The sequence below is a fragment of the Thamnophis elegans genome, chromosome 10 (assembly GCF_009769535.1).
Source record: "Thamnophis elegans isolate rThaEle1 chromosome 10, rThaEle1.pri, whole genome shotgun sequence".
NCBI lineage: Eukaryota > Metazoa > Chordata > Lepidosauria > Squamata > Colubridae > Thamnophis > Thamnophis elegans.
In genome coordinates, this window is record NC_045550.1 from 60,036,559 (window position 1) to 60,108,647 (window position 72,089).

The following is a 72,089-nucleotide window of genomic DNA, read 5'->3' on the forward strand; positions in this document are numbered from 1 at the left end:
CTGGGAGAGAGGAGGCCTGCAAAGATGACTAGAGATGGACAGGAAACTTAGTCAAGCATGTGTGAACTTGCTTTGAAAAAAAAAAACCACACATTTTAGGAGGCAGCACCAGGGAGATTTTCTCAGCTCTGAGAGAAAGGGAGAGGGAAACAGGAGGAAAAAGAAATTAAGAAAGACGAGCAGGAAATAATTTAATGTCAACTGAACCTCCTGGAAAGGAAGAGAAAGGTCATCGTCTTGTTTTGCATATCACCTGGAATCATCTCTATGGAGCAGAGCCTGCAAGGCAATCAAATTTGGCACTTGGGTCTGTTAAGAGGTGATGAGGCCCAGCAGGTTTTCAGCAGGCAGTAATGAAGATTCTCCATTATCTCCTAGGCCCTGCCATCTTTCCTCCAGGACCTCAACGGTAAGGAGAGGCAGTGGAGACCAATCCTCTAAGATGTTCATTTGGACCAGTGGCCGGAGCACCACATCGTACAGGCACGATGAGAGAAGGTACGTGGCGTCCACACTGCGTTAGGCAAGCGCTGGGCTCCTTGTGCGACACTTTTGACATGCTAGCTACTTTTTAACCCAAGATTGTGAAAGTGCCATCACAAAATAACTGGTAATTTATAATAATGGCATTACTGGTAACCAGGGCTGAAAGAAGAGAGAGTTCTGTCCTGTTGCTTTTCCTTTCCCCAATCACTTTGTGTGCTGTCCTGAACGGATGAGAATTTCTATAGTAATTAGAGATAGTCCTCCGTTTATGATTGCAATCGAGCCCATCATTTCTGTTGCTAAGTGAGACATCAGTTAAGTTTTGTCCCATTTTATGGCTTTTCTTGCCAGAGTTCTTAAGTGAATCTCTGCAGTTGTTAAGTTAGTCAGAGGGGTTGCTAAATGAATCTGGTTTCCCCGTTGACTTTGCTTATCAGAAGATGATCACATGGACACCACAATCATTGTAAATGCGAACCAGACGCCAAGTGTCCGAATTTTGATCATGTGACCCAGGGGTGGTATTGACTTTCCTTCCCTACTGGTTCACAAATGTGAGCTCTCGCGCGCCATCTCTTCGCATGCGCACAGCCATCCACTTTTGGAAAAAAGCACCAAAATGGGATGTCGGAGAGCCGGGGCAAGTGGGTGGGGCCACCCACGATTTCCGCTACCAGTTCGAGCGAACCAGTCCGAACTGGTAGCATACCACCTCTGATGTGACCAATGCTGCAATGGTTGCAAGTGTCAAAGAAATGGCCATAAGTCCCCTTTTCCAATGCCATTGTAACCGCAATTGGTCGTTAAATGAACTGTTGTAAGCCGAGGTCTACCTGTATCGGAGGGGAAAGAATGGAGAATAATTCTGAGAGACGTGGAAAGCCAATTACTCTCCCAAACCGTGCTTCCATATCCAAAAGTTCCACATTGGGAAGTATGCACTTCTCTTATCATTATGTTATTTAATGTTATATGAAATAGGAGACCCAAACTCCATTCGTCTCCTGTGATAGCTGGAATTTCTGGGAGTCATAATTCACAGTGTCTTCAGATCATCAGGTGGGGAAAAATTATTCTAATTTTTCTCTGCTCACTCCCAGCTCCTCCATCAATCACAGACAGCCCCCAGGTTAAGAACAAGATCTGTCCCTAAATATGCCTTTAAGCCAAATTTTATGTAAGTCGGAACTCGTGAATGGACTGCCTATTACTAAAAAGAGCAGATGGCATTCTCCGCCTTTCAGTAGCTCAATGTTTTCACGAACCACTGAAAACAAGCTATATCATGCAGGCAGTCCCCAACTTACAACAGTTCATTTAATGACTATTCAAAGTTACAACAGCACTGAAAAAAATGACTTAGGATCCTTTTTCACACTTATAACCATTGCAGCATCCCCATGGTCATGTAGTTGTCAGGTTTCCAAGTAACACCCCCAATGAAAGAAGACTCCAAGGCATGGGATTCCTCAAAGTTCCAATTTATTAGAGATGTCATATTGGCACATCTGGGAAAACCCGAATCTGAAAGTTTCCAGGTTTTCCCCACCCAAACGAAAGTCCCTGCCCAGCACCCACAGGTCCGTCACATGGTCCAATCAGGCACTGTCCCAACTGGAAATGCCTCCCAGTCACACCTGTCCAGGTGCAGGGCAAGATGTCTTTGACTCTCTGAGAAAGGAATGTTATTTAGACTATATATCTCCCATATAATCCCCTCTCCCATTTTCCCACAGCATTGAATGTGGCGGGCCGGAAGGCCTAATGCAAAAGACGGCTTCCAGGCCTGACAGTAGTCACAATTCAGGTGCTTTGCAAGTGACTTGTAGTTTTGACGGTTGCAGTGTCCCGCGGTCATGTGAATGTGATCCTCTTTTGTGATCTTCTGACAAGCAAAGTCAAGGGGGGAAGTCAGATTCACTTAACAATCATGTTCCTAACTTAAGCATTACACTGATTCACTTAACATCTGTGGCAAAAAACAGTTGTAAGAAGGGGCAAAACCTACTTAACAAATGTCTCACTTAGTATAGAACCTTTGGGCTCATCTGTACCCTGTTTTCTCCAAAAATAAGACCTTCCTGAATAATAAGGCCAATTGGGCTTTGAGCGTATGTGTTAAAATAATCCCTCCCCCAAAATAAGCCCTCTCTAAAAATATCGCAACACAGCAGCAGCCATGAGGTAACCACGCTCGCTGCCTCCTGCACCTCAAAAATAATAAGACCTGCCCGAAAATAAGGCCAAGCACTTATTTCAGGGGTCAAAAGAAAATAAGACCGTGTCTTATTTTGGGGGAAACACAGTAGTCATAAGTCAAGGGCTACCTGTATTTAAAATGTGTAGCTTCAGAGGTTCATAAAAACAAGTCACGCTTCAGTGGTCCATCAGTTTGAGGAAGGAGAACACCATCCGCCATCTTTAGTAGTAGGCAGCCCATTTGTCAGTTCGAGTTGTCTGTAAGTTCGACATTCTTAATTTCAAGGGCTGACTGTAATTCAAACTTCCCTATGGAATGTGGAGGCAAAGTCAAAATATGCTTTTGTTGGGCTGCATTTTAACTAGGAAATACATTCCAGGAGGGATGGGGAAATCAGGGAATGTACAAAAGCCAATCACTGGATCTAAGGTACAAAGCTCCTTGTTCCAGGTATTCTGAGGCATTAAAAATAAATATTGTTTTTTTGCAATGTTGATTCCTCCTGCATAGAAACACAATGGGCTTTTGTTGTTGTTGATATTGTTAGCTGTGCTTTTGCCCCCAGAGTACACAGCTGAAATTCGACAGCGTATTTGCAGGGTGGGCCAACAAAGATGCATTTTTCACCCAGCACAAATAAGGAGTGCTCCTTGTTGCGATCTCCCATTTGCTGCAAATTGTTTGTGTTCCCCGCCAACAACCCAGCATTGTCTACGTGCAAATGTACGGCCATGTTAATATTCCCCAATCAGCATATCTCTAATGTCACCACATTCATCTATCTGTAAATATATGAAACAAACTAGGATGTATCACGTATTTGTGTGATTCTCCTCTTTGGTGTTGAAATCTATAGTGAGTTCCCCGCCCCTCCCTCTCTCCCTCCCTCCCTCCCTCTCTCTGTGTCTCTCTGTCTCTCTCTCTCTCTCTCTCTGTCTCCCTCTCCCTCCCTCTCTCCCTCCCTCCCTCTCTGTGTCTCTCTCTCTCTATCTCTCTCTCTCTCTCTCTCATGCACCCTCAGTGCATATTTAGAGTGGAACGACATAGAAATGTCAGGGATAGATAAATAATAAATGAAGCAAATGCTTTATTTCCACTATAAATTACCGTTCTGGCTGGAGCAACCATCGTTCAACTCCATAGTCATGCAAAACATTCCAAAATTGATCCCTATTCTCTTTATCATAAGTTTTAACAAGCATACAATAAATTTTCTTTCTCATATTTCTATGAGAAATCAGTGACACGAAGAATCTGGCCTGTACAATCCCATGGCCCCCATTTGCACCCTTTCAATCAAAATTCTATCAAGTATTTCCCCAATTAAAAAAAACTAAACCTCCACCCTACTCTAATTACCTTTCCTTTTGTTCAGGGAACAATTGTTTTCCCAATCCAAAGGGAAATTGGATTTATTCGAAATGAATGTCTCTTTTCTAAGCAACGTTAAGCAAGGCACACAGCCAGGAACAAATCACAGCTCCATTTTAACCTTTCTCCAGTTACACCGTCTACACCTGCAGCCTTTTAATTTTTCGACATTTTCATGTGGTAAACATTATTTTCTTGTCATCCTTCCCCCCTCCCCAACATTAGCATTTGTTTGGACCTGGGATGCAATCAGGTAGTTTTATACTTACTTTGCAAGTGTGAGCATCATGTTAGTGGTACCATATGCTTGGGGTATTTGGTCAGAAGAAGCAGGCCATTTAGTTTTCCCAATCCATGTCTCTGAAAAGGCAAACATCAACTCTATGACCTGGTACACCAAAGGCTGTTTGAAGCCATCAGATCATGTAATTTACCTTCTAAATCAGGGGAGTCAAACTCAAAGCCCGTGGGCTTGATCTGGCCCACAGGGTGCTTAGAACTGGCATTCAGTGAGGTCCTGGAAACAGTGAAGGACCTGCCCACAATGCTTCTGCCAGCAAAAATGGAGGTGGGGCGGGGGCACACGCGACCTCCTGAACTCTGTTTTCTCTTGCAAAGGGTTGCAAGAGGCCATTGCATCTGAAAATGGAGCTTGGGAGCCTATTTCAGCTTGCAGAGCGCTCAAGCCACTACAGGCAACCCTGACACAAGTGACCGAGCTGGCCACACCCACTCTGGCCATGCCCACCCCAGCTCCCTGAGGTCAAACACAAACCCTCAATGTGGCCCTCAATGAAATCGAGTTTGACACCCCTGTCCTAAATGCTACAAAGGGCATAGAAGAGCAAATCACACTTAAAGGAATCCACCCTCGGATATGCCCTGTTCTTTTGTTATTGTTCAGTAGCCACATAACACCATCAGATAATTTTTATACACAAGAGGATATTTCCACACAAGGCCACAAGCGCTTTGGAATTTCTACTTTTTTTTTCCACTCCACAAATCCAAAATCTGATCTGGATAAACAGTTGGAAGCAGTGGTGAAATTCATTATTATTTTTTTACCACTGGTTCTGTGGGCGTGGCTTGGTGGGTGTGTCAGGGGAAGGATACTGCAAAATCTCCATTCCCTACCCACTCCTAGGGGAAGGATATTGCAAAAATTCCCATTCCCACTCCACTTTGGGGGCCAGCCAGAGGTGGTATTTGCCGGTTCTCTGAACTACTCAATTTTTCAGCTACCGGTTCTCCAGAACCTGCTGAATTTCACCCCTGATTGGAAGTTATTGTATCATATGGGACTCAACTTGGCATTCTTCTTGCCACATTTATCTATGCTCTTTTCCAAACATAAAATGGAAGCAGTTCCTTCAGCCATGTGTCAGGGTTCCAAGTAACACCCCCAAGAAAAGAAGACTCCAAGGCATGGGATTCCTCAAAGTTCCATTTTATTAGAGATGTCATATTGGCATATCTGGGAAAACCCGAATCTGAAAGTTTCCAGATTTTCCCCACCCAAAAGAAAGTTCAAGTCCCTGCCCAGCATCTACATGTCCATCAAATGAGCCAATCAGGCATCATCCAAAACTAGAGATGCCTGCTAGTCACACCACCGCAGCTGCAGGGCAAGATGTCCTTGACTCTCTGAGAAAGGAATGTTGTTATGCCTATATATCACCCACACTCTGTATAATCCCCCCTCCCATTTTCTCACCATAGAAAATGTGGCAGGCCTGAAGCCCAAAAGGTAAAAGATGGCTTCCAGGTCTGACATCTTGTCCTACCATCAACTGATTTCCCGCACATAGCAGAAAAGTCAACATACAAGACAATCAAAATGCTGCAATAACTAGAAAAATTCCGAGCTTTTAAACCCCCCCAAAAATCAACCAATTCCTTCATTTGGAAAGACAGATACCTCAGGCTGGGTGAGCCTTAACTGCCACAGACTGAGGTAATAATCTTGCTTAATTTTATCCAACCGTTTATCTTTACTGCATCATTTTGCTATTGCATAGCAGAAGAAAAACGGGAGGGTTGTATTGTTTACATAACAACTGAGTAAAATACCAAACTATACTTGGTGTAGTTGGGTTCTCAGAAAAGTACATTTTTCACTCTGTGGGTTTACCAGAGTTTAAGTAGCTTTCTATTCCTGCTGGAATTGTTTCAATAAGCTACTGAGAACTAACATGATCATTCACAGCGGACTCTGGGGGTTCAGCCTGTGGAGGAGTCTTAGGAAGATAAATATATAGTAATCCCCTTTTGTAATATTGTTCTCACCTAGGCTTCCCCAGCAGCACAAAGCCGAGACCGAGTCTTGATAAACCCCTTTTATTTAATTTACAATGAATTCCTCTCCAGCAAAGTCCTGGGCCACAGTCTTTCAAGGTAGTTCACAATTACCAACCTTTATCAGGCTTGGAGAGTGGCCAGGCCGATATCTTTCAGATGCTGCAATACTTGGCAGGAATGCAGGAATGAACTAATTGTCTCGTGCAAACTCCACTCCCCTTTCACTTCTCTTTTATTCCTTATGGGAGGGGCCATTCACCGTCCACCCGAGGCCTTACTCCCAAGTCGACCCTTGTTCCTTAGCTGTTCCCTTCGTCTGGAAACTCGGCGCATGCACACACTGGGAAGAGGCTCCAGCTGTTTGTCTGCTTCACTGATGTCTGACTCTGAAGGCAGCTGATAACTGTCAGACAGCTCTGGCCCCATCTCTGCCTCCGACACAAAGCCCTCATCAGAGCCTTCCCCAGACTCCAGGAGTGGGCCATGTTCCTCCCCAACCTCCTCACTGTCTGAATCTGCTGCCAGCTCCGCTGGCTGCTGGTGGGCCACAACAAGTTTGTACATAACTACCTGAGAAGGAGGAATTCACTGCTCTTTGATGTACCAATGGCTACATAGCTGGATGCCTTAGAAAAGGACAAGAGAACAAATATTCATGGGTCATGAAAGCTAATGGTCTTTCTGAGATAACCTATCAACAGGTTTCCTAGTAGAGGCTTTCTATTAAGTATAAACTTTCTACTAAGTTTGGCTTTCTAGAACCAAATTCAACATCCACAGAAACCAGGTAGCCTCTTAACATGCAGGGCAGGTCTTCTACTGCCCGGGGCTCCTACAACTTATTTGTTTGGCTTAATCTTTTATTTGTTACCTCTCTTCTGTCCATTTCATGCCTCATAGCCTCCTGTGGAAATGACATGGCCGTCCTTTTCAATTAGCCATCTTATTTCTCAATCGTCCATGTGAATCACATTTGTGTTCTGGTGCGATATTATTGACTGATTGTGCCATGCCCGTTTTATGTCTGCAGAGCAACACAAGTTATGTTGCGTGATGGGCTAATGTTCCAGAACAGCATAACAATTTGTGGCCGTTCCTGCCTGCTTTTCATTTGGTAACAACAACACATCTACCGATAGCGAGCCATTAGTTAAATACATTTTGATAAATAGCCGGAGCTATGGGACACTTACTTATTTTCTTCACGTCTCTTTTTCTAAGAGAATGAATGTGATCTCAAACGTTCCCCTGTAAACTGGGGGAGGAAATGATGCTGTCATTGTGGTGCTAGAGTTTTTGGGAAGGGGAAATAAAAGGATGAGATAGATTTATTATGAATTTCATTTCAAGCCAGGGAAAGGTTAGCGAGTTTTTCAGGAGTCGGTTCATTTATTGCACGCATTCCAGTAAATCCTTAGCGGTGAATTGGAATAACGCGTGCGGATTTTCTGCAAGTAATGGAAAAAGCAGTGTAGTGAAAAATTATGAAAACCGGAATAAAATAACAATAATATATATCAAGCTCGGATCAGATAAAAGCTGCCAGTAGCAGTGTACTAACTTGAAAATGAACCAAACTAATCTATTTATTTTCAAGTTGAGGATGTTCAAACTGGGAGCTGGTATGACTGCAGTCCGATGCATGTCCAAATATATGCAAGCTTGTTTATCTGAGTAAATTGGATCAGGCTGTATAGCTGCCCAAAGACATGAGCAAAACATTTGCTTTTCTGTTTTCAAACAGGATACACAGGTACACCTGTGTGACCCTCTCATTGGAAGCAGTGTTTCTCAACTTGAAGATACAGTAGAACCTCTGGCCACAAACACTTCTGATCATGACCAAATCAGGTTCCGACCAGCAATGAAATTCATTTTTTACTACCGGTTCTGTGGGCGTGGCATGGTGGACATAGCGTGGTGGGCATGGCAGGGGAAGGATACTACAAAATCTCCATTCCCAACCCATTCCAGGGGAAGGATACTGTAAAATCTCCATTCCCACCCCACTCTGGGGCCAACCAGAGGTGGCATTTGCCGGTTCTCCAAACTACTCAAAATTTCCACTACCGGTTCTCCAGCACCCCTGGTTCTGACCAAAGAAGTCACTTTTTGTGGCCGATTTCCCCTTCCGCACCATTTTTTGGGTCTGTGCCAAATTTCCAAAATTAGTTTTGGGTCACAACCAAATCAGTTTGCGACCAAAGTTATGGAACAAATTATGGTTGTGACCAGAGGTTCTACTGTATATAGACCTCAAATCCCAGAATTCTGGGATGGCTAGGGAATTCTGGGAGTTGAGGTCCACACGTCTTTAAATCGCTATGGTTAAGAAAGTAGCAGTGAAGAGACTGCTTTGAAGTATGGCCAGAGGAGAGGTGGTATTTTGCCCGTTCGCCCCGGTTCGAGCGAACCGATAGCAGCAGTGGCGGGAGGCTCCGCCCACCCACCCAGACATCATTACAGATGCTCTGTGCATGCACAGAAGTGCCGCGCACTAGAAAAGCAAGCGTGCATGCGTGTTCCCAGTTCCAAACCAATAGCGAAGGTAAGAAAAAAACATTACCGGGTCAAACTATTTTGAGCATGAAACAAATCTTCAGAAGAAGCAGCATCTTTGAATTATGACATGGTTACACCCTCAGAACCAAATGGAGATCCTGTCCAAAACTCCATCTGTGTCTCAGCCTCCCTTTCTTTCCCTGATATATTAGTCAGCATTCCATGTCAATCAGTGATGGGATTCAAATAATTTAACAACCGATTCTCTGTCCTAATGACCAGATGGGTAGGCGGGGCTTAGTTGTCATGTTACCGTGTGGGTGTGGCCAACTCAACATTACTCAGGTCGATGGGCACTTTGCCTTAGCTGTTACAATGTAACAAGGGTTAACCAGAGAGGCAGTTTCTGTAAGCAGGGCAATGAAGATTAAGCTAGAAACAACACCAGAATGTTTCCTTCCTGCCTTCCTTACAGGATTAGCCCTGTAAAGTGGGAAAAAATCAAAAGAAGATTTCTTCCAACAACCAGTTCTCTGAACCTCTTAGAAAGTTAAGAACCGGTTCTCCCGAATAGGTGCGAACTGGCTGAATCCCACCACTGATGTCTATCCATAATATCATGCATTATTCCCTTCCTCCTGTTATCTACTCCACTGCATTTTGCTGTCTCTCATTAGTGAGGGAAACACAAATCAGAGCTCATTCCACACGCCCATTAAGTTCCAAATTATGGAGAAGAAGAAGAAGAAGAGAAGCAGAGATGACATTGTCCTCAATCCTGCAAGCTCCCACAAGGTTCTCCAAACAAGAAGCATAGCCAGGGATATTAGCTCCATCTTTATTGTATGGTTGTACAGGTAGTCCTCGACTTACGACCACTAATGAGCCCACAATTTATGTTGCTCAGTGAGATGTTTGTTCAGTGAGTTTTGCCCCATTTTCCGACCTTTCTTGCCTACAGTTGCTAATTAGTAACACGGTTGTTAAGTAAATCTGGCTTCCCCGTTCGACTTTGCTTGTCAGAAGGTTGGAAAAGGTTGGTGAGTCAGTTTCCGAGCGTCTGAATTTAGATCACACAAAGGTTAAAAACCATCATAAATCACTTTTTCCAGGGATGCAAAGATTGCAAGTATTTCAGCCTCCTTTCTTTTTACTCTCCAGAAGATTAAGGAGAGTCCACTCTGAAATGTTTCCCACGCCGTCTTCTCCTTCCGCGGCCTAAGACATCAGGACAATTGCAGTTGTCCAGTCTGTGGCTCTCCCTCCTGCCTGTCAGGGCCATTCTCATGTACATTACAAGCACCCCTTATTTGTTCCACCTAATTCCAATCATGGGTGTTAGCGCAAAAGTGAAATTGAGTGGTGGAACTCAGATTCAACCTAGCCCAGGAGTGTCAAACTCAAGGCCCACAGTGAAGGATCAGCCCACAGTGCCTCTGCCAGTGAAAATGGAGATTAGGAGTGCTGCGTGCGGTTCTATCTTACCATGAAGTAAGCTAGAAATAAGTTGGAGCCAATGATGTTGATTAACTGATCACATTATGGATGGCCAAAATGTGGAAATATGAGAAAATGAGAACAAAAAAAGATGTTTGTGCTAAATTAATGCAGATGGAAAGTACTAGGCACTGTTGTTCTGTCCTGTGATTCTAATGAATATGCAGACACAGACTTGGCTGTTTGCCACAACTAAATAAGGAGATAAAGCCACCCCTTGTCTAGGAGCCTAGAACACTTTCTTCAAGAAACCAAGATTAGACTTACGGAATGCTTTCTCAACGGCTAGTAAAGCGGACTGTTGTTTCCTGCAAAGATTCCCCTCCCATCACTCCACCTTATAAACTCTTTGGGAGGGGCCACAACAGTAGCCAACAGTCCCTATTTCCTTCTATGATGTCTTCTCCACAGCTGCTCCCTTCTCTTCTCAGCTCTATGCACACACCTATCAGGGACAACCTCCTTCTGTTCCTCCTCACTGTTCCCTGACTCAGATGCCACCTGGTGGCCACCAGGCCTCTCTAGTCCCTGCTCTGACTCCAAACACCCTCCAGAGTCTTCTTCATCCTCCAGAGCAGTCCCATAATGGTATCACTGTCAGAGTCCACCAACAGCTCAGCCGGCTGCTGCTGGGCCACAACTACTATGAAAAATACTATCATAAATATCAGAATACTATAAAATATAAAGATCGTGGCACGACAAAACCGTGCTCCACTAAGCCGCGCCCGATTAAACCGCGTCGCTGACGTCATCAACAGGGCGACAACAGCAAGCGTGGAGAAAGAAGGGCACTTTAAATAGCGCTTTGAAAGCAAGCCGATTCAACTTAAGGTAAGGGTTAGCTTTAGGGTTAGCTTTAGGGTTAGCTTTAGGGTTAGGTTAAGGGTTAGGGTTAGGTTTAGGGTTAGGTTAAGGGTTAGGGTTAGGTTTAGGGTTAGGTTAAGGGTTAGGATTAGGTTTAGGGTTAGGTTAAGGGTTAGGTTTAGGGTTAGGTTAAGGGTTAGGGTTAGCTTTAGGGTTAGGTTAAGGGTTAGGATTAGGTTTAGGGTTAGGTTAAGGGTTAGGTTTAGGGTTAGGTTAAGGGTTAGGTTTAGGGTTAGGTTTAGGGTTAGGTTTAGGATTAGGTTTAGGGGGGTTAGGTTTAGGTTTAGGGGTTAATTTTAGGTTTAGCGTTTACAGCGTGCTGTCTCCGCGCTGTTGTCACCCTGTTGATGACGTCAGCTACACGGTTTCATCGAGCGCGCTTTAGTCGAACGCGGTTTTGTGGTGGAACCTATAAAGATAGACCTTGATTCAGGGTCATAATGGACCCTGCCTATTACAGTCACAAGTCATGACTGTCATTAAGCGAGGAGACCATATGATTACCTTCCTTAACAATCTCCACCCCTGCTGCCTCTAATGCAGTTGTTAAAAACCACATGAGTCATTAAACAGAGGCTGGGGTACCTCAGGATTACGGGAGGCCCTGTGAGGCCTAGCACAAATCCAAGGGCCTCCCAAGGTCTTCTCTACTCCCTAAGAAGCCCATGCTCCATTTTCACTGGCAGAGGGTTGCAGTAGATCATCATGGATGAAAATGGAGCTCATGAGGGCCACTGGTGGTGATCCCAAGCTCTGTTTTCGCTGGCAGAGTGTTGCAAGAGGCCGTTGCAGCTGAAACGGAACTTGGGAGCCTATTTTTACTGGCAGAGCACTCGGGCCACCACAGGCACCCCTGACACGAGTGATGTCAAGCTGGCCATTCCCACCCTGGCCACGCCCACTCCCACCACCCAAGGTCAAACACAACCCTGGTGCGGCCCTCAATGAAATTGAGTTTGACACCTCTGGCCTAGCATCTTCAGCTTAATAAACAATTGAATGGAGCAGGCGCATGCCTTGACATTCCTTCCACTCTGTTCCTTTTCCATACATGCCAATGTATGATTTTAAAAGGAAAGCCGGGAATCTGCCCTGCTGCAAAGCAAGACCATTTGGCATTCTCTTTATTTGCAGCCCATCCAGGAACAGCCATTTCTCCTTCTGGTACATTGATGTTTGATGACAGGCCAGGCTCACCATGGGAACCATTTTGTAAATAAACAACTGTCCTAACTTATCAACATTCCAAATGTGTCCCCAACGCCTCCCAAATTGCTAATCTCTGCAATATGTGGTGATGTGGAAAATATAAAACTCACTAGAGTATATGGAGCAGAAAATATATATATCTGCTCGTGACCTACCCTTAAATACCATAAAAAATATTTGATTTGAATGTGGGATTTCGCAGACATAGAAACTGTAGAAAGTCAAACTGTAACTTATATGAGAGAGAGAGAGGCAATAGATATCAGTAGAAAAGAATATCTGTGGCTCAGGGTTGAACTGTGGGGTCCTTGATGCTTGATTGTTTGCTTACAGGTGTTTTATTACCCAATTAGATAACATCATCCATGCAAATGACTGTGTAGGTTGCTTCCTATTTATATATAGTAGTGGGACTTACCAGTTTTGCTGGGATTCTGGTTTTCTCTTTGGAGGTTCCTTGGATAAAGTATTATTTTCGTGCCTCGTTTTTTATCCAGTGCTGATCTTTATTTATCTGAATGTTGGCTGCTGGTGAAGAAAATGTCTTCTAGCTTTTTATTTCCTTCCTAGGTTTTATACATATTGTCTCTTTTTTTTTCCCCACAAGTCTTTTTTTATTTCCATTTCATTCTATACAATCACATGTTTACTGTGCATAACCGAGGCATATAACATTGGGTAATAAACACAGCTCTCACTTTTATAGAAAATGCCCCCTACAATACAAACCCAATATACTGCCTTAGCCCACCATACACCCTCTTTCATCCCCCTCCAACTTTCATTCTTCCTTCTCTCATACCCCTCTACACCTACTTCCCCTCCCCCTCTATCTAACCCTAACCCTATCACTCCCTCTCTTAATCCATTCCCTCCCTTCCTTCTCCTCCTCCTCTCTCTCACCCTCTCTACTCTCCTTCTTCTTTCACTCAGCTCCTCCCTTCGGTATACTTCTATTACCTTCCAATATATTCAGTTTGTTCTGTTTTGACACTAACATTAAAAAGCCACAGTATACAAGTGCAATCATGCTTTAAAATTTAACACATATTATATTCCATTTATACATATTGTCTCTTTTGAATGGTGTGTAAATGTGTCTATTGATGACTTATGTGTCTGAACACATTAGAACACTCCAATTAAGCTAATACTCAATTCAAAAAAACCATGCCCCTACCGAAATTGGTAGGGCAGCTACTACATATAAACAGGCAGCAAATCACACGCTCACTCACATTGATGATGTTACCTAGTTGGGCAGTGGTGGGATTCCAAAAAATTTATAACCAGTTCTGTGGGCGTGGCTTGGTGGGCATGGCATGGCTTGGTGGGCATCCTTGGCTGGCGTGGCAGGGGAAGATGATTGTAAAATCTCCATTCTCGCCTTACTGCAGGGGAAGGTTACTGCAAAATCCCCATTCCCTCCCGATCAGCTGGGAGTCGGGAGGCAGAGAATAGATAGGGGTGGGGCCAGTCAGAGGTGGTATTACTGGTTCTGCGAACTACTCAGAATTTCCACTACCGGTTCTCCAGAACTGGCCAGAACCTGCTGAATAACCACCTCTGTAAGTTGGGTAATGAAATGTCCGCCAATAAACAACCAAAATCAGAAAGCATCAAGAACTCCATAGACAGAATAGATAATAGACCAGTGTTTCTCAACCTTGACAACTTGAAGTCCTGTGGACTTCCACTCCCAGAATCCCCCAGCCAGCATAGCTGGCTGGGGAATTCTGGGAGTGGAAGTCCACAGGACTTCAAGTTGCCAAGGTTGAGAAACACTGTAATAGACCATCATTTTTAGGTTAACAAAAACTCAGAATACCATGAAGTAAGCTAGAAATAAGTTGGCGCCTATGATGTTGATCAATGGATCACGTTATGGATGGCCATCAATGCGAGGAAATGTCTCTGTAAATGAGAACAAAAATAAAGGTGTTTGTGCTAAATTAATGCAGATGGAAAGACTACAAATTACTATGCACTATGAAAAATACTCAGGTATAAAAATATCAGAATGCTATAAAATATAAAGTTAGACCTTGATTCATGGTCATAATGGACCCCGTCTATTACAGTCACAAGTTATGACAGTCATTAAGCAAGGAGGCCATACGATTACTTCCTTAACAATCTCCATCCCTGCTGCCTCTGATGCAGTTGTTAAAAACCACATGAGTCATTAAACAGAGGCTGGGGTACCTCAGAATTACGGGGTGCCCTGTGAGGCCTAGCACAGGTCCAAGGACCTCCCAAGGTCTTCCCTACTCCCTAAGAAGCCCATGCTCCACTTCTCATCCTCGGAGTCCTCACAGGCCCTTGGACTTGCTTTCTACCCCTTAGGACCCTATACCTTCCTCCTTCTCTGCCATAAGTATCTCCTCCGGTTGTAAGTCAAGGACTACCTGTAAAACGGTAATCATTTTAGAACTCATATGTAGAGGTTTTATAAATTTGTAGAACTATAATAGATCTTACTTTTCAAAGGAAAGATTAGAGTTAACCTATATGCCTAAGAGGGACATGGTGGCTCAGTGGCTAAGACACTGAGCTTGTCGATCAGAAGGGTCGGCAGTTCGGTGGTTCAAACCCCTAGCACTGCGTAACGGAGTGAGCTCCCCTTACTTGTCCCAGCTTCTGCCAACCTAGCAGTTCGAAAGCATGCAAAAATGCAAGTAGAAAAATAGGAACCACCTTTGGTGGGAAGGTAACAGTGTTCCATGTGCCTTCGACATTTAGTCATGCCGGCCACATGACCACAGAGACTTCTTTGGACAGCGCTGGCTCTTCAGCTTTGAAAAGGAGATGAGCACCGCCCCCTAGAGTCGGGAATGACTAGCACATATGTGCAAGGGGAACCTTTACTTTATATGCCTAAATCAGCCAATTGTCCTGTATGGGTCAGTTAAGGGTCCAGAGTATCTTGAAGGGCAAGCCCTAAGAACTCTAAATTGCTGAAATGCCACCAGGAAATAAATCAGGGAAGACTACACATCTTTGACTATTCTTCCTTCATTCACATCACACATTTTTCTGGGGATTCCAAAGAATTCTTCTGGTGTGAATGATCTAAGATTTGTTCTCAAAGATTCATTTCATCTTTTGCAAAGCACCTTCCTAGAAATTGAAAAACAGAGGCGAGAGGGGGAAAGGGGGAGCTTTGAAATCATTCCACCAATGAAAGCCTTTTGTGAGTTTCGGATGCCGGTGATTTTTTCTTTCCCCTACCAGGTCCAAGCAAAATGTTTAGAAAACATCGAATGCGGTAATCTTAAAGCTGTGATCTCCCCTGAGGCAGGCCCTGGAAACGGAGCAAACAGTCCTTTTAGAGGGTTTATTGATTAAAGTGTGAACTCCACATAAGAATGTATTGTTTTCAACCTCAGAAATATTTACCAAAAAATCAGGGATCATGATCTACTGGACAAAAGGAAAACAGTCACCGCTCTCAAAGCTGGAGAGGACCGGGCCATACTCCTGGGACTGACCATGATGGTGTGCTCCATTATGATGTACTTCCTTCTGGGCATCACCCTGCTGAGATCATACATGCAAAGGTAAATGCTTCACGTTTCTTCTAATTAACATTCTAAGATCCAAAAACATAGGACATAAAACACAGAATAATAGAATTGGAAGGGATCTTGGAGGTCTTCTAGTCCAACCCCCTGCTCAAGCAGGAGACTGTTCAGACAAATGGTTGTCCAGTCTCTTTTTGAAAGCCTCCAGTGATGGAGTACCCACAACCTCTGAAGGCAACATGTTCCATGGGTTGATGGCTCTCACCATTAGGATATTTCTCCTTAATTCGAGGTTGCTTCTCTCCTTGGTTGGTTTCCAACCATTGTTTCTTATCTTGCCTTTTGGTACTTTGTCCCCCTCATCTTTGTAGGGGCCTCTCAAATACTGGAACAGGGCTATCATGTCACTCCATGAGAAAAAAAGGATAGATACCCAATTCCAATAACTGTTCTTTTTATATTTTAGCCTAATCATTTTTGTTGCACTTCTCTGCACTCTTCCCAGAGTCTCAACATATTTTTATATTGGGGTGACCAAAACTGGATGCAATATGTAGCCATACTGACATACCTTTCTAGGAACTGTGTTGCCAATATTTCTGGAGAGCTCCAGAAATAGGGGAAGGATGGACTAACAAGTATGAAAGAAAGCTGCGAAAAACATTTCAGTTTGCCTTCATTATTCGAATCCTAATACCTTCCAGTATTAATTTCCGTGATTCATGTTGGTCATGCTTCTTTCTTTATTTGCTTATTAGTTTGTTCATTTCTTCCCTAAGGCTGCCCGCTCATTCACAAGTTGCTTTCATATATATATATATATATATATATATATATATATATATATATATATATATATATATATATATATATATATATATATATATATATATATATACACACATACACATACACATACATACATACATACATACATACATACATACATATATATATATATATATATATATATATATATATATATATATGCTGATAAATAAATAAAGGGAGACTAGTATAGATCTATTTCAAGCTATTTAGCTCTCATCAGCTAGCCATACCCTTGCTGGGAATCGAACCTGTGCTCATTCTTCAGGAATGAGACAGAGGCTCGTGTCCGGTAACTCTGTAACCAATTTATTTTAACACAACTTGTAACATTAACAGAAAACAACCAGGCAGGGTGCTGGTTTAACAATGTAGCAACAGAAGGATGATCTGTGTAGAGAGAGGCAGAGAAGCAGCTCCAGCTGGACTGGAGTGTTCGTTTGCTCTGGTGCTGAACAACTGACAGTTTGAACGAGTCTGCCTTTTATAGTTCCGCAGACTCGCGCGCCTGACAGCCCGGCAACTGACAGGCGCGTCTGATTGGCTAATTAACCATTGAGCTACAGAGCTCGACTCCTTATCACCCAGGCCAGGGTGAAAGGTATATATTTAAAGTCACAACCCCTGGTATGCCCAAATATGAGAGGAAGGTCACACTTCCACTCTCTGTCCTTCGGCTCGTCACAAGAGACCATCCAGACAGAAACCCAATATTTTTTACTGTTGCCTTTTTGTTACATTTGTTATATTTATGCTGATAAATAAATAAAGGGAGACTAGTATAGATCTATTTCAAGCTATTTAGCTCTCATCAGCTAGCCATACCCTTTCTGGGAATCGAACCTGTGCTCTATTGCCTCTTAGGCAGATGTGTTAACAGCTTTTTAGAACTCTTTAGAGGTACTGGATGTAAGCAATATATGTGTCCCCTTCTACTACTTTTTTTTCTCATTGCCTCTTTGAATAGTGTATTCTTTTTTCTATTTGGAAAAGAAAATGCTAAGGATATACAGTATGTATGCTCATCTGAAAAACCGTCCGTATTTTCATCAGAATGAACTGAGCCCAATGTTGAAATTGCTAACCATAAAACTGAAAAAGTATAGGAGTTCTAAAAATAATCACCATTTTTTATGTTTCATAAATTGATTTAAAGGAAGCCTAGACATAATGACGGTGCATCCTCTACCGGCTAATCAACATATTAGATAAAAATAGAAGTTCTCCGTGGGCCTAAATTCCGGCATCTTCTATCTCTTTTTTTTCTGCATTGCTTAAGAATTACAAGAGGTGCTCGACTTGCAACAGTTCATTTAGCGACCATTCAAAGTTACAACCGCAGTGAAAAAAAGTGACTTATGGCCGTTTTTCATACTACAACCACTGCAGCATCCTCATGGTCAGGTGGTCAAAATTCAGATGCTTGGCAAGTGCTTCATGTTCATGACGGTTGAAATGTCCCGGGGTCATGTGATCTCCTTCTGACAAGCAAAGTCAATGGGGAAGCCAGATTCACTTAACAACCATGTTACTATCTTAACAACTACAGTGATTCACTTAACAACTGTGGCAAGAAAGATCGTAAAAATGGGACATACCTCATTTCATAAAGGTTTCACTTAGCAACATAAAGTTTGGGCTCAATTATAGTCGTAACCCGAGGACACCCTTTAGAGAACTGGGAAGTTTGTATATTGTCCTGTGGTTTTATTTTTATTTTTTTTAAATGTAGGTTCCAGTATTGTCTGAATTCTTGCTTCATTCTGGTTATTTCACAGGCTTTGTCTCCTTTTTATCTACTTGTCTTAGCAACAAAGTCAATACGAGACTGTCAAAGGATAGTTTTCTTGGAAGAAATTCCTTACTGATCTATGATCAGTAGGTGGCGCAGTGGTTAGGGTGCAGTACTGCAGGGCACTTCAGCTGACTGCTATCTGCAGTTCAGCGGTTCAAATCTCACTGGCTCACGGTTGACTCAGCCTTCCATCCTTCCGAGGTGGGTGAAATGAGGACCCAGACTGTGGGGGCGATATGCTGACTCTGTAAACCTCTTAGAGAGGGCTGAAAGCCCTATGAAGCGGTATATAAGTCTAACTGCTATTGCTATTGCTATGAAGCTATTACTGATGGTCTGTGCGGGATGGTGGATTTATTTGTAATCAAAAATAGTTGGATATCACTCTTTCTCCTTCAACAGTTCGAAATGGGCACAGTTCCTTTTCTCACCTAGGCTTCCCCAAAAAGCACGAGGCAGAGTCCTGGTCCCGACAAATCCCCTTTTATTAAACGAAGGTGAATTCCTCTCATTCACATTCAGCAAAGGCCTGGCAAACAGTCTTTCAAAGGAATATTTAGGACTACAGACCTTATCTATCTTGAAAAGCTGCCATGTAAATATTTTCCAAACAAGGTGCTGTGCAAGGAAAAACTGGGCACGGAGTCTCTGAGATTCACGGACAGATCTTCACACTCCTGGAATGAATCTAATGACTGAACGAACAAATTGTTTCCTGCAAAAGGCCACTCCCCTTTCGCTCCTCTTTTATGTCCTAGGGGAGGGACCAAACATCTTCCGGTTCCACCACAAAACCGCGTTCGACTAAAGCGCGCTCGACGAAACCGCGTACCTGACGTCATCACAGCGCGACGAAAAAAGCACGCTGTGAGCGCTAACGCTAAAATTAACCCCTAAACCTAAACCTAACCCCCCTAAACCTAACCCTAAACCTAACCCTTAACCTAACCCTAAACCTAACCCTAACCCTTAACCTAACCCTAAACCTAACCCTAACCCTTAACCTAACCCTAAACCTAACCCTAACCCTTAACCTAACCCTAACCCTAACCCTAAACCTAACCCTTACCTTAACTTGAATCGGCTTGCTTTCAAAGCGCTTTTTAAAGCGCCCTTTTTTCTCCGCGGTCGCTGTTGTCACGCTGCTGATGACGTCAGCGATGCGGTTTAATCGGGCGCGCTTTAGTGGACCGCGGTTTTGTCGTGCCACGACATCTTCCACCTGTGACTCTACTCTCAAGTCTACCCTGATTTCTGAGTTGTTCTTTTCTTCTGGCAGCTCTGCGCATGTGCAGACTGGGAACAGGCTCCAGCTGTTCCTCTGCCTCACTGCTGTCTAGCTCCGTAGGCACCTGATCACTGCCAGACGGCCTCGATCCCGTCTCTGCCTCCAACACAGAGCCCTCATCCGAGCCTTCCTCAGACTCCAGGATTGGCCCATGCTCCTCCCCAACCTCCTCACTGTCCGACTCTGCTGCCAGTTCTGCCGGCCTTTGGCAGGCCACAACAGTTACACAGATGGAAAAATAGAGCAACTTTGGGGGTGGGGGGAAATCCAGTCAATTCTTTATTGTCTTCAAAAGGTTGTAAATTGCCCTCAAAATGCTGTGTATTACCTTAGAGCCATCTCATTCGCCTGGGTTATCTATAAAGAGCCTGAAATATTTACATTCTAAGGAAAAAGCCATTTCACACAAAAGCATCCTTACTAAAGTTCCTCTGACTCAAAGCCCCAGTCAAGTCTTGACAGGAAATCAAATAAATTTACAATTTCATATAAGCAGAGGAACACTTCTCCAATTCAATTTGGAATCATCTTGATATAACATCCTAGGCATCCACCCTGAACTTGTCTCGTTCATTTTAGCCTGCGCTCATTTTTATTTCCATCTGAGAAAATTGATATATGCCTTGGTGGGGTTGAATCTCTCGGGCGACTATGTGATTTTTCATGTGCGGGCTCAATTTCTTTGCTTCTTCCTCAATCATTTTTTTAAAGCAGTTATGCATCTCGCAAGCAAAAGTGATAATGGAAGAAGGTGATTCCTTGCCTCACAAAACAAGACTTGGTTGTTATAGAATTTTATTTACAGTACCTAATTTGTGAATATATGGACCCAAATATTGCCACAAGAGCCAACACCTAGAATGGAATGGAATGGAATGGAACAGGGTGAGGTGGGGTGGAATGGAATGGAATGGAATAGAATGAAATGGAATGGAGTGGAGTGGAGTGGAGTGGAGTGGCATGGAATGGAATGGAATGGAATGGAATGGAACAGGGTGAGGTAGGGTAGAATGGAATGGAATAGAATAGAATAGAATAGAATAGAATAGAATAGAATAGAATAGAATAACAGAGTTGGAAGGGACCTTAGAGGTCTTGTAGTCCAACCCTTTGCTCAGGCAATAAACCCTAAACCATTTCAGACAAATGGTTGTCCAATCTCTTCTTTAAAACTTCCAGTGTTGGAACTGGAACTTCTGGAGGCAAGTTGTTCCAATGATTAATTGTTCCAACTGTCAGGAAATTTCTTCTTAGTTCTAGGTTGCTTCTCTCCTTGATTAGTTTCCACCCATTGCTTCCAGTTCTGCCCTCAGGTGCTTTGGAGAATAGCTTGACTCCCTTTTCTTTGTGGCAACTCTTAAGATATTAGAAGACTGCTAACAAGTCACCCCCCCCCCTAGTCCTTCTTTTCATCAAACTAGACATACCCAATTCCAGCAACCGTTCTTTATATCTTTTTTATCTTTTGGAAGGGACCTTGTAGGTCATCTAGTCCAACCCTATGCCCAAGCAGGAGGCCCTACACCATTTCTGACAGATGGCAGAGCCATTTCAAATGTCTTCAGCTTTTTTGCTAGGGTTTGCCTGTGTCTTCAACCACCTTTTCTTTGAAATGACTCATAATCCACATCGAAATATAAACATAATAGGATCATATTGGTTTTGACAAGGGTCTTTTTTTAGGGAAAAATTGATATCGGTAGTCCTTGAATTATAACCGCAATTGAGTCTAAACATTCCATTGCTGAGTGAGACATTTGTTAAGTGAGCTTTACCCTTTTGTTTAACGTTTCTTGCCCCCGTTGTTAAGTGAACCACAGCCGTTGTTAGGTTAGTGACTCGGTTGTTAAGGGAAGCTGGCTTCCACATTCAATTTCTTTGTCAGAAGGTCTCAGAGAGTGATCACACGACCTTGGGACACTGCAGCCATTATAAATATGAGCCAGTTTCACACGGGGATGCTGCCATGGTCGTAAGTGTGAGAAACGATCCTAGGTCACTTTGGTCAGTGCTGCTGTAACTTTGAACGGTCACTAAATGAATGCTTGTAAGTCGGGGACTACCTGTAGTGGGTTTTTTAATGGCTGTTTTGGACCACTCGTCAAAATCCTTTTTAAGTTCCGTTCATGGATACAGTAGATGTAGGACAAGAGTGTCTAACTCAAGGCCCGTGGACCAGATCTGGTGCATGGGATGTTTAGATCTGGCCTGTGGGGTCACCCTGGAACAGGGGTGGGTTCCTGCCAGTTCTAACCTCTTCTGTAGAAGAGGTTCCACAAATCTACAGTGCCGTTTACAACCACTTCCAGGTCCCTCCTCCCGCCCGTCCGCACATCATCAAGATGAAGAACGAGAGGAGGAATTCTGGGAGTTGAAGTCCACAAGTCTTAAAGCTGTCAATTTTGAACACCCCTGGGGTTTTTTTTCTAAAGGGTTAGGGTGGAAGGGTCTTGTAACTTGACAGCTTTAAGACTTGCGTGCTTCAAATGCCAGTTTATGAGCCAACATTTTGGTTGCTAAGCAAGAGTGTTGTTAAGTTGTTAAGTGAGTTTCACCACATTTTACAAGTTGGCCACGCCGACCCAGTCACATGACTGCCAAACCACTCCCATTTGGTCACATGGCTGGCAAGCCACTCCCGGTCACGTGGTTGGCAAGCCACTCCCACCTGGTTACATGGCTGGGAAGCCACTCCCACAAAACAGGCCACACCTACAGAAGAGGTTCTAAAAAATTTAGAAACCCACCACTGCCCTGGAAATAGTGAAGAACCGGCCCACAGTGCCTCTGCCAACAAAATAGGGCTGTACGTGGCTCTCCCCAGTTCTCTTTTCACTGGCAGAGGGTTGCAGGAAGCTGTCACGGCCAAAAACAGAGCTTGGGAGCCAGTGGTGAGTTTCAGGAGGTACACACCAGTGCAGTCGTGCCCGGAGCACCGGATACCGTTCCGATATGGTGATCCGGAGGGCCCACCCGCCCACCAGAGCTCCTTACCAGTCTTTTAAGTCTTCAGCACTTCCGCGCATACAGCACCTGCGCGATGCTTCACTGAGCAGCTGGAACGTCGCAGAGGCTCACGGAGGCGCTAAGACACATGCGCACATTCCACGCATGTGCGTTCACGCTGTGCACCTCCATGTGGACACCACTGGGCCCTTTCCAACTGTACCCACCACTGTTGGGAGCCTATTTTTGCTGGCAGAGTGCTCCAGCCACCACAGGCGCCAATAAGAATGATGTCAAGCTGTCAACACCCACCCTGCACCCCCCCATATCAAACATAACCCTGATGCCGCCCTCAATGTAATCGAGCTTGACACCCCCGATGAAGGAGAAGAGCAGGAAAAACTGAAGGGCTGAGTTAAGTGTGTCATTAGCTTAGAGTCATTGCCTTCCCACAAGCAATCCAAATCCAACCCCTCCAGAATTCTATTGAACCTTATCTGGACCCAATTTATTGTTGAATTTTACTTGACTAGATTGTTGTGCTTAGGCTTGAATAAATCTTCCATGCTGCAATCTACCAGATGGTCCCAAGCCTTGGAGCCTAACATTAATCTAGTCAACTAAAATTCAACTCTAAATTGGCCCCAGATAAGGGTCTAGATAAGGGATGCGGTGGCTCAGTGGCTAAGACACTGAGCTCAGAAAGGTCAGTAGTTCAGCAGTTCAAATCCCTAGCGCTACATAATGGAGTGAGTTCCTGTTACTTATCTCCGCTTCTGCCAACCTAGCAGTTTGTAAGCAGGTAAAAATGCAAGTAGAAAAATAGGGACCACTTTGGTGGGAAGGTAACAGTGTTCCATGCACCTTCAGAGTTTAGTCATACAGGCCACATGACTACGGAGGAATCTTCAGACAGCGCTGGCTCTTCAGCTTTGAAACAGAGATGAGCACTGCCCCCTAGAGTCGGGAACAACTAGCACATATGTGCGAGGGGGGAACCTTTACCTTTAAGGGTCCGCAGAATTCAGGGGGGGGTTGGACTTGGACCAACCCTTCCCACTTGTGGGAACATAACGACTCTCAGCTAAAGACATACTTAACTCCTCCCTCCAGCTCTCTCTGCTCTTCTCCTACAATAAGTGCTGAATAGGCTCACCTCAAACAACTTTATTTCAAAAAGGCAATCATTCTGTTAAAAAAACAGAGAAATAACAAACTATCCCTAATGCTAGCCAGAGATATTCCTTGCCATTTTTCTTTGGAAGAATGCTGATTACAATTTCACACCAGTTTTCCTCACTAAGAAAGCCCCAGAAATTAATTAAATTTAATTAATCACGCTCAAATGGTCCCATTATTCAAATTCGCGCTATTCAAAGCGATATTTCTATGGAAAATATGTATTTGGTCCCAGCTCAATGGAAATAGGCCATGAAAAATTTGAAACATAATTTTTATAGGTACATTAATGAAGTATTAACAATAAATAATTTAAAAAATATACTTATAATTTAAATGTATGGTTTACGAAGACGCAGAGCTGTTAGAGAAAGCAAAATAAAAGCAAAAATATTGTAGAGTCAAGCCTTCCACCTCCCATCCTGCTTTAGTGTGGCCCTGACCACATTCATGTTGTTCAGTTACATCAAAGTTGTGTTGTAACACAACAGTAGCAAAGCTCTTATTTTTAAAACTTGTATTGCGTGAAGATTGGCAGCATCAAAAACCCCAATCGCCATGGTGTATGCTATAGCCTCAATTTGTTTATGCATTTATTAAACTTACCGGATGCCCATCTCATCTTGCAGTGACTGTAGGCGGCTTACAATCAATAAAAGCAACAATATGAAACATTAAAACATGACAGCTAGTCCCCAACTTTCAACCGTTCATTTAGTGACCTGTTCTGACTCTCCTCATCCCACACCAAGGCATGCCGAGCCAAAGATACTTTAAGGAATTTATTAAAAGACAGACAGATCCTTGGCAGCAAACCAGCACAGATAAGCCTTGGCAGCAATCCAGCCTGCCAGGCTCACAGTACTGTTCTCCAACATTAGTTCATGTGTTGACTTCTGCAAAAGGGGCGTGTGCACAAGCATTCCTTTTATAGTCTGGAGAGGAGCCTAATTACCAGCAGCTGAGTGCAATTACCTCCTGTAACTGTGCAACTGTTCCTTATGCCTATCAGCTCTTCGGTGCCGGGCATCCAGGAACAACTCACTGCTGACGTCCAGATCACACTCCCTTGTCTCCTCCGCACTGGTCAAAGGCTCAGGTGCCTCCTGGCGGCCAACCAGCCTCTCTGCGCTCTGCTCGGAGTCGGAACCCTGTCCAGGGTCCTCCACATCCTCCAGAGCCGACTCATAGGGCCCCTCACTGTCGGAGTCTGGTGGCAGCTCTAACGGCTCCTGCTGGGCCACAACAGTACCATTCAAAGTTACAACAGCACTTTAAAGATTGGCATGTGACCACCTTTCACACTTACGACGGTTGCCAGATCCCCATGGTCACATGATTAAAAGTCAGATGCTTGACAACATGTTCACATTTATGACCTTTGCTGTGTCCCAGTCATGTGACTACATTGTAAGCCCCCAAGGGTCACTGTATCGGTGACATGGGTGGCATAGAGATGTCATAAGAAAGAAAATAAGTTGAAAATGAAATTAAAACTTTGTCACTGCCCCGACTAAAACAAAATTTAAAATGTAATCTAAAAAATAAAATAATAAAATCAAAACCTGGAGCATACCCACTCAACCAATCATAATAGCGCTAGAAGGAACCTTGGAGTTCTTCTAGTCCAGCCCCCTGCTCAAGCGGGAAATCCTATACCATTTCAGACAAGTGCCTGTCCAATCTCTTCTTAAAAACTTCCAGTGATGGAGCACCCACAACTTCTAGTGGCAAGCTGTTCCACTGATTAGGCCTCACTGTTAGGAAGTGTCTCCTTAATTCCAGGTTGCTTCTCTCCTTGATTTGTTTCCATCCATTGTTTCTTTTCCTGACTTCTGGTGCTTTGGAAAATAAGTTGATTCCCTCCTTCTTTGTGGTAGCCCTTCAAATATGGGAATATTGCTGACATATCCCCCCCCCCCAGTCCTTATTTTCTCTAGACTGGTGATGGCGAACCTATGGCACGCATGCCACAGGTGGCACGTGGAGCCATTTGTCAGGGCACGCAAGGCACGCTGGCCAGCTGACTTTGGCCTTTTGAGGCCGTTTTTCACCCACCGGAGGCTTCCCTGAAGCCTCCAGAGTGCAAAAAACCAGCCCTAGGGCCAAATCAGGAATGGACTTTCAGTTTGCTCGTAGGACCGTTTTTTGCCCTCCAGAGTCTTCAGGAGACTTCCATGAAGGCTGCGGAGGGCGAAAAATGGCCCTATGGCCAAACCGGAAGTGACTTCCGGCATGTGCCGGAGGGGAAGGGGATGTCACACATATAGCATTATGGGCGTGGCATGCTGGCACACTACCCCCCTGTGCGCCCCTCACTTTTGGCATGGAAGCCAAAAAAGGGTTGCCATCACTGCTCTAGACTAACCAAACACAAATCCTGCAACTGTTCTTCATATGTTTTAGTCTCCAGGCCTTTAATCGTCTTAGTTGCCTTTCTTTGCCATTTTTTTTCCAAAGTCTCAGCATCTTTTTTTGTAACCTGAAAACCAAAACTGGACGCAGTATTCTAGGTGTGGCCTTACTAAGGCTTTATAAAGCAGTTATGGTTTTCCCAGTTGCAATGTATGGCTGTGAAAATTGGACCATAAGGAAGGCTGAGCGCCAAAGAATTGAGGCCTTTGAACGATGGTGCTGGAGAAGACTCCTGCGAGTCCCTTGAACTGCAAGGCCATCAAACCAGTCAGTCCTAGAGGAGATCAACCCTGACTTCTCTTTAGAAGGCCAGATGTTGAAGAGGAAACTCAAATACTTTGGCCAGGAAGGACTCACTGGAGAAGAACCTAATGCTGGGGATGATTGAGGGCAAAAGAAGAAGGGGACGACAGAGAATAAGGTGGCTGGATGGAGTCACCGAAGCAGTCAGAGTGAACTTAAATGGACTCCAGAAGACGGTAGAGGACCGGAAGGCCTAGAGGAACATTGTCCATGGGGGTCATGATAGTTCAGACACGACTTCACAATTAACAACAACAAATAAAGCGGTATTAATACTTCACATCATTTTGATTCTATGCCAGTTCACTCACCTGCTCTTTCATTTTGTTACTGAGGCACTATTAAAAGGGATGTATCATAAATCTTGCACGAGAAACATCAGATATAAAAATCAACAGTAATGGAAAAATACTTCCTTAATCTCCGCAATGATTTTCATACAAGCTTCGTTCTCTACTAACTCAATCATCTTATTGCAAATCTCTGAGGAAACGTCGGCTTGTTTCTTTTGCTTCGTTTATTTTCCCGATGGCTTGAGAAATGCTCACACAATGAATTACATTCGGTAGTAAAATCTATTGATCCAAGGGACATGCCAGTGAAAGCGATCCCAAAGTCAGATTCTCTTTAGCAATATTCCCTAGGGTTTCTTGTTTTTAAAAATATTTTTTGATCCCGGATACTATTTTCTTGCCCTTTGATTTCGTTTTCTTTCTACCACTCCCCATCTGAAAACCCTCCTTTCACCAACAAACATGGTGTGGATGAAGGGCACAGTTTACAGCCAAACCAGGAAATATTTCATCTGTATATAAAGTGTACCAGACACTTTCTACATGTGGACTTCAACTTATGACAATAGAGCCCCCCAAAAAATTTTCCCCCGTGTTTTATTTGTTTTATTTATATTACTTTTCATTTCCATCAAACAGTGTGTGATCTGGGTACAGTTATTTGAACAGCCATAATCCACATATCTGTTGTTATATTCATCACAATAATATTAATAATATAACTATATAATAGTATAATAACAATAACACATGACATCATCATCTTTAAATTCTCTCCACATTAACATTTCCTCTTTTTATATCTCCTCCTTTCTAACTTCTATTTCTATTGTCTGACCATTGATAAAATACATCCCACATCAAAAAAAAACCAACAGTTTTTTCTTCATCCTTAATAGTAAGCATTAATCTGCCCATTTCTGTGCATTCTAGTATTTATTACATTCTCATTGGATGGGATCTCATCTTTTATCCATTGTTGTGAAAATGCAACACAAATGCAAATTTGTGCAAATGCTCTCTGAATTGTATTTGCACAATAGAGCCCAAAATTTATGTTGCTGAGTTTTGCCCCATTTTACAACAGTTTGAAGTTTGAAGTTTTATTTTATTTATATGCCGCCCTATTCCCTATAGGGACTCAGGGCGGCGAACAACTCAAACGGGAAAGGGAACATACAAATACAAAACAGGCATTTAAATAACCAACAACCACACCTGTCGAGAGGGGAAGGGAAGGGCTTGCCACTGTTGTTAAGTGAATCACTGCAGATGCCATGTTAGTAACACGATGGCTAAGTGAATCTGGCTTCCCCATTGACTTTGCTTGTCAAAAGATTGCAAAAGAGACACTGCAACTGTCATAAATATGAGCCAGTTGCCAAGCATCCAAATTCTGATCACATGGGGATGCTGCAACTTGTACGAGTGAAAAACAGTCATAAATCACTTTTTTCAGTGCTGTTGTAACATTGAACGGCCGTTAAACACACTGTTGTAAGTTGAGGACTGCCTGTGTTGTGTGTCTCTTCATTTTATAATATTCGTATGCACACTAAATTTGGATAGCCTCAAATTTTCCATCAGTATTCTTGAAATATTCAAAACTCTTCCAAAGTCTATACTTTGAATTCCTTTAATAATTTCTAAAAGCATTTGGCAGAAACTCTTATATAGATTTCAGATTTAGTGATTCCTGGACCAGAAGGACATATTTTGTTTTGTTAGATGCTTAATTGTTGTTGAACCGGGGTGGTGCAGTGGTTAGAATGCAGCCTTGCAGGCTGATTCTATTCACTGCCAGTAGTTCGATTTTGACTGATTCAAGGTTGACTCAGCCTTCCATCCTTCCAAGGTGGGTAAAATGAGAATTCAAATTGTTGGGGGCAATATGCTGACTCTGTAAACTGCTTAGAGAGGGTGGTAAAGCACTGGGAAATGGTTTATAAGTCTAAGTGCTATTGCTATTGTGGAGCTTCGTTATCTTCTTCTGGGTCTGGTGATATGTCTTCTGAAACTGACAAGCAAAGGGGTAATATAAGTTTTAGGTTCTTTTTGATGGCTTCTTCGTTGTATCTCTTCATTTCAGTTGACTGCTTCACCTATCATAAAGACGTTATGGATTATATGTGGCATCTATTTACCTTTTGGAATCTATTGGGATTCTTGATGAGTTATACCCAAATAAGTGGCAACCTTGACCAAATTAGGAAGATCAACAGGATTGGCCCTGGTTAGGACTTAGAAGCCATCTAGGAAGTCCAAGGTTATTAATTAGATTTGGAAGTAAAAAGAGAAGAGAAGACATAGAATCAACTGTTGAGATGGACAGTTATAGGAATGAATGAATGAATGAATGAATGAATGAATGAATGAATGAATGAATGAATGAATGAAATGAAATGAATGAATATCACTTTCAAGAAAATTGTGTGGATGAATCCCTATAAGATCAGGAATCAAGCTCAATCTGAAAATCTTCAGGTTTTTGTTGTTGGGTGCCAAAAATGCAAGGGTGCGCATCAATAGCAATACCAATAGCAATAGCAGTTAGACTTATATACCGCTTCATAGGGCTTTCAGCCCTCTCTAAGTGGTTTACAGAGTCAGCATATCGCCCCCACAGTCTGGGTCCCCATTTCACCCACCTCAGAAGGATGGAAGGCTGAGTCAACCTTGAGCCGGTGAGATTAGAACCGCTGAACTGCAGATAACAGTCAGCTGAAGTGGCCTGCAGTATTTTTTTTTTTGTATTTGTATTTATTGCACATTTATAGGCCGCCCTTTTCCCTGAGGGGACTCAGGGCGGCTTACAATAAAAGGGGAAAGGGAGTATAGGACAAATACAAAAAGAGATGTGAACAAAAGTAAATTAAACAGTAAAACACAACATTCACTCGACATTTGGGAGGGGCGAAAGTAGACTTATCCCCAGGCCTGACGGGATAGCCAGATCTTGAGGGCTGTGCGGAAGGCCTGGACGGTGGTGAGGGTACGAATCTCCATGGGGAGATTGTTCCATAGCGTCGGAGCCGCAACAGAGAAGGCTCTCCTCCGAGTAGTCACCAGTCGGCACTGACTGGCGGATGGAATACGGAGGAGGCCAACTCTATGCGATCTGATGGGACGCAGGGAGGTAATTGGCAGAAGGCGGTCTCTCAAATACTCTCAAGTACTCTCAGGTCTCTCAAATACTCTCAAGTACTGCACCCTAACCACTGCCCCACCTCGGCTCTTCTCATGCGTGCCGGCACCCATAATGCAAAGCGCACACCCCCCACGTGCGCACGCGTGCACAACCCCCCACACGCTCCGCCCCCACACGCCTCCAAGCTGAGCTTGGTATTTCCTCCAGGGTGCCAGGGGAGGCCATTTTCGCCTTCCCCAGGCTCCGGAGGGTTTCTTGAAGCCTGGGGAGGGCGAAAACCGACTCCCCCGGCCCTCCGGAAGGTTGAAAATCAACTAGCCGGTGCGCGCATGCACACTGGAGCTGATGGCTTGCATGGCGGCAGATATGGCTCCATCACGGTTCACATCACGGTTATAGTGGCTGATGATAAAGTTTGCTACTCCATAAGAATTTTTTAAAATAAAACTCAATTCATCGGCTACTACAGCAAGACAAGTAGTAAAGCTACGAGGTCCAAAAAGACTCACTGGGAGAAGAAAGGAGGGAAGGAAGGAGGGAATGTAGGAGAGAAGGAAGGGGGGAAGGAAGGAGGAAAGGAAGGGGGAAAGGAAGGAGAGAAGGAGAAAAGAAAGGAGGGAAGGAAGGAAGGAGGGAAGGAAGGAGGGAAGGAGAGAAGGAGGGAAGGGGAAGGAGGGAGGGAAGGAAGGAGGGAAGGAAGGGGAGTAGGAGAGAAGAAACGAGGGAAGGAAAGAGGGAGGGAGGGAAGAAGAAGTAGGACCGTTGTAAGATAACATGGATCTATGGGATGTTAAGAAAGCAATCTTCAAGTAGGGATTGTCAACTGTAGGGAAAAATTGTTATAAATAATAAAAAAAAAGACTCACTGGAACCAGTATTAAGGTTTATTCTTCTGCTTGAAAAGCTTGCCTGCCATTCTCCTATTGCCCAATGCAAAAAAAAGCAGAGTATGTTGACCAATCGGGTGCCAAACATGGTCTTCCAAAGGGGCAAGAAAAACAGTAAGAAATGTTGGGCACCTTAACAATCGAAATATTTGCTCCAGCATGCGGTTATCTGAATTGAAAGTCATTTCATCGAAAAGGGAGCGTGTCAGAAGAAATTGGAAGCAGAGATAATTACAGGGTTGTCATCACTCCAATTCCGTAGCCTAGTTTTTATACGGATAACAACAAATGTGCGAGATGGTGTGAGATGAAACAGCCAGTTGTTATTTTGGTTGCCAATTAACCGGAATCATTAATTTCATTTCATTTGACATGGGTGGAGGGGAATTACCAACTGTGGGATATCCCCTCCAAAGCATGATGTCTACTTGATATGGGCCTGCCAGGACCCACGAATTGGGTTTCCATGGTGTTGCTTCGTGGAAGGTCCTCAACTTACGAGCACAGTTGATCCCAAAATTTCTGTTGCGAAGCAAGACAATTGTTAAACGGGTTTTGCCCCATCTTATGACTTGTCTTGCCACAGTTGTTCAGTGAATCACTGCAGTTATTAGTGATCCATGGTGGCGCAGTGGTTGGAATGCAGTACTGCAGGCTACTTCTGCTGACTGCCGGCTACTAGCAGTTCAGCTGTTCGAATCTCACCAGACTCAAGGTTGACTCAGCTTTCCATCTTTCAGAGATCAATAAAATGAGGACTCAGATTGTTGGGGGGCAATATGCTGACTCTGTAAACCACTTACAGGTTTACACAGGTTAAAGCACATTGAAGCAGCGTGTAACTCTTAGGGCTATTGCTATTGCATTAAGTTAGTAACACAGTTGATAGGTGAATCTGGATTTCCCACTGTCTTTGCTCCTCAGAAATTCACAAAAGGTGATCCCATGATAGCAATAGCAATAGCACTTAGACTTACTGTATTTTTCGGAGTATAAGATGCACTGGAGTATAAGATGCACTTTTGTTTTTGGGGAGGAAAATAGGAAAAAAAAATCTGCCTACCAGGTATTCATCTGGCTAGCATCCTTAATCTGGTCAGCTTCAGCACATAAGTATGCTGATTTTGAGCATGCGTATGCACTTTTTATCCCCTGGTTGGGGATTAAAAAATAGTTTCTAAAGCACAGCTGATCGTTGCAGAGAGATAAGCAATGAGAAAAGCAGGGGAAGCCTGGAAGACCGCTTCACTCACTAGCACCTCATTAGGGTTGAAAAACAGCTTCTAAAGCACAGCTGATCATTGGAGAGAAAAGCAAGGGAAGCCCGGAAGATGCTTCACTCACTATTGCCTCACTAGGACTGAAAAACAGCTTCTAAAGCACAGCTGATTGTTGGAGGGAGCAGCATTGAGAAAAGTAGGCAAAGCAGGGAACATCGCTTCGCTCGTTAGCACCTCTTCAGGGCTGGAAAAAAGGTTCAAGAAAGCTACATTCGAAATATAAGATGTACCCACATTTTCAGCTTTTTTAGTGGGGGGGGGGGGAGTGTGTCTTATACTCCAAAAACTACGGTATATTCTGCTTCACAGTGCTTTACAGTTCTCTTTTTTTTTTTTTTTTTTTTTTATTAAATATTTTTTTTAGTTTTAGTTTAAAACTGGTACAACATCTTTCTTAATATATCAATCAATTACAGATAATACAGAAAAAGACAAAAACAACAATCAGAAAGACAAAACAAAACACAGGTGTCTATTATGAAAAAAATAAGAAGTATATCAACTGGTTACAACATGTTTTGGTGCTTCTCTTCCATTGACTCCTATTGATTCAAGTATCTTAACTCGAATATTTGCCAAATCAACATCATTATACCTCCGGTTTTAATTATTATAATTATTTAAACATCCTTCATCCTTAGTTATGCTAAGGGATTAGTCCATAACACATGCTGGCAGTTCATTTACTTATTTGTAAAATCCTCTATTATCATCAAATCCTCATATTCTATTTTAACTAAACATCCATAATATTCAATTATATCATATATCCTAACATTTTCCCAATATTGATTAACATTTAATTATATGGGTTTTATTTAGTTTTTTAATAGTGCTAATTATTATAGTTAATACTCTTTATGTATAACCTAAAGGTGTTTTCTCATATCCAATTGTTAGTTATCATATCGACTCCACATTATATACATTACTATTAATATCAATTATTATTCAGCAATATCTGTTACACAAAAAAGCAATTATTTTAGCTAAACATCCATAATATTCAATTATATCATATATCATAACATTTTCCCAGTATTAATTAACATTTGATTGTACGGATTCTATTTAGTTTTTTAATAGTGCTAATTATTATAGTTAATACTCTTTATGTGTAATCTAAAAGTATTTTCTCATATCCAATTGTTAATTATCATATCAACTCCACATTATATACATTGCTATCAATATCAATTATTATTCAACAATATTTGTTACACAAAAAAGCAATTAGGTTTAACTAGTTTTCAATTGTATTCAACAATCTATCAGCCAGTTCCAAATTATATATATTGCTATCCATATCAGTCATTATTCAGCTATATCTATTACAAATTAAAGTAATCCAATCTAGCTAATTTTAAATTATATTGTCCCATCTGTCAGCCTGTGTCCCTCCAGCCACAAGGTTTCCTCCGTCCAGTAACCATTCGTTGAATAAATTTACCAAATGTTTCCATAAGCAAGTCCAAACAAAAATATTTCGGCACCTTTGGATTCTGAATGTCAGTGATGAAATAATAAAGTTGTTCTTGGCTTATAAAACTTCCCAATTTAACTTTAATTCTCAAGGGTGGATTCTCCATTCCTTCTGCACACTGTCTCTTTAAAAGAATTGTCTTTATGGCTTCCCCCCTCTTCTCTTCCTCTGAGATAGACCAGACACCATTTCTCATATTTTCCGTTTGTGTTTCAGGAACATTTAAGCATTCAACGTTCTCAGTTTTAGCTTCATATTTTAGAATCAATTGATCCAGTTTTCTTTCCAATCTTTGGTAAGAATGAAAAAGTCCTCTACACGCAGAGAAAAGAGTCTGAAATAAAGTCTTAGAGGTATCTTGGGACGCCATGATGTGTCGTAGTTAAAGAGAACTTTACAGTTCTCTTTAAGCAGGCTACACAGTCAGCATATTGCCTGCAACAATCTGGATCCTCATTTTACCCACCTCAGAAGGACGGAAAGCTGGGTCAACCTTAAGCCTGGTGAGATTCAAACTGCCAAATTGCAGGCAGTCGGCAGGTAGCAGAAGTAGCCTGCAATACTGCATTCTAACCACTGCACCACTGTGGCCCAGGACATTGCAACCATCACAAATATGAACCAGTTGCCAAGCATACAAATGCTAAAATGTGACCATAGAGATGCTGTTAATGATTGTAAGTGAACTGATCATAAGTCACTTTTTTCAGTGCTGATGTAGCTTCAAATGTCACTAAATTACCTGTAAGGGATGTGGTGGCTCAGTGGCTAAGATGCTGAGCTTGTCAATCAGAAGATCGGCAGTTCAGTGATTTGAATCCCTTCTGCCACGTAATGGAGTGAGCTCCCATTACGTGTGCCAGCTTCTGCCATCCTAGCAGTTGGAAAGCATGTAAAAATGCAAGTAGAAAAATAGGGACCACTTTTGGTGGGAAGGTAACAGCGTTCTGTGCACCTTCGGCTTTTAGACATGCCGGCCACATGACCATGGAGACATCTTCAGTCAGCGCTGGCTCTTCGGCTTTGAAACGGAGATGAGCACCGCCCCCTAGAGTCGGTAACAACTAGCACATATTTGCAGTGGAACCTTTACCTTTTAATCTATCTGTACTTTAATGCAAGGGGGGAAAAGGGTGTCAGTGGGTTTTCAAATTGGACATTCATGTTATTTGGAAACGATAAAAGTAGATCATGCTGCGTATCCAGAGCTTTAGCTGAGTCAGTATGAAAACATTCTTGGGGAAGACAAGGGACATTGATTCAACTGTCACATTCTCCAACTAGGCAGACTGAGACAAGACAGTGACTTAATGGGGCATGTGTTGATTACATTTGCAAATCAAACAACAGGACTAATGGCTCAGTAAATGAAGTGCATGGGAAAACCCATAGTAAAGTTTCTGCCAATTGAGTTTGAGCGCTGGTTATTTCACAGACACATCCGTAGAGCAAGAATATGGAAGTAGGTTGCATTGCCTTTTCCCAAGATATTTCTCTAATTTCTCACTCGATTCCACAGCCCTGGGATTTTCTAGTGATCTCCTTACGGCAAAGTCAGTTAGGTAACCATGGGATCCTTGATCCTATGGCTTTAATTGGATAACTTCACTACCATGAGTAAAGAGAATTAATATTGTCATATCAAATACTGCGTCATGCTTTGAATGGGAGGGGATCTCAAATATAAGGATCAAGAAAATGCTCCCAAAAGCTCCTGCATTGTTGTTCAGTCACAAAGACATGTCCAACTCTCTGCAACCCCATGGACCACAGCGTGCCAGGCCCCCTGTCCTCCACTGTCTCCCAGAGTTTCCCCAAATTCATGTTCATTCCATCTATGATATTCCCTAACCATCCCATCCATAAGAAAGGCTGAGCGCTGAGAATTGAGGCCTTTGAACTACAGTGCTGGAGAAGACTCCTATGAGTCCCTTGGACTGCAAGGCGATCAAACCGGTCAGTCCTAGAGAAGATCAACCACGATTGCTCTTTAGAAGGCCAGATCCTGAAGAGGAAACTCAAATACTTTGGCCACCTAATGAGAGCCTAATGCTAGGAAAGACTTAGGGCAAAATAAGAAGGGGACAGCAGAGAATGAGGTGGCTGGATGGAGTCACCGAAGCAGTAGACATAAGCTTAAATGGACTCCAGAAGATGGTAGAGGACAGGAAGGCTGGAGGAATATTGTCCATGGAGTTGTGATGGGTTGGACACAACTTCTCAACTAACAACAACAACAACAACAACAACAACAACCATCATATCCTCTGTTGTCTCCTTCTCCTTTTGCCTTCAATCTTTCCCAACATCAGGGTGTTTTCCAATTTTCTCATTAGGTGGCCAAAATTTTTTAGCTTCAGCTTCAGTGTCTGTCCTGCCAAAGAACAGTCGGAGTTGATTTCCCTTAGGATTGACTGATCTGAACTCCTTGCAGCCCAAGGACCTCTCAACAATCTTGTCCAACACCACAATTTGAAAGCATCAATTATTTGGCACTCAGCCTTCCTTATGGCCCAGCTCTCTATGGTTAATGAATTCTAAACAATGTAACTCAGATGTAAATCCCATTCAGCTCAAAGGCTTTGATTCCTGATAACTCGCCTATGTCCTGTTACCTGGGAAAAGGACCTATTAAATCGAGTGAGATTTATGTCTCAACAATACAGCGAAGCACAAAATAGCCTACCTCATTTCAAACAAATTTGGCATAATAAGTGAATTCAATCCATCTAAGCTTGAGGAATAAAGCTATATTTGACATTTATTGAGTCGCCAAATGTCAGGTGTGAAGAATTATGACCACACGTTAAATTTTAATTAAGCTGATTTATTGCTCATGCCTATATAGCAATAGCACTTAGATTTATATAACGCTTCACAGTGCTTTACAGCCCTCTCTAAGCAGTTTACAGAGTCAGCATATTGCCCCCAACAAACTAGGTCATCATTTTACCCACTTTGGAAGGATGGAAGGCTGAGTCAACCTTGAGCCTGGTGAGATTTGAACTGTTAAATTGCAGGCAACTGCCAGACAGCAGAAGTAGCCTGCAGTTGTTGTTGTTAGTTGCAACACCATTGCGACCCCATGAACAACATTCCTCCAGGCCTTCCTGCCCTCTACCATCCTCTGGAGTCCATTTAAGCTCAGGCCTTCAGTGACTTCCTCCAGCCACTTCAAACTCTGTCATCCCCTTCTTCTTTTGCCGTCAATCGTTCCCAGCATTAGGCTCTTCTCCAGTGAGTCCTTCCTTCTCATTAAGTGGCCAAAGTATTTGAGTTCCATCTTCAGGATCTGGCCTTCCAAAGAACAATCAGGGTTGATCTCCTTTAGGATTGACCAGTTGGATCGCCTTGCAGTCCAAGGGACTCTCAGGAGTCTTCTCCAGCACCAGAGTTCAATTCATTGGCACTCAGCCTTTCTTGTGGTCCAAATTTCACAGCCATACATTGCAACTGGGAAAACTATAGCCTTGATTATACACACTTTTGTTGGCAGGGTGATGTCTCTGCTTTTTAGTATACTGTCTAGATTTCCCATAGGGGCCTGAAGTACTGCATTCTAATGGTCAGCACTAAATTGGCGCTAGATAAGAGTCAACGGAATTCAAGAGAGGTTTAAACTACACCACTTGTGGGAACGTGTCAGCTCCAGGCAGATTATTTTCTTGACTCCATCCTCGGGCTCTGCCTGCCCTTCTCCTACACCAGATATGTAATGTGTCATATCCCACTCCATCCCACTTATCTCCCAGAGTTCTGAAGGAGTTGACAGAATCATTGAATCATATCTTTCATAGATCCTAGAGAACGAGGGGAGTAACAGAGGACTGGAAAACAACTGATGTGGTTTCCATCTTCAAAATGGGGGAGGGGAGAATGATCCAGGAAACAACAGACCAATCAGGTTGACATCAATATACTGGAAGATCCTGGAAAATATAATCAAGCAATGGGTCTGTTGCAGGCTGATTCTATTCACTGCCAGTAGTTAGATTTTGACTGATTCAAGGTTGACTCAGCCTTCCATCCTTCCAAGGTGGGTAAAATGAGGACCCAAATTGTTGGGGGCAGTAGGCTGACCCTGTAAACCACTTAGAGAGGGCTGTAAAAGCACTGTGAAGTGGTATATAAGTCTAAGTGCTATTGCTATTGCTATTACTAGAAGCGAACATAGGTTTGTCAAAAAGAGATCACGCCAAACAAATCTTATTGTATTCTTTGACAAAATGACTAAATTAGTGGATCAGCCAAATGCTGTGGACATACTTGTACTTCAGTAAGCCAACTGACAATGTAAACCACAATCTAATTTTTTTTTAAGAGAGAAAAATGTGGGATAAATAGCATCACCACAAGATGGATTCATAACTGGCTGACCAACCGCACTCCACATGTAATCCTCAATGGAACAACATCCATTAAGTAAGATCTCTTACTTAAGCAAGAAATACCAAACACACAGGCATAGAATAGCAATAGCATTAGACTTATATACCACTTTACAGTGCTTTATAGCCCTCTCTAAGCAGTTTACAGAGTCCGCATGTTGCCCCCAACAATCTGAGTCCTCATTTTACCCACCTTAGAAGGATGGAAGGCTGAGTCAACCTTGAGCCACTCAGAATTAAACTCCTGGAGTGAACAGTGAGTTAGTCCTGCAGTACTTCATTTTAACCACTGCACCACCATGGTTCTAGAATAGTGGCTCAACATGAGTAACTGTGGGAGGGGTGTAGGAGTCCTAGAGAACAACCACTTAATATGAGTTCTACACTGAGTTAAGAGAGGAATAGTATCAAGATGACGTGAAGCCATAGTATATCTATATACTGCACTGGTGAAACCACTCTTAGAATATTTCATACAATTCTGGTCACCATAATACAAAAAAAGGTGTTGAGACTCTAGAAAGGGTGCAGACAAGAGCAATAAAGATGATTAGATGGCTGGAGGCTATGAGGAATGACTACGGGAACTAGATATGTCTAGTCTAACGAAGAGAAAAATTGGGGTGACATGATAGCAGACTTCCAATATTTGAGGGGCTGCCACAAAGAAGAGGGAGTCAACCTATTCTCCAAAGCATCTGAGACAATGGTGGGTTGCTCTTACCGTCACTACTAATACGCTGATCACAGTAGTGGGTTTCAGTTCCCATTGCAACCGGTACACTGCAACGGGAGCCAGGCGTGCACCACAGGCATGTGTGCTGTGTATGCATGCGCACCCACCATCTGTAACACTCCAGCTGCCCGGCGAAGCATCACGCAGGCACCGTACACTGTGCGCGCATGCACAGATGGCCCGTTTCCTTCAAATACAGGTAAGGAAAAAGGGGCAGGTGGGAGGGCCCTCCAAAGCACCGTTCTGGTACAGTGGTTGCTGCTTCCAGCAGGCACTGTTACATGCGTATCAGGGCGTACCGCCTGCAACCCACCACTGGCTGATCGCAGTCTGTTCACGCACAAGCCTGACGTGCACTGTGCATGCATGTGCAATCCACCCCCCTTGTGACATCCAGCTGCTTGTTGGAGCACACGCAGGCACCGCTCACTGTGCGCGCATGCGCAGTGTGCCTTTTGGCATAAATACAGTTATAGAGCGTGGGCGGGCAGGTGGGCCAAATGAGCCACCATACCGATACGCTCTCAGGTGCTCCAGGCCACTACCGGTACAGCCGTATCGGTCAGGATCGGCAGCAACCCACCACTGATCTGACGGCAAGACAAGTAATAGAAACTTATCAAAGAGAGATCCAACCTAGAACCAAGGAGAAATTTCATGACAGTGAGAACAATTAATCAGTGGAACCCCTTGCCTTCAGAAGTTGTGGGTGCTCCATCAATTTGTCTAGAAGGATATATGGTCTTCTGCTTGGCGGGGATTTGGACTAGAAGACCTCCAAGGTCCCTTCCAATTCTGTTATTCTGTTAATAATAATTGTTATCCTGAAAGTGCTTTTTCAAAAGGCAACTGGACTTTGATTTTCTTGGAGGACATTTCACTTCTCATCCAAGAAGCTTCTTCAGTTTTGAAGCGAAATGTCTTCAAAGAAAAACAAAGTCTAGTTCCCTTTAGAAAAAACAATTTTGGGACAACCATAACCTGTATGACTGAGAATCTCCATAGACATTTAATAACGGTTACCATATTTTTTGGACAATAAGACGCACTGGTGTATAAGAAGCAACAAGATTTCAAAGAGGTAAGTAAGAAAAAAAGTTTTTGTCCTCCCTGGCCCCCAGGAGCACTCTGCAGGCTTCAGCAGGGCTGGGGGAAGGGAAAATGCCCCCATTTTGGTGAAAAACAGGCCTTCCCCCAGCCCTGCTGGAGCCTGAAGAGTGCTTCTGGGAGGGGGGGAAGCAAAACCACCTAATTTTTCACCCTTTTTTCACCGAAATGGGGGCATTTTCCCTTCCCCCAGCTCTGCTGAAGCCTGCAGAATGCTTCTGGGGGTAGGGGAAGGCAAAAAGACCCCTGTTTTGTGAAAAATGCCCCATATTTCACACGTTTTTCACAAAAATGGGATGCAGGGGCAGGGTTTCAGGAGGCCAAAAATAGCACCAACATTTCCATGCTCTTTTTTGGGGGGGGGAGGTGCATCTTATACTCTGAAAAATATGGTACTTTTTCCTGACTAGGTTAGAGGGCTGCTCATACAAACAAGCTTCATTATAGCTTCATTATATGACTATTGGCTGCGGCTACCCAACAAAACCTTTCCAGCTTACCTTCCATGAAGCCACTGTTTCTTCTGCCAGGGTCACAGTTGCCTCAGCGTCATTTGATTTGATTTGATTTGATTTGATTTATTGCAGGCCACTACCACATTGCTATGCCGCCCTATTCCCAGAGGGACTCAGGGCAGCTCACAAACCAAAGTAAGGGGGAGGGAATACAAACAGGAGGAAAAACAACGGACAAACAACTACAACAATTTAAAAAACACTCAACAACCACACAATTCGAGCGGGGGCGGGGAACTCGTCAGCCCCAGGCCTGTTGGAACAACCAGGTTTTAAGGGCTTTGCGGAAAGCCTGAAGAGTGGTGAGGGTCCGAATCTCCATGGGGAGCTCGTTCCAGAGGGCCGGAGCAGCCACAGAGAAAGCCCTCCTCCGGGTGGTAGCCAATCGGCATTGGCCAGTAGATGGAATTCGGAGGAGGCCTAGTCTGTGGGATCTAATTTGGTGGCCTGCTCTGAATTTTAATGCCCACAACACCCTGACAAAATCCTAAGAGAACATATAAGCAGGGAATAACAGCCCTGAGTTGCAAATCACCATTCCTCATCTAAAAATGGAGGCGTGGGCTTCTGTCCTTCACTCTCCTGTCCCCTGATTTGAGAAACACAGTAACTTCTGCAGTCATCACTATGAGCATTTACCTCATATCGCTCATCATTTGCAGATAAAATCCAATTAAAAAGCCAGCTAACCCCCTGCATTTACATTTCAAAATCACCCTATTCTCAGGCATCTTTAATTATTCATCCCTACCAATTAAAGTTATGTTCAGTTGACTCTCCACTCGACTCTCCAAATAATAATCTACATTCTATGCTTTGCATCGAAACATTGTAGTAATCTAATATTGTACTAGGCCAGGGGTGTTAAACTCGATTTCATTGAGGGATGCATCGGGGTTGTGTTTGACCTTGAGGTGCTGGGGTGGGCATGACCAAGGTAGATGTGGCCAGCTCAATGTCACTCGTATCGGGGGTGGCCCAAGCACTCTGCCAACAAAAACAGGCTCCCGAGCAGGGGGGATGGCTGCTATAGGTTCACCCAGGTTCGGGGGAACCGGTAGCTAACATTATGGCCAGTTTGGAGAACCTCCAAATCCCACCCCTGGCTGGCCCCACCCACCCCACTCTTCTCAGTAGTCTCCATGCAGCCCGTTTTGGATGCAAGGTAAGTGCATGCCCTGTGCGGAGGCTCGGGGATGGGGAAAAACAGGCCTCGAGTGTGGGGGAGGGAGTTTTTGCCCTCCCCAAGGCTCAAGGAAAGCCTCCAGAGCCTGGGGAAGGTGAAAAATGGGGGGCCCGCTATGGTGCAGGAGGCCAACTAGGCCACACCCACCATAGCCATGCTCACCCAACAACCAGGCAGAGAACCAGTAGCTGAAATCTTTGAAGCCCACCCCTGCTCCTGAGCTCCATTTTTGGCTGCGATGGCCTCCTGCAACCCTCTGCCAGCGAAAACAGAACTCGGTTTTCACTGGCAGAGGCACCGCAAGCCATTCCTTTGCTGTTTTCAGGGCGGCCTTGCAGGCCAGATCTAAGCATCCCGCAGGCTACATCTGGCCCCTGGGCCTTGAGTTTGACACATCTGTACAAGGGGTACACTGGGGTAAAATGCTGGATGTTATCTCGTTCTGATGAATAAAGAAGCAATAACCAAGTTAATACAAGTCAAATGAAGACAGTTAATACAAGTCATATGTGCGTCAGGATAATGTTGCAGGATCCAATATGGGTCAGTTACCAGCACCAGAGGTTTTGTCTTCCGAGCTTTCGGACTCGTGCTGGAGCCCATCCTCAGGGAATTTCTCCCTCACCAGAATGTATAATACAGATATACAAATCCTAACACAAATCTTTTTTTATGCGTGTCGGAAGCATTTTAAGCTATAGATAAATAACAGTCAACACTGAGCCAGTAAAATAGGTATAAAATAGGTCATAAAAATATTTAAAGTAAGGAAGATTGAAACTAAATGACATTCGCCCAGAATCGGCCCACATCAACAGCATTTTCTCTCGCCAACATGTGGTCTCCATAGATGTTGAAGGACATCGTATGCACCGTAGCATACATGAGACAGGTTGTTCTTCTCCACCTTCACGCACAAAATTGATGCTCAATATAGTGATATTTGTATTAACTATAAATATCACTGTATTTAACTGTCATTTTTGCAAAGTGTTTTCAAAGGCTGCCCCACATCTGTGATAAATGGTCGAACTTACTATAAATTTATCGGGTGGACTTCTTGATGAGAACAGGCCGTTCTAAAGAAGTTTATTCTAAATTTATCATGAAATTGCCATTTTAGCCATTTAAATGTTTTGGCTGAACTCTAGGACATGGTGGCTCAGTGGCTAAGATGCTGAGCTTGTCGGTCAGAAAGGTCGGCAGTTCAGCGGTTTGAATCCCTAGCACCGCGTAACAGTGTGAGTTCCCATTACTGGTCCCAACTTCTGCCAACCTAGCAGTTCAGAAGCATTTAAAAATGCGAGTAGAAAAATAGGAACCACTTTTGGTGGGAAGGTAACAGCGTTCTCTGTGCCTTTGGCATTTAGTCATGCTGGAAAAAGGACCATGTCTTTGGACAGAGCTGGGTCTTCAGCTTTGAAACGGAGATGAGCACTGCCCCCTAGAGTCAGGAACAATTAGCACATATGTGTGAGGGGAACCTTTACCTAGGATTATTCCATTACAGGGAGATCATGTCTGAATACAACATGATGGAAACATTTGACCAAATACCTGGGTCTTGTCATAAATATTACAATGCCCTTACCTAGATTTATGCTTGTTGCCACTACAAACTTTCTGCTTTACTGTTCAACGATACTGTATTTTTTTCTAGCCAAAGTATAGTCAGCCAAGAAATGTGTAGTTTTTTCTCAAAGAGTAACTTATTGTCAAGGCCTGTTCTGTTTTCCAATGATCAAAGAAAGTTTATCCCCAATTAAATGTGTTTTGCATCAGGTCAGCTGCAGAAAATCCTAGGCTATTCTTGTTGTGGGGTGGGTGATAAGATTCAAGTGATTTCATGATTGAAAACTGCACCCCCCCTTTGGGCATATTTGTCCTTTTATCTGGTTTGGCCAGCCATTTATTGTCTCTCCGTAACTTGTCCAAGTTTCTGCATTTGTAACACTTAAAATGATTGCAGCAGTACATTTTGAGGGTCAAGGAATATGCCTGGGCATCTAAAAAAAACCAAGACTGTCAAACTGTCACTGTGCATCCAGGGCAGTGGTGGGATACAACCCGTACGCCCTGGTACAAGCATACCGGTGCCTGCTGGGAGCACCAGGTGCCATTCCCTCCCTCCTTACCTGTATTTGAGCTGATTGGGGCTTTCGCGCACACACATGGAGCATACCACACAGGGGTGGGTTCCTGCCAGTTCTAACCTCTTCTATAGAAGAGGTTCCATCAATCTACAGTGCCATTTAGAACTGGTTCTAGCTCCCTCCCCCCGCCAATCCGCACATCATCAAGATGAAGAGCGAGAGGAGGAATTCTGGGAGTTGAAGTCCACAAGTATTAAAGCTGTCAAGTTTGAACACCCCTGGTTTTTTTCTTTCTAAAGCGTTAGGGGTGCAAGGGTCTTGTAACTTGACAGCTTTAAGACTTGCGTGCTTCAAATGCCAGAGTTCCCGAGCCAACATTTTGGTTGCTAAGCAAGAGCATTGTTAGGTGAGTTTCACCACATTTTACAAGTTGGCCACACCCACCCAGTCACATGGCTGGCAAGCCACTCCCACCTGATCACATAGCCGGCAAGCAGCTCCCACAAAGCAGGCCACACCTACAGAAGAGGTTCTAAAAAAGTTTGAAACCCACCACTTGTACCGCGCCTGGGCGACACTCCGCCGAGGAGCTGGAGCGTTGCAGGCAGTAAGTATGCATGCATGCGCTGCGCACGTGCTGCAGGCATGCACGTGGTGGACGCCCAGCCCCGTTGCAGCGTACTGGTTGCAATGGGATTCGGAACCCACCACTGATCCAGGATCAAAAATGACATAGCTGTATCATTGTTGTCCATCCCTCTTTCTTTGCCAGTGTTTGGACGGAAGAGACCCAGTGCACACTCCTCAACATCTCCATCACGGAAACCTTTAACTGCTCGTTCAGCTGTGGTCCGGAGTGCTCGAAAAACTCTCAGTATCCCTGCTTACAGGTCTATGTCAATGTTTCCTCTTCAGGGCAAAAGTACCTACTTTACCACACAGAAGAAACCATCAAGATTAATTCTGAGGTAAGAACATCATCCGATGTCAAAAGAAATGCACTCGTTGGGATGTGGGAGGGATAAGATTCAGGGTGTTCCTTTTTTTTTTTTTTTTTTTTTGAGTCCAGATTCATGGAATCTAATTTTCCTATATGCAATTTAATCCCTAGCTGTGTTGATTTTATTTCTGATTGAAATTTCTAGTCCTCCTGGCTTTATACACCATGAAAAATAGAGAAAACATACCAGAGGTGGGTTGCTCCCAGTTCGGCCTGGATTGGGTAAACCGGTAGTGGCGATGATGGGAGTCTCCGCCTACCTGCCTGGAAGCTTCTGAGCATGCGCAGAAGCGTCGCACGCAAGCACAAGTGAACCGGTAGCACCGGTATTTGCAACCCACCTCTGACACATACAATATCTGGGCTGCAAAACTCCAATCAACCATTGAATGACACTAATGTTAGAGCTTTCTGTATGTCTTTGCTGTGATTACGTGGTTCGCAAAGGGTAGCATTAACTATCTATATTTGTGGAATCCTTGATGTTCCCTGAGCTTGGTTGTTTTCTTGCAGACATTTCATTGTGATGATGTTACCTAGTCAGATAATGAAATGTTCACAAGATAGATAGAGGTATAGGTATAGGTAGAGATGATAGAGATAGAGATAGAGATAGAGATAGAGATAGAGATAGAGATAGAGATAGAGATAGAGATAGAGATAGATAGAGATAGAGACAGACAGACAGACAGACAGACAGACAGACAGACAGATAGATAGATGATAGATGATAGATGATAGATGATAGATGATAGATGATAGATGATAGATGATAGATGATAGATGATAGATGATAGATGATAGATGATAGATGATAGATGATAGATGATAGATGATAGATGATAGATGATAGATGATAGATATAGGTAGGTAGGTAGGTAGGTAGGTAGGTAGGTAGGTAGGTAGGTAGGTAGGTAGGTAGGTAGATAGATAGATAGATAGATAGATAGATAGATAGATAGATAGATAGATAGATAGATAGATAGATAAATAGATAAATAGATAAATAGATAAATAGATAAATAGATACAGATACAGATACAGATACAGATACAGATACAGATACAGATACAGATACAGATACAGATACAGATACAGATACAGATACAGATACAGATACAGATATATATGATGCACATATAGAACAGGGGTGTCAAACTGGATTTCTTTGATGGCCGGATCAGAATTGTAGTTCTCAGCGGGCTGGCCGGGGAGGGAAGGGGATGGCCGCCTGGACAGTCTCTGGCAACACTTTGCCAACCAAACTGGACACCGCCGGGGCCACACGCAGTGCCCCTATGTCCTGTTTTGGCTGACAAAGTGCTGCCAGAGGCCATCCAATTTCAAAACAAGCTGCACGGAGGCCGTGCGCAGCTCCCCCTGTGCCCTATTTTGACTGCTAGAGGCACCGTGGGTCAGTCCTTTGCTATTTTCAGGCTGGCCCCACCGGCTAGATTTAAGCACCCTGCAGGCCGGATCCAGCCTGCGGGCTTTGAGTTTGACACCCCTGATATAGAATATAGAAGTATAGACATTGTACAGATTTAGACTAGGTGGTATTCCAGAAATATATAAGAAAAGAATGGGAAAAGGTGTTCCATAGAGAGTGTGGATACAGATATTATACACCTGAACTCATCTTTTCCTGGGTTCATACAACTTTTGATTCAAGGAAATGCCTAGAAAAATAATCTTTTCCTTTTTAAACCCAGATCACACGCCAGCCCTAATATAACACCGTAATAATATAGGGCTATCCATTTTTTAAAAAAATCCAAAATTGTCTTCTGTAATCACTTATCTAATCTTGCAGCAAAGTCTTTGCTTACCCAGATGAGGGGCTCATACATCACACTAAATTATAAATAGTTCATTAGATTTCGGCTTCATGTATTTTGTGAAGCAAGTCATTATAGTTTATAAACCATAAGTAGCCTAGATTGATGTATGGGCTGTGGTTTATTCCACAAAGCATGATTAAGCAAACCATTAGTGTGATGTATGAAAGGAAAGCTGTTGATTCAAATGAATTTGGTAAGTGTTTTACACAAAGTCAGATCAATGGTTTGTCCAGCTCATAAGTGCCTTTAGGTGGACTGGCAACACTTCTGCAGAGCTGATGTCCTTTCAAAGATGGTAGATCAGGTGTCGGCAACCCATGGCTCCAGAGCCGCATGAGGCTCTTTTGTCTCTCTGCTGTGATTCCCTGTCAAGTGATCCCATCACTGGCTGGCCCCACCCCTCGCCCTCCTCTCCCAATCACTCCTCACCTGGTCTGAGAATGTAAGGGCGATGGTGGGGGATGGAGCCTTGCTCCATATTCCAGAGCGGGAACAAAGGCATGAATTTCCTCCACCTTCTATATTCCCACCCTGTGCTGAAAGCAAACAGGTCCAAATGGCTCTTTGAGTGCAGATCTCTGTGCTAGATGCACACTAGGAACTTTTTTTTACTCAAAAAGTAGCCTTGGGATTATGAGCTACAGCCAGGGGTGGGATTCAGCCAGTTCGCACCTATTCGGGAGAACCGGTTGTTAACTTTCTAAGCAGTTCAGAGAACCGGTTGTTGGAAGAAATCTCCTTTTGTTTTTTCCCCACTTTACAGGGCTAATCCTGTAAGGAAGGCAGGAAGGAAACATTCTGGTGTTGTTTCTAGCCTAATTTTTATTGCTCTGCTTACAGAAACTGCCTCTCCGGTTAACTCTTATTACATTGTAAAACTAAGGCAAAGCGCCCATCGACGTATGTGACATTGAATTGGCCATGCCCACACAGTCACATGACCACCAAGCCATGCTTACCCAGCTGGTCATTAGGGCAGAGAACCGTTTGTTAAATTATTTGAATACCCACCACTGGCTACAGCCCCATTTCCTTTTATGCTGAAAATATAATGGAAGTTACAAATACAGAAAATCACACTTTGAATGGACTGCGTGGACAGCTATGTCATATTATTCTGCACGTCACATTTCCAGTCTGTTATTTGCAGTTTTTCCTCCAGATGGCCATTTGTCTTTTTGTGCATGTGTATAGGGGCACCGGAGGTCCTTTGATTTTGCATGAATGGCGTTCAGGGAAACAGTCTGTTCATTATCTGCTTTCAGGCACACAATGATACAAAAGTCCTTGCTAACATAGACAGCTAATTGCCTGAGATAGGGCAAAATCAGAAGCCCGGTCCTGTGATTGTCAGCTGATGTATAATTGCTGCTGCCAAGCATAACAGATTTGTGCATCGGTCTGGTGCTGTTTTGTTTCTTCCTGAGACATTGTTGGCATACAGAAAAAGAGACCGGTTCTATTTCAGCAATCACTCTGTAAGCTGGGAAGTGCTGACAGCTTTGGTATGCAATGAGCTTGGTCCAAGCACACCAGGATTCTCAGTGCCTCTGGCCATGTGGTGTTATGGTCATGGCTGTCCTCTCCAAAGAGTGCTCTTCAGATACAATGCAATACAATACAATGCAATAGCAGAGTTGGAAGGGACCTTGGAGGTCTTCTAGTCCAACCCCCTGCCTAGGCAGGAAACCCTATACCGTTTCAGACAGATGGCTATCCAACATCTTCTTAAAGACTTCCAGTGTTGGGGCATTCACAACTTCTGGAGGCAACTTCTGTTCCACTGATTAATGGTTCTAACTGTCAGGAAATTTCTCCTCAGTTCTAAGTTGCTTCTCTCCTTGATTAGTTTCCACCCATTGCTTCTTGTTCTGCCCTCAGGTGCCTTGGAAAATAGTTTGACTCCCTCTTCTTTGTGGCAACCCCTGAGATATGGGAACACTGCTATCATGTCTCCCCTAGTCCTTCTTTCAATTAAACTAGACATACCCAGTTCCTGTAACCATTCTTCATATGTTTTAGTCTCCACTCCCCTAATCCTCTTTGTTGCTCTTCTCTGCACTCTTTCTAGAGTCTCCACATCTTTCCTACATTGTGGTGACCAAAACTGAATGCAGTATTCCAAGTGTGGCCTTACCAAGGCATTATAAAGTGGTATTAACATTTCACATGATCTTGATTCTATCCCTCTAGAACCGTGTTGGTTTTTTTGGCAGCTGCTGCACATGGCTGGCTCCTATTTAAATGGTTGTCCACTAGGACTCCAAGATCCCTCTCACAGTTACTACTGTTGAGCAAGGTACCACCTCTACTATACCTATGCATTTCGTTTTTGTTGCCTAAATGTAGAACCTTACTCTTTTCACCATTGAATTTCATTTTATTAGATAGTGCCCAATGTTCAGGTTTGTCAAGATCCTTCTCTATCTTTAGCCTATCTTCTGAGTTGTATTACAACCTCTACCATTCTTGACCAGCCTAGGCTGGTGAATCGCAGAGTTGTAGGCCTAGCATGGTGTTTCTCAACCTTAGCAACTTTAAGATATGTGGACATAAAGTCCCAGAATTCCCCTAGCCAGCATGCTGTTCCCACATACTTAGGAGGCACTAAGAGAATTTGAGAAGATTTCTGCTTCTCCCCTCAATAGCCCCCAGCTTCTGCTGCTGATCCTCCACACAGCCTAAAGTATTGTATTGTATTGTATTTGGTTTATTTGTATGCCGCCCTTCTCCAGGAGGGACTCAGGGTGGTGAACAACTCAGGGGGGAAAGGGAACATAAACACAGTACACATAATTAAAATACACGAAAATCACACAGCCATACCAGTCGAGAGGTGAGGGGAACTCATCAACCCCAGGCCTGCCGGCACAGCCAGGTTTTGACGGCTTTCTGGAAGGCCTGGAGAGAGGTGAGGGTCCGGATCTCCGCGGGGAGTTCATTCCAAAGGGCCGGAGCTGCTACAGAGAAGTCCCTCCCCCGGGTAGTAGCCAGATGGCATTGGCTGGTGGACGGAACCCGGAGGAGGCCGACCCTGTGCGATCTAATGGGTCTATGGGAGGTAATTGGCAGCAGGCGGTCTCTCAAGTACCCAAGTCCAATACCATGAAGGGCTTTATAAGTTACGACTAGCACTTTGAAGCGTATCCAGAGACCGATCGGTAGCCAGTGCAGCTCGCGGAGGATAGGTGTAACATGGGTGTACCGAGGTGCACCCACAATCGCTCGCGCGGCTGCATTCTGGACGAGATGAAGTCTCCAAATACTCTTCAAAGGCTGCCCCATGTAGAGTGCATTGCAGTAGTTCCAGCCTAGTTGTAAGACACATCCAAATTCTCCATGAGAACCAAAAGAAAGAATGTGGTTAAATTCTAGAAATGGCAGGTAGTGTGGAGAAAGCTAGAATAACTTTTAGTAGCACGGTGGGTGACTGTTCTGACCCAGCTCCCCAAACAAGACTAATCCTCTGAAGTGAACTCAAAGATTCCTTTAATTAGAAGTGCAGGTAGCCCCCCAAAAATGTTCACACTGCAGGCTAACAAGTCTGGAAGATGAATAGTTGTCTACCACATCTTTTATCTCTGCCTTTTAGCTAGGGTGAGGCTTCACTAGCAGCGGTGGGTCTTCCATCCCAAGGATCGGCCCATGGATTTCCACTGTTCTCCTCTCCTTTGACTTGGGGGCATCCACACTGCACCCAGCTGTTTCTCTTCTTACTCATCAGCCATCTCCAGACTTGGGGGCTGTTGACTTTCCATCTGAGGGCTGATGGATGGCCCAGGCTCTGCCCCCCCCCACTCTCTCTCCCTCTCCCTCTCTCCCTCTCTCCCTCTCCCTCTCTCCCACTGAGCCAAGGTGGCGCAGTGGGTAGAGTGCAGTACTGCAGGCCACTTCAGCTGACTGTTATCTGCAGTTCAGCGGTTCTAATCTCACCGGCTCAGGGTTGACTCAGCCTTCCATCCTTCCAAGGTGGGTAAAATGAGGACCCAGACTGTGGGGGCAATATGCTGGCTCTGTAAACCGCTTAGAGAGGGCTGAAAGCCCTATGAAGCGGTATATAAGTCTAACTGCTATTGCTATTGCTATTGCTATTTCTCTCTCTCTCTCTCTCTCTCTCTCTCTCTCTCTCTCCCTCCCTCCCTCCCTCCCTCTCTCTCTCTCTCTGTAACAGCTCCATTCCCTCTTCCCCCTCGGAACTCTCGGTTGCCTTGATGCTGATTGTGACTCCCACACTGCCTCCTATTCTGATTCGGTTGCTGGAGGGGCTGGCGGCCAACAGGACACAACAGTGGCAGCATCTTGTTAAAAATATAACATGGCGGCAGGAAGACATAGCCATTAGAGAATAGGTTATGGGCAAATTGTTGGCCACTGTTGAGAAGCATCATTTCTTTACTGCAGAGAAGCATGAACATTCTGGTTCAAGAAAAGCAAATGTTACTGCTGGATGAATGGTCTGCTCCAAAGGAAGAAAACCTATGGCTTCCAAATACTTGTTTTAAAAAGCATGTTTATAAGATTAAGATTAAGATTTAGTTTATTTGTATGCCGCCCTTCTCCGGGAGGGACTCAGGGCGGCGAACAACTCAAAAGGGGAAAAGGGGATACAAACACAATACACGTAATTAAAATACACAAGAGTCATACAGCCATACAAGTTGAGAGGGCAGGGGAACTCATCAACCCCAGGCCTGCCAGCACAGGCAGGTTTTGACGGCTTTCCGGAAGGCCTGGAGAGAGGTGAGGGTCCGGATCTCCGCAGGGAGTTCATTCCAAAGGGCCGGAGCTGCTACAGAGAAGGCCCTCCCCCAGGTGGTAGCCAGATGGCATTGGCTGGTAGACGAAACCCGGAGGAGGCCGACCCTGTGCGATCTAACGGGTCTATGGGAGGTAATTGGCAGCAGGCGGTCTCTCAAGTACCCAGGTCTTATAACACTCTCATAAGTGGAAAACTATTCACTGTGTGGGTAATTTCAATTGAAAAAAAAAAGATGGCTGGGAAACTCCATCCTGCTGCCAATTTTACAGACAGCTTCTTCATTAGGGCTATTTAAGAGGAAAACTACACCTGGTTGCCCATACTATCTAACCAGGCCCTTAGCTATTCAGCTACGTTAGCTGTGCAAATCTCAAATCAGTTTTGGCTATTTGTATTCACAATTTAATCCTCCCAGTAGTCACTTCCTTTGAATTTGGCACAGGTGTAGTTATTCTGCCTTCAGCATAAGGTGGTTTTATAGATTATGCTTGCCTTACTAAGATTTTTTTTCTTCTTCTTCCCTTTTTTCCTTTCTTGCTTTGACCATATTGTTGTACAAACTGAATTGCAAATCGGTGTTACTAATGCAATGTCCCTTGATGGTATAACTTGCCTTTCAGTCTTCGGATAGAATTAAAATATTCTTTGCTTTCATATTACTGACACGAATCAGCTCCAAGATGGAATTATTGATCCATATAGGAGGCAGCAGGAGGAGGAGGAGGAGGAGGAGGAGGAGGAGGAGGAGGAGGAGGAGGAGGAGGAGGAGGAGGAGGAGGAAATGGTTAGCAGCAATCTGAGTAGATTAATGATGTTCCTATACTCCTTCAGGCACTGCTAACCAATTTTCAGAGTTGAAAGATGCATGGAACTGGGCTCTCTATTAGCTAAAGCCTGATACACAATCTACCTTCTCTTCCAAAGTGGGGTACAGATGTTATATTACTGAATCCCTGTACTGAATTTTACATGATTTCCATCACAATCCCCAGGAGGGAGTCTCATTCAAGGGAGCTTGAAGTAATGTAATTTCCACCTTTCTCTGAGAGCTTAAGGGAAGGTGAACTGTATGTATCATCCAGATAGATTCTATATATTGGTTCTGTCAAGTTCAGGAACTCAGGAGTCAGGGCAGTTCAAATGAATGCAGGTTTATTGCATGCTAACACTCCCTACAAGAATCTGAACTACTAATGGTCAAAGCAAACTGGCAATAGATAAACCTCAATGGAATTCAAGATGAATGGGACTTAAATCTCTTGTGGGCACAAAGAGACTCATGACCAATGATATGTTTGACTCCTCCTTTGTACTCATTCTGGTCATCGCCTACATGTTCCTGCAACACTGCTGAACAGCAGACTCTGAATTGCTTCTATAGTTAATGTGTTGTATCTAAGGTGCGAGGAACTGTGTGTTAATTCCTGCTAGAGTGTGTGAACACCATAGAATAACATCAGTCTGAAGATTTCTAGTAAGAATGGAGCCAATCAGGTAGGGCCTCCAGGGTGAATGTTACCATTAGGAAGAATGAAATTGATGCTCAGGTAGCTGATTTAAGAATTCCCGAAAAGGTATTTCTTCATGTGTTTTAGTGTTTGAGGGTTACTCAAGGAACAGGACCTTCCTTCCTTCCTTCTTTCCTTCCTTCCTTCCTTCCTCCATCCTTCATTCCTTCCTTCCTTCCTTCCTTTCCTTCTTTTTCTTTCCCTCTTCATTCTCCTTTCTTTTTCCTCTCCCTCTTTCCTTATTTTTCCTTCCTTGCTCTCTTCCCATCTTCCCTTCTTTTTCTTTGTTTTTCCTCTTTCCCTTTCTCCTTTCCTCTCCCGTCTTACATTTTCAAATGCAACATTTCTCTTTTTGTTTTATTTTTAGTTTGTTTTGCTAGCCCTCTGCCAGCAAAAAGGAGCTCAGGAGGGCCGCATATGATCTGAGCTCCATTTTTGCTGGCAGAGACACTATGGGCCGGTCCTTTGCTATTTCCAGGGTGGCCCCGCAGGCCAGATCTAAGCACCACACAGGCCAGATCTGGCCCGCAGGCCATGAGTTTGACACCCCTAAGCTAGAGGAACATCTATTCCATTAAACCAAATGCCATCCTTTCCACATTCAACCTAGGAAAAAAAGACACTCATATCCACCTAATTGTCACTTTATTCCCAATTTTAAAGAAGCAGTCTCAGAGCCAGTGATGAAACTGACATTGATGGAGAAATAGTGATACATCCCCAAATATTAGTATCGGCAATCAGGGGTGGTTTTCACATACCTTCCTGTTGTGGCTCGGTAGGAGCCTTTGGAGCTGCTATCAGACTGACACAGAAATCTCCTGTGAGTGGTTTCAGGATGCTCACAGGAGAAGATAACAAGCAGCTGGGGCTCATTTAGGATCTCCTCCTGTGGATAAAAGACTGATGGTGCCACGCCTTAGGTGCAGAAGTCAACGTTCATTTGTTCATTAGTTCAGTTACGTGCCTGTTCGAGTTCGTGTTCATGATTCAAAGAGGCACTTGGATAAGTGATTTGCTTTCTGTAAACCTGGTTTGCTGTAAGAGCTTTTTGTTTTTGCATTTGCTGTTTAACTTTTTGCCAGAGAATTTATCTATGTTTATTTTGGGCTCACAGCCAGCGAAAGCTGGGAGTGATAAAGACATTCCTTTACAAGCTGTGTGTGGCTGTCGTTTCTGAACGAACAAGGTGGGGGTCAGAACACCTTCCCTACTGGTTCACAAATGTGTGCATGCCCAGCCTTCCGCTCATGTGTTTTGCTCAAAAAACATCCCTAAACAGAACAAAATAGAGCCTGGGCAGGTGGCCCACCCATGATTTCCACTACTGGTTCAGGCAAACCAGTCTAAACTGGCAGAATGCCACCTCTGCCGGCAATCCACAAAAGTCAACACAAAATCTTTTCTTCTCCTTTGATCACACCATCTTCAGGTGCCTAAATGCTGAACACTATAGCTCATTTTTGCCTCTTGCAGTCACACTCGCAGAAGAATGCATTTTGACCTTCATGAATGAAGGAGTGAGCATTAAGACCTGCTAATCTAATGGGACTCTTCTTCCTTTAGCCGCAGTGTCAGTTTTTGCAAGAAATTCATTCATTCATACTGAAATATCTCTCTTACGGACTCCGGTTGGCTTATGCTTGGCATCAGAGGGGAATAAATCTCTGCTTTGCTATTGCTCTCGGAGGAAGACTGTTGTGACTGGTTCTTCCGTTGTTTTATATTCTTCTCCAGATTCTTCTCTGAATTTGTTTTTTTTTTAATTTAACTGTCTAAAAGTGTCTCATTAGCTGGAGACTGTGCTTGATTGATTAAGATTCGGGGAGACAAAATTGCATTTTGGTTTACTTACAGTCTCTAAATCCAGTTTGTGCCTCAAACAGGAAGTATGAGAGTGAATATGAATGAATAACACTTCCTGTCTTCATAAGCTTTCTGTAACACTGAAAAAGCATTAATATAGTCAACGCATTAGATTGGGGTAGGATGTTTCCCTCAGACATATTCCTTGCATTATCACGATTCTTGCCTCACCTGATTTGCATGGGGGGTTATTTTTAGAAGCTAGAAAATAAAATCATAGGGCAGAAATGTCTCTGTCTTCTAGTCTAAGCACCCCACTGTTCAAAGCAGGTTACACCATAGCAATAGCACTTACACTTATATACTGCTTTACAGTGCTTTACAGCCCTCTCTAGAGCTGAGAGCCGAGGTGGTGCAGTGGTTAGGGTGCAGTACTGCAGCAACTTCAGCTGACTGCTAGTTCTGCAGCTCGGCGGTTCAAATCTCACCAGCTCAGGGTTGACTCAGCCTTCCATCCTTCCGAGGTGGGTAAAATGAGGACCCAGATTGTGGGGGCAATATGCCGACTCTGTAAACCACTGAGAGGGCTGAAAGCCCTATGAAGCGGTATATAAGTCTAACTGCTATTGCTATCTAAGCAGTTTTACAGAGTCAGCCTATTGCCCCCAACAATCTGGGTCCTCATTTTACCCACCTCGGAAGGATGGTAGTCTGAGTCAACCTTGAGCCTGGTGAGATTTAAACTACCAAATTGCAGGCAGCCAGTAGTCAGCAGAAGTAGCCTGCAGTACTGCACTCTAACCAGTGGTGGGATTCAAATAATTTAACAACTGGTTCTCTGTCCTAATGATTTCTTCCAACAACCAGTTCACCAAACTGCTCAGAAAGTTAACAACTGAAGTAGTGCGAACTGCCTGAATCCCACCATTGACTCTAACCACTGGGCCACCATGGCTCATCCATCCCAGTCAAACGGTTGTCCGGTCTATTCTTGAAAACCTCCAGTGACAGAACACTCACAACCCCAAGAGGCAAGCTATTCCATTGATAAATTATTCTCACTGTCAGAAAATTTATCTTTATTTCTAGGTTGGATTTTTCTTTACCAAACTTCTACCTATAACTCCTTGGCCTGCTCTCTGGTGCTTTGGAGAATAATTCAAACTCCTCTTCTCTGTGTGACTGCCCCTCAAATACTGAAAGACAGTTGACATGTCCCCCCATCTCGAATCCTTCTCTTTGATAGACTAGCTAGATCAGTGTTTCTCAACCTTGGCAACTTGAAGATGTCCGGACTTCAACTCCCAGAATTCCCCAGCCAGCATTCGCTGGCTGGGGAATTCTGGGAGTTGAAGTCCAGACATCTTCAAGTTGCCAAGGTTGAGAAACACTGAGCTAGATATACCAAGCTCCCTCAACCTTTCATCACAAGATTTAACCTCCAGGTTCTTCACCATCTTTGTTACTCTTCTCTGCACTCTTTCTAAGGTCTCAGCATCTTTTTTTGTATTGTAATGACCAGAACTGTGCACAGTATTCCAAGTGTGATGTCACTAGTTGTGTTATAAAGCAGTTGTCAAGATTGAATTCGCGTATGCTTCCTGTGAATATTACTGCCTTTCAACTTGCCAAAGAACTGGTGGGAGGGAAGGGGAAGAGGGAATGCAGAGGCTCCAGATTTCAACCATGAGAGACAAGCACCCACCAAATACCCAGTTGCAGGTGTCGGCCAAGACATGAACTGCTCTCAAAAGAAAAGAACGATTCATCATTAGACAATGTGACTTGTCCAGTGGGAGGAGGGGAGAACTCTATTCTTTAACTATGCAGGGTTGCGCGGGAAAAGTTAGAGGCTGGTTTTGCATTCTTCAGTGGTGAAATGATATGCTCAATAAAGTTTTGCTTTTCGGATTTCAAAGTTCCTGAACGTTTGTTGGATTTGCTAGTTGGACCATTGACAGCAGTATTATCATTTCTTGTGATTTTAATGATATCCTTCTGTTGATGCAGCCCAGGAGTTTTGGCTTTTTGGCAACTGCAGCACATTGCTGGTTCATACTTTAGCTGTGGTCCACCTATTTACGTGACCCGTCAAAACCGCGGTCCACTAAAGTGTGCCCGATTAAAGCGCGTACCTGACGTCATCAGCAGCGTGACGAAAAAAATTAAAAATAAATTAAATTAAAATTAAAATAAAATTAAAGCAAGCCGAGTCACATAAAGGTAAGGGTTAGGTTTAGGGTTAGGGTTAGGGTTAAGTTAAGGGTTAGGGTTAGGTTTAGGGTTACGTTAAGCGTTAGGGTTAGGGTTAGGGTTAGGTTAAGGGTTAGCGTTAGGTTTAGCGTTAGGTTAAGGGTTAGGGTTAGGGTTAGGGTTAGGTTTGGGGGGGTTAGGGTAAGGTTTTCGCTTTAATTTTAAATTTACCGCTCACAGCGCAATGTTTTCGTCGCACTGTGATGACGTCACGTACACGCTTTCATCGAGCGCGCTTTAGTCTACCGCGGTTTTGTGGTGGAACCCCTATTTAAATATACTGTTCTTTCCAACATGCTATTTCGAAAAATAGTATGTTGGAAAACACATGTTTATAGCAAAGCTTTGGGGCTCCATTAAGGTCTCACTAGATCTCTCAGTAGTTCACCTTCATGGGTGTTTTTTGATTGGCCATGCTCACCATGGCAGCCATTTTGTTGACAGGCAGGTTTCCCTAGAGCAACCATTTTGAGCCTCATGTTCTCAACATTCTAGATGAGCTCTCTCAAAAGGGGTTTTGTATTTTGACCTAGAATGGTTATTGAAGCTAAGCAGATGTGAACTGCAACACTTTTGACGAGACTAGATATCAAAACTCCATTTAAGAGCCGACTTTGGAGAAGGAAGATATATGGGCAGCAAAATTCTAATACCCCTTTTGGTCAATCTAAGTAAATTAAGAATTGTGTTATGTGAGTAATGTACTTTCAGTTTCTATGTATAATGTACCTGTAGAACTGCCAACATTTTGCATTATTGCCTTGACGATTCCAAAAGCACAGATGAAAGGTATGTCTACCATTGAAATCACCTCCTGAAATGAAATATGCACATGGGACATATTGTGTGTGTGGTTCCCACATTGGGTAGTCCTGATATCTAATGACTATAGAAAGTATAATCCAACCCATTGTGAGGATAATTGTTAGGAAAGCAGGTATTAGCAATTCTTCATAACAGTATCATTTTCAGAAAAATTAAAAAAAATGATATTTAGTTTTAACATGACAGATGTGATTGGCATGGTGGCCTAATGGTGAAAATGCTCGCCTCCCATTCGGAAGGTTGAGGGTTCAATCCTAGGTAATGGGAGATATTTCATTCCCAAGGGGCAAAGAAAAAAACGCTGTGAACTCCATATGGTGTCAGGAAGGGCATCTGTCCAGTAAATTCTCAGCTCCACCCAGTCGCCACAACACTACCCCAAACTAAGGTATTACAGGGTCATAAAAAGGAAGTTAAAATGAGAGGTGTCAGTTAACATCATGCTTGAAATGAAAGCCTTTTGTTCATTTCAGAATGCACTATATTTCTCTTTTTTTATTTGTCTTTTTCCATCCCTACAGTGTTCTTATATACCCAAGTGTGGAAAGAACTTTGAAGAGTCTTTGTCCCTTGTGAATGTCGTCATGGAAAACTTCAAGAAGTATCAACACTTTACCTGTTTCTGTGACCCAGAAGGCATTCAAAAGAATGTGTTGCTAACCAAACTTTATAGTTCCAATGTGCTGTTTCACTCACTCTTTTGGCCAACATGTATGATGATAGGTGGACTTGTCATTGTTGCCATGGTCAAGTTGACCCAATACCTGTCTCTTCTTTGTGAAAGGATCCAACGGATCAACAGATAGGAGCAACCACTAGCTTCTAGGATTTGACTTACCGCTGAAATACTGTTGTTTTTTTTCCATTCTTCACCAAAGAACCTTAAGTTTGTAATGTTTCTGTTCTAAGTTCTTTATATTTTTATGAAGTAGAGCAATAACGAAAAAGGCTGTTCTATATGCAAATGTGATGATACTCTTATGCAGACAATGAGAGAGGGAATTATGGTTTGCGTTGGCCATCTATATGATCTTGATTTATGCTGCAACTTAGTTCTTTTTCTTCTCTTCTTCTTCCTCTTTCTCCTCTTTTTCCTTTTTCTACAGCCAAAACAGGGCTCAGTGTGATCCTTTGCCAAGCCTTGTTAACAATTGAATCATCATCTCAGCACAAATCTGTTTTGGAAGGTTCTTCAGCCTGGTCACATGTCTTCATGTGGACCATTTAAGTTCCACTTAGGTATTGGGAAGGGGAGGAAAAAATTGGAGTGGGGGAGATGGTGAAAGGTAAGAACTCCATTTGTTTACCAGAACTGAAACTAAGATGGACGATTTGACCTAGAAATCTTTTGCAGGTACAGAATATTACAAACACAGGGGAAAGCCAAAGACACACATTGCTGAACCACCCAGGCCCAAATCTAATGGAGCATAAATAATCTCATTTAAATTCCACTGAAATCAAGAAAACATTTTTTAATGAATTACCGTATTTTTCAGAGTATAAGATGCACCCTTTTCCCTCAAAAAAAGGTAAAAATCTGGGTGGGTCTTATACACAGAATGCAGCATTTTTTTGCCTGCAAAAAAAAAAAAACCTTTAGGAGGCTTATAAAGTGCTCTGGGGAGCTGGGGAGGGCAAAAATGAGTGAAAAACAGACCGGTTTTTGCTCGTTTTTGCCCCCCAGCCCCCAGGAGCACTCTATAAGCCTCCTAAAGGCTATGCATGCCCTTTTTTTGATTAAAAACGGACCATTTTTTGCTTATTTTTGGAGGCCCCCCAGCCCCCAGGAGCACTCTACAAGCCTCCTAAAGGCTATGCATGGCCTTTTTTGACAAAAAATGGGCCCGTTTTCACCAAAAACGGGCTGTTTTGGGGAGATCTGCAGGGTGCAAAAACTTTTCTTTTAATTTGCCTCTTCAAAATCTTGGTGCATCTTATACTCTGAAAAATATGGTATTTTATTGGCATATGAGCACAACTTTAATAGTGGGAGGATTCAAATTTTTGGATTAAGGCAATAGCATTTATGTTGACCATACTCAGGGTTAAGCTTTCCTTTCTGGCATTTTACATATCCACTGAAAGGTTTATTTATTTGCAGTATCTCATGGATTATTATCTACCAAAGCTATCGCCAAAAAAGAGGGGGGGGGGCGGGAGCAAAATCCAAGATCTATAAAATTTGTCAACTATTTTTCATTTTCTATTCTAGTCTGAGCCCTGTTGGCAGTGATGGGACCAGATAACCTCTTGCGTTCAAGTTTATTATGCATATTTTTCTTGCATTTACTACCATATCACTGTAAAGAAAAATTTAAAAGAAAGAAAATCACAGAGGTGGTGTTGTTTTTTTCATTTTTTACTTCCAACTGTTTTTGATTTTTTTATGGGACATTTAAAAAAAAATACTAGACAACAAGATAAAAATATATTCTATCTAGTGGTGTATTGTAGTATGGCTATGTTATGTTTTATTATTTCTTTTATTAACTGGAAAGTGAGCAGTACTCTTCTTGTATTTCACAGTGTCCAAATCTGGATATAACCATCACAAAGAAAAGATTTGGAGAGAGATGGCTTAGATGCAATTAGAGTGGGCTTTGCAGTTTGAATAAGCTTAGGTGGTATTGTAGTTATCTTGGAGGGAAATTCCTCTATAGTCTTGAGAGGCCATGAAAACAGTATGTACAGTAGGGTAATGCTACTCCTGGTAAAGATTATTTCTTCTTAGTCATTTCAAAACAATTTTTCCCCAATAGCATTTTGAAAAAAATATATACTTTAAACAAACTTCTATACACCTTGAAGAGGAACCAAATTAGAAGCATGCATAGGCCAACCTTATATTGTGGAGAAGCTAGATTATTCTCCAGAAGATAACAACCTATAAGGCTGTCTACATAAGATGAGCGATTGCAAGTGGTCATATTTTATTTTATTTTCACGGTCCGTGTTTTGTTTGATTGATATATGTCCCCCTTTTCTGCTCTGGCAAGACCTCAAGATGTATTGAGCCACACAGTCGACTGCTATATAAGAATAGCAAGGAGGTCAAGAAAATTTGGACAGCTTGCAGCAAAACTGAAAATATTAAAACAAGTGTAGGAGGAAAGAGGATAAACCTGACCTGAATAAAATGTGGGTAGTATATGAGTAAGAAGCATTAATACTTGGTTGAGCAAATGTGCACAGTGGAATGAAGATAGATTATTAGCGGAGCAGACGTTATTCTGTGTACCACTGTACCTTGGTACTCAACTGCTTCAGAACTCATCAAATTTGGTAATCGACACATTTTGACACGAAAATGTCCTGATACTCAGTATTTGTTTGGTATTCAATGTGATGCAAAAGGAAGTAGGGGACAGTCGGAGAAGGCGGACAGGAAGTAGGCCAGGCTGGGAAGGTCATTTACATAGAAAACGGGACAGATCGGAAGTCCTTCCTAGCTGAAACAAAGGGTTATGCGCAGGGGTCAAATGCTACCAGTTCGCCCGAACCAGTAGTTTAAAAAAGCTACTGGTTTGCCCAAACCAGTAGTAAAAATAATGCTACCAGTTTAGGTGAACCAGTATTTTTGACGATCAGCTGTGATGCTCGATTTATATTAGCTAGAAAGTAGGATTTCCTGCTTTCTCGCTAATCTAAATTGTGTAGCACAGTGGATTCCACCCTCTCCATCCTCCCACTGTTCTACTTACCTTTGCAGGCGCACTTGATATCAGGCTCCGCCTACCTACCCAGAGGTCATCACATTCATTTTTGATGCTCTGCAGATGTGCAGACCGGTTCGCTCACATTTGCGAACCGCTAGCAAAGGTAAGTAGATTTCACCCTGATCATGTGATACGTCACATGGTTTGTTTGATACTCATCCTTTCATCGTGCCTTCTGGAATCAATTAAGGATGAATACTGAGGTACCACTGCAATTTGAAAATGATAATGTGAGAAAAGGTTTATTTGGGATCCAGTAGATTATCATGAGGATTAAAAATGTTGAGGATATAAAGAGCACAAATATATTTTTCTATCCATCTCTCCTCTGCCTAATTACCAAGAATCACAGTTTACTTAAATTATATCTATAAGGACAGTCTTAGCAGTTCCTGGTATTGAATTCAGCTCCAAGGGTGGAATATAAGGTATCTGTTGATCACGCTCTTGCATTCTACAGATTTTTAACAACAAAAACAATTATTTAAAAATGTTTTGAAAGTATAATTGTTTCCTTTTTTTTTCAAAAGGAGAAAGCACATTGGATTTGCCAAGCTCATCCATTAGCTGAGTAATTCTTTATTCCCCGTTATGTAATGTCAACAACTTTTATGGTGTTACAAGATTCCATGAAATGTGCACGTGTTGTCTGAGCTATAGAAGTCTGCAGCAGTGAAACTAATCTTTGATCTTGTAACCCATAATGCAGCATTTTTTCCTCAGGCAAATAAATTCCTGGGTGTGTAATCAGGACTTCAAAACAGTGTGATTTGGTACTCAATTAAACCTTTGCGATTTCAACCCGCTTGGCTCTCAGTAATGGATTCTTCTCCCCCCAAATATCCTATTTGATCAGATTTGTTTTCAATTTCTTTTAATGCACACACACATACACACACACACACCACAAATTGATCTTCCATCACATCATATTGACAGGGGTGGGATTCTCTGCCCGGTTGCTGGGTGGACGTGGCCTACTCGGCCTTCTGCACCACAGTGGGGGGTTTGTATTTTTCTCTCCTCAGGCTCCGGAGGCTTTTCTCAAGCTTCCAGGAGGGTGAAAACAGTCTCCCTCGGGCTCTGGAGGCCCTCCAGAAGACAGAAGGGCCTCCTTCTGGACTCCTGGAACTTCCAGAATGCCCATTTTTCACCCTCCCAGAGCTTCCATGCAGGCCTCGCACTTACCTGGCGTCCAAAAATGGGCCGTTTATAGACTCCAGGGAGGGGAGGGGTGGGTGGGCATGGCCAGCCAGTCCTTGCAACTACCAGTTCGGTGAACCAGATGTAAAATAAGCATCCGGCTCGCCTGAACCAGTCTGAACTGGCTGAATCCCATCCCTGTATATCAACCTGGTTGCTGAATTTGTTCATTATTCTAGTTTTACATAAATCATTGAACATGAGCGAAATATGTTGTGTCCACACAACATAGTGGACCCCACCCCCAAAAGTAGCTACTGGTGAGAATGCATCTGCTAATTCTTCAATTCTGTCTCATCCACATCTACAAACTCTGGTGTGAAAGATATTTAAATAAGGGATAAATGATTTCAGATCCTCAATAGATAGCCAGCACTACATTTTAAATTTTTCCCATTAAGAATGTACTTACTAAGAGAGGAGAAATGCCTCCATGCTTATAGCTTGTCAGGTGGAAAGCTGATAGCCTGGATTCAAGAACCAAGCACCGTGTGACAGGATGAGCTCCTGTTATTTGCTCCAGCTCAGCAGTTGGTAGCCATCATACATCTGACTGTCAGGCCCAAGCCCAGAAACAAGACAGTGAGCTCCAGTTCAATCCTTTATTTGCTTGCATCTAATAGACAGAATCTTGCCCAACTAAAACCATAACTTTCTAAAGTGTTAGGTGGTTTGTGAGAGGTTCTAGGGTGTGGCTACCATAAATCCCTTTTCCCTGTCTCATCCAGTTTAGGACTGTACATTCTCATAATCCAGCCCTCTTTCTGGGAAGGCTCTGGATCAGCGGTCCGTGGACCACTGGTGGTCTGCAAGAAATTGTTTTGCATTTTTTTATATTGCACTAAATCAGGGATCCTCAAACTATGGCCCCTGGGCTAGATACAGCCTGCTGAAGCAATTATTCTTGCTCGATGACAGGATGGGGTCCTTCAGGCATTTAGCTTGGCTGCCTGTTTAGTAGCTCCAGCCCTTCCCTCCCTCCCTCCCTCCCTCCCTCCCTGGGAGTCCAGGAGCTTCAATGAGCAGTACCGAAACTTCGGCCGGGCTCCTCGAAAGACAGAGTTTTCAGGGGGGCTATTTAGTGCTCAGGCTGGTTACAAGACATACATTCATTCTTGGCCATATTTGAGATTCCTAGCCGCAATGAACAGCAAACCTAGGGTTGACCCCGGGTGCTTCTTTTCACTAACAGGCAGGCAAGCTAAGTGCCCGAAGGACCACATAATTCATATTAGTGGTCCACAGGATTTAAAATTATGAATTTAGTGGTCCCTGAGGTCCGAAGGGTTGGTGACTCCTGCTCTGGATTGTCAAAAATCTCTTTCCCCCACTTCACTTTTGCAGGTGTAAATTCCATCACACTGACTCAGACCATCAAGGACCTGACATTAAGAGGAGGCCATGTGTTAAATCTTGGGGTTGTGGTAGTGATGTGATCTGGAGTTCAAGAAGGTTAACATCGGTCTCTTGTCATGATCTATCACTCTTTGATTACTACATGGAGGGAGGACCTGTTTAATTAGAGGGCCCAGCATCTGATGAACCAGCTGGGTTTCAGAAGGAGCTTGGGTTTGTTCCTTTGGTTTTGATGCACAGTTTGATTGAGGCTTTGTTTGCCACTTGGAATACAAGAGTACCAGCAAATGAGATTGCACTTGTATAGGACCTCTCCACCTAAGGAGCCCGGGAAGCTCTTTGATTTTCAGTAGGTGGCTTGACAGCAGACGAAACACCTGGAGTGCAATTGCAGGAAAAAGTATTGCTTTGGGACAACAACAGCAGCAAAACATAATTACTTTTCGACTCTTTTCTTGACCATGTGACTGGCTAGCAGCCTTGTTCCACATGGCATCATTCTTCTTGGGGAGGAGTGAGGCAATATCTGCAGGGCATATAATATTATAAGGATATACCGTGAAGTCAGTGGTGGGTTTCAATTTTTTTTAGAACCTCTTCTGTAGGTATGGCCTGCTTTGTGGGAGTGGCTTGCTGGCCATGTGACTGGGTGGGAGTGGCTTGCTGGCCATGTGACTGGTGGGAGTGGCTTGCCAGCCATGTGACTGGGTGGGCATGGCCAACTTGTGAAATGTGGTGAAACTCACTTAACAACGCTCTTGCTTAGCAACCAAAATATTGGCTCAGAAACTCTGGCATTTGAAGCACACAAGTCTTAAAGCTGTCAAGTTACAAGACCCTCGCACCCCTAACCCTTTAGAAAAAAAAACCCAGGGGTATTCAAACTTGACAGCTTTAAGACTTGTGGACTTCAACTCCCAGAATTCCTCCTTCAGTCATGTTGGCTCAGGAACTCTGGCATTGAAGTGTGCAAGTCTTAAAGCTGTCAAGTTACAAGATCCTTGCACCCCTAACCCTTTAGGAAAAAAACCCAGGGGTGTTCCAACTTGACAGCTTTAAGACTTGTGGACTTCAACTTCAACAGCAGCTGTGTTTGTTAGAATGGCAAATTCGCAAAAGATACTTTCAGAAATACAGAAGTTATCAAATATATATGAAAGGATAGATCAAAAGCTGGAATACTTAGAGCACGTAACAATAAAATATGATGAAAAAATTGAGGATGTTTATCAAATGCAAGACAGGGTGACTGAAACTCAAAAAACCGAAGTGGAAAATGAATATAAAGAGATTAAATCTGCTGATATTGATGGTAATTGGTTTGTTCCTGAAAATGGAAAGAATGAATACTGAAAGAGGAAGTAAACAGAGAGGAATTCTATTCCAGAGGGCAGGATATAGAAAAGGAAAAAAATAAAGAATGTATGGACTCAAAGAAAGAAATTCTACTGGCAAAAGTATTGATAATACTGCTGACAATCAAAGACAAGCTGAATAAGGAAACAGAAAGAGGGCATCAAGATTATGAGAGATTTTACAAGCAAGGAGTTGCTAAGAGAAGTCCATACAAAGCTGATCAAGAAGATGATTAGAGGATTGGTACCACAAATGGCAGAAGGTATGAAATTGTTTTGTTATTGGAAAGATACAGGTTGATAGATGAAAGAATATAATTTAAAACTAGTTAAACCTAGTGAAATTTATTGATAATAGATATCTTAAATAAATAACTGATAATGTTACTAATGTATACAATGTGTAGTGTTATGATGAGTATAATTGGATATGAATATTGAATGGTACCCATGTAAGGAAGATTAGAAATCCCTTTGGATTATATACAAAGGTTAATAAAAAGAATTAAGTTAGATACAGTTAAGTTTTGATTATTAGGGGGAAAATGTTATGATACAGGATATAGTCAAATAAAGGAGGGATAATGATGACAATCTATATACATATATATGAGTATAATATAAGGAAAATTGCCAAAAGTGATTTGGAAAGGAGGATTGGAAAACTTTGTTATTAAATATTATGGGTGTTTAACTGGAAAGATCAAGCTGATAAATGTAAGTGTTTAATCTAAAACTAGTTGGACTTAGTGAAATTTAGTGACAATAGATATGGTTAAATAAACAATTGAAAATGATAATAATATATACATATCTGTTGGTATAACAAGTAGTAATTGGATATGAATATTGAATGGTACCTATGAAAGGAAGATGAGAAATGGTTTGGTTATATATAAAGATTAATAAAAAAGAATTAAATTATGATAATGAATATAGTCAAATAAAGGAGAGATAATGATAACAATGTATATATAGGTATGGGTACAACGTGGGGAAATTGGATGTAAATTGTAAACAGTGATTTGGAAAGGAAGATTAGAAACCTTTGTTACTAAATGTTATTGATGTTTAGCTAGAATAGGCCATAAGGAGTAGTGCTATTGGGATACTAGAAATAGCAAACGAGATGCCAGTATGTGGTTATGTCTTGAGTTTTGGTATGTTTTATGATGAAGGACATTTAAACAATTATAGTCAAACAAGAATAGGGATAGGATGATGGTAATATGTACAAATATATTTGATTTAAAAGACTAGAATTAATCTGAGTCATCGGTGACTATGAAAGAAACGCACAAAATTTTTTTGTAACCAACTGATACACTTTCTACAGTATGTAAAGAAAGAGGATTTTTTGTGTTGTGTCTGTTTTGAAAGCTAAAAATAAAAAACTTTTATTAAAAAAAGAAGAGAAACTGAGTGAATCCATACTTCTTTCCCTAAAGCTCTATGCTCCTTGTGGTTTGTAGGTTACGAGGTTGCTGAAAAGTCAATGCCATTGAATTCACACTTCCAGCATGAGTAACTACAGACAAACCTTTTTTAGCAAGACAGAAGACTTATTCTAAAAATTCTTCTTGTGTCTTTTCTTTCATTAAGGCCAAAATAGGGAGATATATATATATTCCTCTTTTCTTTTCCAAAGTGAATTCTTAATTTCCTTCTGCAAACATCTGAACACCTTAATTTCCTCCTGCAAACATCTGAACATCTTAATTTCCTCTTGCAAACATCTTCAGGTCTCAAGGAAAAAAAAGTGACAGCGAAAGGGAGCAGAATGGAAATAATAATAGAATCTTACTGCTCAGGCTTGGTTCCAAGTAAAGAACAGAGCAAATAGCTAAAGAGGGAAGGGAGTGGGGAGAGCAAAGAGATTTGGCCCAATTGTTTTATGAGTTGGAACAACAATGCATAGAGAAACCATAAAAACCTAATCTCACCTCTGCTGTTGAAGCTATTCCTTGTGTTGAGGGGGAAGAAGCTAATAATGTTTGCTAAATGTATGTGAGCATGAGTGTATATAACAATATTGATTTTACTGTACAATAACAATAGCTATTGATTTGCTGTAACAGTAATTATACCACTACCACTTTGGTAGAGATTCTATTGTTCTTCAGTGCAGAGGAACAATAACTATATGGCTGCCCAGAACTGTGCATTAGGGACCAAAGGCCTGTTGAAAAAGGAAGGCATTTAAACTTTATTTAATTGATTCAAATCTCAGGGTTGTTTGGTTGTTTGCTTGCTTGCTTTAAGCAACAACAACACACACATTCTCTGCAATTTGGAAAACCTTAATTTTCTGGTAAGGTGTTATGGTTCTCTTGAGTGTTGAGGTTTCGTCTTTGGATCTTCAAGAAACAGGACAAGAACTGCAAGAGAGAAGTTTATCTAATCGATTGCATTCTTATGTCTCCTCCCATGGGAAAGCACAAAAGATTCTAGGAAATAAGTCTTGCATATGTTTGGCTGCCATTGATCAAGCCTTTATCATTTATATGGACTCTTTGTTGTGATCCCTGCTTATACACAATGATTATTGTCTATAAGCAGAAATATGGCTATCCAGCATCTTCTTAAAGACTCCCCGACACCAGAAGTCTTTAAGAAGATGTTGGATAGCCATTTGTGTGAAACGGTATAGGGTTTCCTGCCTAGGCAGGGGGTTGGACTAGAAGACCTCCAAGGTCCCTTCCCACTCTGCTATTGTATTGCATTGTATTAAATGTGGTGACATCTCTGTTATAAATGATTTGGTAACAAAATTGAAGACAATGGTTCAATCTCATTTCAACTTTACTGGAAATAAAACAAGAAAACCTACAGCTTATAGTTCCGTGACGGTGAGTCTATGGCATGCTTGCCAGAAGTGGCATGCAGGCCCTCTCTGCTGGCACACATGCCATTGCCCCAGGTCAGATCTCCATGGCATTTCTTTCATGAGCTTCTGTTTCCCTGCAAACGACGAAACAGAAACTCACGAATGAAAAAGATCTTACCTCTTGCTGAGCTACTGGTGTTGGGATGTCCTGCCTTCTATGACCCAGCTGGTCTTCGGGTCTCTGCTGCACATGTGCGCATATCCGTGCATGCCCGTGCATACTTAAGAGACCGCCTCTTGCCAGTCACCTCCCAAAGACCTATCAGATCCCACAGACTAGGCCTCCTCCGAATTCCATCTGCTGGCCAATGTCGGCTGGATACTCTTCAGGGGAGAGCCTTCTCTGTGGCTGCTCTGGCCCTCTGGAACGATCTCCCCGTTGAGATCCGGACCCTTACTACCCTTCCGGCCTTCTGCAAAGCTATTAAGACCTGTCTGTTCCGGCAGGCCTGAGGCTGCTGAACTATCCAGCCCCATTCGAGGTTACGACTGTTGTGACTTTTAAACTGCTGTTTTTATTTTATTTCTGTATCCCCTCCCCTTTTTATTGTGAGCCGCCCTGAGTCTCTCAGGAATAGGGTGGCATACAAACTAAATAAAATTAAAATTAAAATCAATGTCTGCATTCGTGCGTGTGCCATCCTTTCAATTTGGCACTCGGTGTCTAAAAGGTTCGCCGTCCCTGCTATGGTTGACTCTCTTGAATTCCTGGAGTTTTGCCCAAGTCCTTGTTTGCCTAGAAGTGTAAAAAGTGATCTATTTGGAGGGGAAAGGAAATAGGTTTTATAATGAAAAATAACTCACCTGTTCTTCTTTCCAGAAGTAATGGGTTTCCCACAAGGTCACAACACTTCCTTCAATCTCTCAGCAGAAGCTGAAATTCTAGTCAGGATGGCTGGAGTGAGTGAAATGGAAGAGTTAATGATTCCCATCAGCCTGGAAAAATCAGTTTAAATTGTTCCAGCTTGAATTAATTCATTTACTCCATCCTTATTTTGATGCCTCTCCATTCTTTCCACTAATGGGGGGAAAAATGATCACATTTTGTCACGGCATCTAGAATGCTTCATCCACAAAAGCACGCAGCTCAAAATGTTTATGGGCCAACATATTGAAAACAACATCTGATGTGTAAATGCCAAGCATAATCAGCTCTCCTGTCACTAGCCAGCAAAGAAGGGGAAAAATATGCAGCTGCTAAAATGTCATTTACGGGACTTTAAAAGCTACGTTTTTGTCAGCCCCATAAATCCTTGAGCAATTGGGCAAGCGATTTTTGTCAATCAGTTTCCTGGAGGGTTGAATCTGATTAGTACTGTTCCCTGCTTGCTTTTCCTTTCTTAATGGATTGTAGAAATCTGATAAGAATTCTGGATGAATGTTAAAGAATTCCATTAGGAAGTCTGCAGAAGTGAATTTGATGCTCTAATGCACTGTTAAATTACGTACGGACGCTCTGCTAAACTGTCCTTATCCAGCTAGCTGCATTGTGGAGTGAGAGAAAGATCGCATTCAGGATTTACCAATGCAGCAGGCTCAGAGAGCACCAAGGACCCCACAGTACACATTCAGCCAGCCTATGTTGCACCGACGTACATAGCTGCTTTGTGATCTTGCCGCTGTTAGGTAATGCTGTGCCACACACAGAGGTGGGTTCCTACCAGTTCGCACCTATTCGGTAGAACCGGTTTGTCAACTCTACCGAACCGGTTAGAAGAAGTTCCACCAGTGGACCACGAAAGCAGGCCACACCTACAGAAGAGGTTCCAAAAATTTTTGAAACCCACCACTGGACCTTGGATATGATTATTCTACACTATCAAGCTCATATTTATAAAACTCAGTGCCTCTGTGAAAGGTAAGGATGGCTACTGCGTTTGTGGTGCAATCAGAACATTGCATGTGTTGAAGTTGTTTTAATGCAAACCAAAGATGCCTTTTAAAAAACAAGTTTACCTCATATTCTTATGCATGCCAGTGCTGTGTGTGAGGTAATTTAAGGTGGGTCTGACAAGTGTCATTGGCATCTTCATATCCGGTCACATGGGCAGCAAGCCACTCCCATCCGGTCACATGGGCGGCAAGCCACTCCCACAAAGGAGGCCACACCCACAGAGTAGGTTCGAACAATTTTTGAAACCCACCACTGGCCACACATTATGAAATCACAGATTATGAAGTTTTCCGGAAAAAAAGAGAAGAGCGTGTTAATTTCCCAAATTAGCCATTGCTAATTTGCTTTCTAATGACTAGGTTTCATCTCAGCATGATGTTTTCTGATCATAAACTTTACTTGGGCACATTATAAAAGTGTCGGGAGTTGGCACTGCAATGCCAGGTTCACCATCTGGCTCATTTTCTGATACCTCCACACCCCCATGGATGCTGCCATATATGTTAATGAGAAGAATATAGTGGCTGGTTCATAAAATAACCTTATGCACATCTAATTAAGCATTGTTTAAATTAATAAATAAAGCATATGTTCCACCATAAACACCTTGACTGCTGTTAGAAGTTTCAGTGAGTCTGGTCAAACATGAGTAAGAGCCTATATTAAGAATGGTATTGTGACAATAAAGGGGCAGAAACATTACTTTTTCTCTTCCCTTATAGCATCCGCTGATTTTATTTTTATTTCTTTTGTTTGCTCCTCTGTTTAGGGTGTACATCCTCACATCTCACAAATGTGATTCTGGGAGGATCACAACAATTTTTTTTTTTTTCTTATTTCATTTTCATTTTCATTTTATACAATCACTTATATACTGTGCGTAAAAAAAAAAGAGGAAAAAAAAACCCAACATGACACTTCATTCCCCCATACACCCTCTCTTCTCCCCCTCCAACTTTCATTTCACCCCTCCAGCATTCCCCTCTTCTACTTCCCTTCCCCCTCAGACATCTCCCCCTCCCTCCATCTCACCCTCCTTACATTCCCTCTCACTCCCTCTTTACTTCTCCCTTCTCTTTCCCTCTTCTCCTCGCTTTGGTGTATCCATACATTTCAGTTTGTTTGTTTGTTTTTTTTTTTTAAATAAATAAATAAAAGAGAAAAAGAAAAAAAGAAAAAAGAAAAACAAGCCGCAGTATACAAGTGAATTCTTATTGTTCTAAGAATTGAAACTGTAATTCCACCCTCCCCCCTCCCCCCTATAATCCCCCCTCCCTAACCCCCTTACAGCTTCGCAGGTCCCATACCCGGCATAATTCTTTAACAAGCATTTGAGTATAATAAGGCCAGCTAACTTTAAAATTAAAAAAATAAAATAAAAGTAAAGCCAAAGAAAAAAAAAAAAAAAGAGAATAGTAAAAAATACAAAATAAAAAAACACACACACACACACAAAAAGAAAGGAGAAACAAGAAGGGTCAATAAACCCACTACGTTAACACAGCTTCCCATTATCTGTAAATCTTAAACAATGTAGCTCATTCCAAATTTCGGTTATTTTACTACTTGCAGGGTTTCAAACTGTATTAGAGCCAGGTAAGTTGATCAATTAGGATACCCCAACTAAAAGTCTCATTGCTTTGTCTATCTATTCAGACCTTTAATTTATCTCTTTTTTATCCGAATATCCAAACCTTTCTATAAAACCATTAAACTCAAGTACTTCTTTCATTTTTCATTTCCAACACCTCCCTTTCTATCCTTACCCACCTCCACATGTAAATTTTTTTACCTTCCACCCTGCCTTTATCCATATCCACATATATATTTTATCCGCATCCATTGCTCCTCCCATA

The 72,089-nt window shown here is 42.8% G+C and overlaps 1 protein-coding gene across 1 annotated transcript; it reads left to right on the forward strand.

Moving 5' to 3' along the window:
* The first annotated feature begins 391 nt into the window (after positions 1-391).
* On the forward strand, positions 392-58,625 carry LOC116514397 (calcium-activated potassium channel subunit beta-2). The gene is made up of 4 exons (XM_032225975.1): positions 392-498; positions 15,823-15,993; positions 44,600-44,795; positions 58,341-58,625. Exons 1-4 carry the CDS (start codon positions 443-445, stop codon positions 58,623-58,625), a joined length of 708 nt encoding a protein of 235 aa, XP_032081866.1. The 5' UTR covers positions 392-442.
* Positions 58,626-72,089: the final 13,464 nt, after the last annotated feature.

What these genes read in the sequence shown, in the direction of transcription:
- LOC116514397 (XM_032225975.1), top strand. Translation starts at nt 443, where the DNA reads ATGTTCATTTGGACCAGTGGCCGGAGCACCACATCGTACAGGCACGAT. An exon ending in TACAGGCACGATGAGAGAAG is followed by an intron (nt 499 to 15,822) that starts GTACGTGGCGTC and finishes TTTCAACCTCAG; the next exon opens with AAATATTTACCAAAAAATCA. An exon ending in CCATCAAGATTAATTCTGAG is followed by an intron (nt 44,796 to 58,340) that starts GTAAGAACATCA and finishes CCATCCCTACAG; the next exon opens with TGTTCTTATATACCCAAGTG.